General features: G+C 34.1%; 1 protein-coding gene across 3 annotated transcripts; it reads left to right on the top strand.

The window, feature by feature from the left end:
• The first annotated feature begins 14948 nt into the window (after positions 1–14948).
• Positions 14949–70054, top strand: Ddx4 (DEAD-box helicase 4). 3 transcript variants are annotated; one of them, XM_027938114.3, is made up of 21 exons: positions 14949–15020; positions 20292–20352; positions 26918–26995; positions 30352–30429; positions 32458–32508; positions 36265–36324; positions 43728–43829; positions 44792–44872; positions 45367–45414; positions 47335–47382; positions 47653–47700; positions 47895–48037; positions 48657–48809; positions 51520–51674; positions 54945–55074; positions 56362–56528; positions 59798–59943; positions 67418–67517; positions 68658–68928; positions 69062–69172; positions 69974–70054. In XM_027938114.3, exons 1-21 carry the CDS (start codon positions 14949–14951, stop codon positions 70052–70054), a joined length of 2184 nt encoding a protein of 727 aa, XP_027793915.1. The 3 variants fall into 3 exon arrangements, with proteins under 3 accessions (XP_027793915.1, XP_027793917.1, XP_027793918.1); XM_027938116.2 differs by lacking the exon at positions 36265–36324; XM_027938117.2 differs by lacking the exon at positions 43728–43829.
• Positions 70055–72089: the final 2035 nt, after the last annotated feature.

Genomic DNA, 72089 nt, shown 5'->3' with positions numbered 1-72089 from the left:
TGGAATGGGCCTGATCATTTCCCCCACACCATCTTGCAGGTTCCTGCAGTTGTAAGACTCAGGATTGACCCAGCGTTGTATTAGCCTTGGTGGACAAGGGACTGTCTCCAGCACCCCTCTCCCAAATTCCAACAGCACAGCTATCCCCTGGCCAGTGTTTGCAGATGGAGCTCTAGCTCTGCTCTAGTACCAGGCACAGTTTTGAACACCAGTGGGACAGATTTGTTTCCACTTGCATCACCAGCAGATATAGTGTGGGCCTAGGTGCACCCTGAGATTTGTGTAGGTTCTTGTGGCTGTCAGACTCATATGACCCAGTTTAGTATTAGTCTTTGTAGCCAAAGGACTACTTTAACCAACACTATCCCAATTTCAGACAGCATAGTGTGGAGCAAAACTTTACTCACTGGGGCAAGACAGGGTAGTAAGCTCATGACTTTGCTATAGAACTCAGTGCTAGGCTGCTGAAACTTAACACTGGGCAGGCAGATCCTAATGGCCCCTGCCTCCAGTCTTCTCTGTAGGTAGAGCCTCTGGTTCTATTCTGGTTCTATCTACTGGCGATTCCAGTGCCAGGAAAGACATGCAGCTCTTGCCTATATATCTTCTGTTCTAGCCAGCATCACCCATGGCTGGTTGTAGTGGTTAGTCTTAGACTCTGAGTCCACCTCAGCAGGAGGCAGCCCACAGCAGGGTGGGTCTTGGCCATACCTCAGAACTGGGCTGCTCTTGACTGGTTGTGGGCTCAGGGTATAATAGTATTGCAGTTCATAGCTACAGATGTGGCATAGGAGCCTGGGCTGGTCTCTCTATGGTGATTCTGCCCAGGTAGAATTCTGAGGGTGTTTCGGTTTCTGAAGAGGCATTTGGGCCAGGGGGAAGTTTGCATGGATGGACTACTCTTTGAAGTACTCTCCCAATTCATGCTGAACAATGCATCGACTCCAGATTGTGGACAAACTGAGCTTGGTCCCCCTCTAGTGCTGAAACAGTGAGGATTTGAAGTTAACCTGAACTTAGGGCTCTATCTAATGCTGAAATAATAGGAGTGACTTAAGACTCAGAGAAAAGAAGCAGCATGCTTGAATTCCTAGAAAGACAGGCAAAAACAAAGCTAAATAGGAAGGTTGGAATAAATAACCAGTCCTTCAATACTTAGACTATATCACACACCAACAAGCATCAAGAACTTGTAGGGAATCATGCCTGTCTAATGGTCAAAATAACATGCCAGGGTGGACTGCTGATGTAGCTCAGTGGTAGAGCGCTTCCTTAGCTGTGTGAGGCACTGTGTTCCACGTCAAATTAATTAATTAATTAATTAATTAAAGGTATTGTATCCATCTACAACTAAAAAACAATAAAAATAAGGTGTCAAAAACTGTCAATATGGGTGATTCTCAGATGGAGAATTTAAAACAGCAGTTTTAAAGAAATTTGAAGACTTTAAGAGACCATTTAAAAATGATGCAGTACTGTAATCCCAGTGACTCTGGAGGCTGAGGCAGGAGGATCGCGAGTTCAAAGCCAACTTTAGCAAAACCAAGGCACTAAGCAACTCAGTGAGACCCTGTCTCTAAATAAAATACAAAGTAGGGCTGGGGATGTGGCTCAGTGGTTGAGTGTCCCTGGAGTTCAACCCCTAGTACACCCCCCCGAAAAAGATTAAATAGCAAAAAATATTAAGAGAGATTGAAGCAATTTTAAAAATCTTTTGAGCTAAAAAAATACTAAGTGGAATTTAAATTTCAGTAAGAAGGCATCAAGAGAAGAATAAATTAAACAGAAGAAAGAACTAATGAGCCCAAAGATTGGCTACTTGAAAATACACATTCAGAGGGGAAAAAAGCGAAAAGAATGAAGCAGAATGAAGAAAGCATATGGGAACTTTGGGACAGCTTTATAAGAGTAAAGATGCCAGTTATTGGGGTTGAAGAGGGATTTAAAAATGTCAAAGGGTTTAACTGGTATACATTGGTTATCATCAACAGTGTCTTTAGTAAACCACATCTCCAGTTTTCATGCCATTATATAATTCCCTCTTTAAATCTGGACTGATGTTGTGACTTTCTCATAAACAATAGAATGTGGTAACTGTGACTGCATTATTTCTTATTCTTAGATCTGCAGAAGTCTTGCAGCTTCTGCCCTAGTCTCTTGGAATGCTATCCTTGGAATGTTTGTTCAGTTGGAATTCTCACTATGAGGGTAGGCAGCCACCATAGAGTATCTATCTGACTGAGACCACCAACCAATCTGTGAGAAAGCCCAAACCAGCCACTTGGAAAAAAGAGAAGATTGGCCACTGCGCAACTGATTTAGCTATAAAAGCTACAGTAAAGAAGACACCAATTTGTTTAAATAAAGAAAAAGCAAAATGTGTGCTAGACAACTCTGAGTGAATTTGTGACATCATGTGACTGTTACACAAAAATATAAAACAATTATATCAAAAAAATTTGTTTTTTTAAATATTTTATTTTTAGTTATCGGCGGACACAACATCTTTGTTTGTATGTGGTGCTGAGGATCGAACCCGGGCCGCAGGCATGCCATGCGAGCGCGCTACCACTTGAGCCACATCCCCAGCCCCTCAAAATTTTAAAAGCAAACAAAAGGAAATTTTAACACAATTTAGCACAAAAGGAAACAACTGAAGCACCTAAATAAATATACATTTAGTTAATGGCTTAATCACACAGGGAGGACCTGAAAATCAATATTAAATTGTGAGATGAATCCAGTCCCAGCTAACATCTAAATGGACTGTATGAAAAAATCCCATCTGGGGCGATGTGGGATTGTGGCTTAGTGGTAGAGTGCTTTCCTAGCATGTGTGGCCCTGGGTACGATCCTCAGCACCACATAAAAATAAATAAATAAAATAAAGGTATTGTGTCCACATACAACTAAAAAAAACAAAAACAAAAACTTAAAAAAAAGAAAAATCCCAACCCACAAAACCACAAGAGACAATAAAAAATTGTCTTAAGTCATCAGATTTTAGAGTAGTTTGTTATACAGTAATAGATAACCAGGATAGAACTGTTAACTGATCATTTGGTTAAAATAGTGTGTGCCTGTTTTCTCCATTCTATGGTTCTTATTTTTCTTTATAATTGATAAAAAAAATTGGGAGACACCTTATTAACATTCCTTTTTTCCATCAAACTTTCAGCTGTTGGTTTTAGTAAACCAGAATCAAATATTACTGTGATAGTTGCAAGATGGTGACTAAAAAGTCTCTATTAGTTTTGTTAGTTAGAATTCTGCTGAAAGAGATTTTCATCCTTTCTTATTTACTTATTTATTATCAAGGGTTCTTTCTTTATTCCATAGGTTATACTATGTTACTAGAATTGTTTACTTTGTTGCTCAAATTGTCCCAGGTTTGGTCAGTGAGAGCCCACTTCAGTTGGTTTCTTATACGTTTTTGGTTTTTGAAAGTTTCCTTGCTTTTTGCTAAGGAAGTTGGTTTCTTGGAGAGACCACAATCTGTGTGCTAACATGCTTAATGCTAGTGTACTGATCATTATTTGTAGATTTTTCTAATGGATAGTTAGGGAGTTATTTTTTTCCAGGTAATATGTTATGGTTTCATATCAATAGCTTCAATTAAAATTTAAAAATACAGACTTATTTCTTCACTCTGATTTTATTTCTTTTTTCTTCTCTTTCCCATATTTTTACTGATACATTGTAACTATACATAATGTTTGGATTCATTGTTACGTATTCATTTATGCACACAATATGACAATATAATTTGGCCAATATTATTCCCCATTACCTTTCCCTCTTCTCCCTAACCCTAACCCTGGTCCCTTTCCTCTACTGTTTCCCCTTAGATTTTCTCTACTCCCTTAGATTTTTCATGTGCCCACCCCCAATATTTCTTTTCCTTTTTTCCTCTCTATCTTCCACATATAAGAAAACAGATGATCCTTGATTTTTTGAGTTTTGCTTATTTTGTTTTAACACAATATTCTAAAGTTCCATCTATTTTCCTGTCAATAATGTAATTTAATTTTTCTTTATAACTTAATAAAACTTCATTGTGTATATATACTACATTTTCTTTATTCACTCATCCATTGATGGTTCCATGGTTTAGCTATTGTGGATTGAACTGATATAAACATATATATCATGGATCTCTATACCATGCTGGCTTCAATTTTTAGGATAAATACTGAGGAGTGGTATAGCTGTGTCATATGGTGATTCCATTCCTAGTCTTTTGAGGAACTTCCATACTAATTTCCATAGTGAATACACTAATTTACAACCCTACCAACAATGTAAAAGTGTTCCTTTTTCTCCATATCCTTTCCAGAATTTATTATTGTTTGTATTCTTGATGGTTGCCATTCTGACTGGAGTGAAATCTCAGTGTAGTTTTGATTTGCATTTCCCTAATTGTTAAAGATATTGAACAGTTTTTCACGTATTTGTTGACTATTTCTTATTTTGAGACATGTCTGTTTAGTTCATTTGCCCATTTGTTAATTGGATTATTATTGTTATTTTTGGGGGTTAACTTTGTGGATTATTCTTTATATATTCTGGATATTAATCCTCTGTGACTGGCAAAGGATTTCTCTTAATATTCTTGATTATTTTCTTTGCTATGCAGGATTTTCTTTTTTAATTTTTTTTTAGTTGTAGATGGATGCAACACCCTTATTTTGTTTATTTACTTTTATGTGGTGTTTAGGATTAAACCCAGTGCCTCACATGTGCTAGGTAAGTGCTCTACCACTGAGCTACAACCCCAGTCCCTCCCACCCCTGCCTTTTTATATTTTATGTAGACACAGGTCTCGCTGAGTTGCTAAGTGCCTTGCTAAGTTGCTGAGGCTGGCTTTGAACTCACAATCCTCCTACCTCAGCCTCCCAAGCCGCTGGTATTACAGGCATGCACCACTGTGCCAGCTGCTATGCAGGACTTTTTAATTTGATGCTGTCCATTTATTAATTCTTGGCATTAGTCCCTGAGTTTTAGCATTCTAATGAGAAAGTTGTTGTTTTAGGCCTTTTCTTTTTTCCTAGTTCTGTGAAGAACATCATTTGTATTTTGATGGGTATTGCAATGAATCTGTATATTGCTTTTGGTAATGTGTCCATTCTAACAATAGTAATTCTGCCTGTTTATGAGCATGGAAGGACTTTCCATATTCTAGTGTTTTCTTCAATTTCTTTCTTCAATGAGGTACTAAGGCAGGGTCTCTCTGAGTTGCCTTAGGACCTCACTAAGCTGCTGAGGCTGGTTTTGAACTCAGGATCCTTTGCCTCAGCCTCCTGAGACACTGGGGGTGAAGTTTTCTGGATCTTCTAAGTATAGGTTCATATCATCTACAAATAGTGATAAATTGACTTCCTCCTTTTATATTCTTGTGCTTTTAAGTTCTTTCTCTTGCCTAATTGCTCTGGCTAGAATTTCTAGAACTATATTGAATAGGAGTGGTGAGAGGGAACATTTTTCTAGATTTTAAAGGAAATGCTTTTAGTTTCTCCTCATTCACTATAATGTTGACTTTGGGTTTGTCATATATAGGCTTTATGATGTTGAGGTGAGTTATTTCTATCCTTAGTTTCTTCAGTGTTTGTATCTTGAATGGGTACTGAATTTTGTTGAAGACTTTCTGTGCATACATTGAGATGACTATGTGATTTTTGTCCTTATTTCTATTTATGTGGTGAATTACATTTATTGATTGTATATGTTAAACTATCCTTGCAACCCCAGAATGAAACCAAATTGTTCATCCTGCACAATCTTCTTAATATTGTGTTGGATACAATTTTGTAATAATTTATTAAATATTTTTGCATGTAATTTCATCAGGGATACTGGCCTGCAGTTTTCTTTCCTTGATGTGTCCCTATATGGTTTTGATATCAGGGTGATACTGGCTTCATAGATTGCATTTGGAAGTGTTCCACCCCTTTCTATTTCCTGGAATAATTTGAAGAGCAATGACCTTGGTTCTTCCTTACAGGTCTGGTAGAAGTTAGCTCAGACTCCATCTGTTACTGGGCTTTTCCAACATTGCTTCTATCTCTTTCTAGTTATTTGTATGTTCAGATTTTCCATGTCCTCTTAATTCAATTTGGGCAGGTCATGTATGCCTAGAAATGTATTCCTTTTTTTAAACTTTCCAATTTATTGGAGTATAAGTTTTCAAAATAGTCCCTAATGATCCTCTAGATTTCTGTGATGATTTTCTTTTTTCATCTCTAATTTTATAAGTTTAGGTCTTTTTTTTTCTTTTGGTTAGTTTGGCTAAGTGTTTATGGATCTTGTTTTTCTTTTCAAAGAACCAACTTTTCATTAATCCTTTGTATTGTCTTTTAAATTTGATTTTGTATTTCAATTTGTTATCTCTCATATTACAAACCTTAGTTCTTAACAACATTAGTCTAATTATATACCATTTTATTACAAACAATATGATTTCCAAAATTATTAACTGTTTAGCAGTTCTTTTCCCATTTGAGTCTCTCGTAGTAGGAACATATTGTCAAATTATAGTATTTTAAATAATCTGAAATAATTCTCTCTGTGTGGTTAAGTTATAACTGAACATATATGTATTTATTTATATTTTTATTAATTCTTTTTAAAAAATTCTTTTTAGCCAGGCGTGGTGGTGCATGCCTGTAATCCCCGTGGCTCAAGGAAAAAAGGCAGGAGGATTGCATGCTCAAAGCCAGACTCAGCAATTTAGGGAGGCACTTAGAAACTCAGCAAGATCCTATCTCTAAATAACATATAAAAAAGGGTTGGGAATGTGGCTCAGTGGTTAAGCACCTCTGGGTTCAATCCTCAGTACAAAAAAAAAAATTTTCAGATATACATGACAGTAGAGTGTACTTTAACATATTATGCATACATGGAATATAATTTCCCATTTTTGTGATTGTACATTATGTGGAGTTACACTAGTTGTGTATTTGTATATGAATACGGGAAAATTGTGTCCAATCATTCTATTGTCTTTCCTATTCCTCTCTCTTTCCCTTCCCTTCATTCTCCCTTGTTTAATCCAATGAACTTCTATTCCCCTCACCCCGTATTGTGAGTTAGCATCCACATAACAGAGAGAACATTTGCCCTTTGCTTTTGGGATTGGCTTATTTCACTTAGCATGACAGTATCTCCAGTTCCATCCATTTACCAGAAAATGCCATAATTTCATTCTTCTTTATGGCTGAGTAATATTCCATTGTGTATATATACCACATTTTATTTATCCATTCTTCTGTTGAAGGGCACCCACTTTGGTTCCACAGCTTGGCTATTGTAAACACACATTATTTAGGGTCTTCTGTTTCCTTTTGTGTTAAATTTTAGGTTGCTTTTAAAATTTTGATTTAATTTTGTTTTATAATTTTGTGTAACAGCCATATGGTTTCACAACCAAATTCATTCAGAATTGCCTAGCACATATCACTCTACTCCTTTACCTGTTCCCTCTTTTCTTTCTTATGGGAAGTCATTTTATTAATTTTTTGATTTATATTTTCATTTAAAACTATGCCATCAAATATGTCTCTTTTTAGATATCTAATGAACTGGACACATTACTCTGGCTTATTTACAATAATACATCCTGCTGGTCATTCCATAGCAGTATAAAGGCATAATCTTCTTTACTTTTTATGGCTGCAGAATACTCCATTGGTAAATGTTTCTATTAACTATTGAGGGTCTTTGGAGACTTTTTCAGTCTTTACCTTTTAGCCCTGCAATAACTTTGTGTAAAATCCTTTTGTACTTTTTGTCAGAATATCTTAGAGATAAATACTAAAGACAGAATTTCTGGATCAAATGGTAAATGATATGTTATTTTGCTAAAGATGGTCAAATTTTCTTCCTTCAAAGTTATGCCATGAAGTATCTCCAACAACAATTTGCCAGTTATTTCAGAGCCTAACAGGGTCTGCCATTTTACAGCATGAGAAAAATGTATCTCACTATTATTTTAATTTGCATTGCTCTTGTAACAAATGAAGTTGGCAATCTCTTTATGTATTCCAGAGTTATTTGCTTTTCTTTTTCTCTGAACTTTTAAAATATCTCTTGACCATTTTTATTTAGATTCGTCAATTTTTTTCTTTTTTACTTTTAGAAGATTTTATTATAGATTTTGTCCCTTTTTTCTTGATTTATGTTGGAAGTATTTTTTTTTTCAGTTCATCATTTATCTTTCGATTTTGTGATGGTAACTTTTTTTTTGCCATGAAAAGTTTCATTTTTTAATCTTTATGTAGTCATATAAAATTGTTCTTTCTGTATAATAAGCAGAAAAGTTTTTGCAAGTATAGGGGATTCGTCAATATTTTCTTCTAGTTCTTGCATAGTTTGTTTTTATATTTGAATTTTTTATCTTGTTATGTGGTGTGAGGAACAAGTCCAATACTATCTTTTTCCACATGGCTCTCCAATAACACATAGAGATATTTTCATAAAGCAACAGCAGCTAACGTGGTGTCAAGGACTGCTAAGAGGTTTGTTAGATTAAGAATTAAAAACTGTCAGGCTGGGGTTGTGGCTCAGAGGTAGAACACTCGCCTAGTATGTGTGAGGCACTGGGTTTGATCCTCAGCACCACATAAAAATAAAATAAAGATATTGTGTCCACCTATAACTTAAAAAATAAATGTTTTTAAAAAAAGAATTAAAAACTGTCAACACTTAGAAAAAGGGAGGTCAATGTGACCTTGACAATAGCAGTTTCAGTGAAGCAATGGGGCAGATGTCAGATTGAAATGGTTTGGGGATGGAAAGAAAGTGGATGCAGTAAGTGTACATGACTTCTTATTAGGTCCTAAAGTGATAGTCTTTTTTTTTTTTTTTTTGGTGGTGGGCAGGTACTGGGGATTGAACTCAGGGGCACTTGACTACTGAGCCACAACCCCAGCCTATTTTATATTTTATTTAGACTCACTGAGTTGCTTAGCACCTCACTGTTGCTGAGGCTGGCTTTAAACTTGTGATCATCCTACCTCAGCCTCCCAAGCTGCTGGGATAACAGGTGTGCACCATTATGCCCAGCCATGATAGTCTTTTTATTAAGCACCATATAAAAGATTTAGAATTCTAAAAGGCATATTTAGTAAGTAAAACCCCTATGTAAGTCAGGGACCAACCAGAAAAACAGAAATCATTTAAGTACTTAAAATGGAGGGAATTATCCTTTGTGAGGATTAGAAAATGGTACCTGACATAGGGAGGTATGTCAGTGAAGGGACACAGGGGGCTAACTCAAGTACAGATAGGGTTCAGCTCCTTGCCTTTTGGTTTGGTGCCTTTGTGTAGAGCATACCCTCCACAACTGTATATAGTGGCCCTGGTTATCCTCATTTTAATGAAATAAACTGAATAATTTTCCCAATATCATATGGTAAATAAATGGACAATCAGAGATTACCAGATTCTGAATTTTCAGTGAATTGCTGTTGATTTCCTCCCTGTACAAGAGCTTCAATATTTTAATTTTATGAAGTGTAGAAAAGATTCATACATGGTCAAGGTTCATGAACAGTCTGTTCACTACTGACTAGATCTATTCATGGATCTGGGAATTTCTCTTAAGGTTGTCTTTTCCTTCTTCTTCTCTTTTTTCCCCCCACCCCTTCTCCTCCTTCCTCTTCTTTTTCTTTTACTCCTCCTTTCACCTTCCCCTACTTTTCTCCCTTCCTCTCCCTCCCTTTCCATTTCTCCCTCCTCTTCTTCCTCCATTTTAGACCCAGGATGAGGGATAGTGGTGACATTCACAAATTACTATTCTGGTGCCATTTGGAACACAGAGAAGTCAGATTTCTTTGTTCTCAGAGGCAAACAACATCTAGTGGAAGTGGAAAGGGCTGGACCCTAGTGTCCTGTGTTTTCCTAGTGACTATTTACCAGATTCTATGGTTTCACTGATGAACCATTGTTTTATGGCAAAGGGGCAGGAGGACCGTTTAGACTTAGGAAGGATTGTTCAAGGTCCTCTGATATATTATTTGGTTTTTATCCTTCACCTTCACTCATTTAAGCACTCATTAAATATGTCTATAACAGTGTTTAGGGTGCCACTGAATGCACTTTATCATCAAGGAGGGCTGGTTGATTACAAGAAGGACCTCTCAGGAACACTAGCTAAACTCAAATGATACTGATTTCAAAACCAGAACCTCAACATGAGTTCATGTTGGGAAGCAAGTAGGGCTGATATGTCTTATTCATGTCATCTTCTTTCCCAGTATCAAAGTACTTGGGAAGTTGAATTATTAATCAGGAAGTTGCTAAGTGAGCATGGAATCAGAACAGGTGCTGATGAAATACCTTTACTCGAAATAGAGAACACCCCTCTACTGACTAGCCCCCAGATTGAGTTTTTCCCAGTGTTTCCCATAATTCAGCCACTTGAATACAAATACTATCTTTATGATAGTACTCCCCATTTTGCCATTCCTGCATACTACTATATTGTTTTTGTTTAAATGAGTAGAAATTTTAAAAAACTTTATTTACTTTAGCTTCATTCTAAACGACTGTATTTCTGAACTCCCATTTGGTATGTTATAGTTTTCTAATACATACTAAAATAAAAAATTAAATCAAAATTAAAAGTGGAATATATACCACACTTTGGTAAATATTACTTTAGCTGTTATTAGAAAAATACAAAAAAATTGTCTCTTTAAACCTGGTTTGGTATTAAAACTGGTCTCTGTTGAATTTAAATTGATGTAGCATGATGGTATTTTGAAGATATTGTATCCCCTTCCACCTCTATTTTGTGTTGATATTATGTAGCTCCAACTTACAATATTTTTATTTCATCATTTTTTAAAAAATATTTTTTATTTTTTATTTTTAGGTGAACACAATATCTTTATTTTATTTTTATGTGGTGCTGAGACTCAAACCCAGTGCCTCACGCAGGCTAGGTGAGCGCGCTACCACTTGAGTCACATCCCTAGCCCCTTATTTCATCTTTAAATATATGATCATGTGCAGATTTTCAAATATTTATGGCACCTAAGAATAAGCATCTATTCTCCCCCATTGAGCTAATGCTTTTTTTTGAACTGCTAGTGGATTAAAATTTTTTTTTTTTTTTCAGTTTGGGAATTGACTCTAGGGACTCATGAATGTTAGGTAAGCACTCTACCTCTGAGCCACAACCCTACCTGTTAAAAAGAAATTTTATAAGCCTAGACATGGTGCTAGACACAGTCTACATCAATTTAGAAAACATTCAGACAACGTAGAGATAATACTAAAACATAAAAAGACTAAAGTATCAGTTTTCTTTATCTATATTAACTTGGAAAAATTAGTGCCTCTTTCTAAATTGTGAAGAGTCATAACTATAAGCTTTTGCCTTGAGAAAACTGTTGTCCTACCTAATTATATGGGACTTGGAGAATTTGGAGAAACTGTATTTGATTGGAGGCTCACCTTCCCTGCCTGCCAGCTGTCTAATGAAACTTTTGAGGGAGGAAACAAAGTTTTAAATTTCAGTTAATACTGTTATTCTTTTTTATTTTTATATTTTAATAGTACTAGGGATTGAACCCAGGGGTTCACACATTCTAGGCAAATACTGTACAACTGAGCTACATTCCCATCTCTTTAAAAACAAAACAAAACAAAAACAAAAACAAGTTTTTTCCCCCCAGTACTGGAAATGGACCCAGGGGAGATCTACCACTAAGTTACTTAAGTCCAGCTCTTTTTATTTTTATTTTGAGATATGGTCTCTGTTATTTGCCCAGGCTAGCAATCCTCCTGCCTCAACTTCCTGAGTAGTTGGGATTAAAAGTGTGCACCAATGGGTTTGGCTAGCACTATCATTCTTTTTACTACCTTGAAACAGGATAATTTTACTTGTAGTACCTAACATAATGTCTGGCATACTATCCTTTTCATTTTTTTCCACTTCCTTGAAACATGGGCTAATTTTATTTGAAGTACCCAAAATAATATCTGGCATACAGTAGGTACTCATTTAAAGTCCATTTAATAAGGAAATGGATTCTAGTGTTTTACTTATGTTGCAATGTATTACTACTACTAATTTAAGATCCTTCAGTGGGAACTGAAAATAGAATATATTGGTTTCATTTTCCTGGGACATACAGGAAGGAGCAAATGTTTACTGAAGCATGCTTGTTCTTTTTCACTTTTGAAATTTTTGTTCAACTTTTGAACTATATTATTTTTACCCAGTACTTATTTACCTTTTCCTCAATATTGAAATTCAATTCTCATCGTAATACACTTTTTAATAATCTGGGCTTGGTTTCACACATTTATGAAAATAAGGAACTTGAAAGCAACAAGAATTGTTGTGATACCCGAAAACGAAAAGAATTTGTTCCCTCTAAAAGGCAGAGAATGTTTGTTAAGTGTTTTAGATAATATGCTCATTTTAGAACATTTGTCCAAGTTTTATTTTATTTTAATTTTTTTTTTGCAGTACTGGGAATTGAATCCAGGGGTGCTTTCCCATTAAGCTACATCCCCAGCCCTTCCCCTTTTATTTTTGAGATAGGGTCTTGCTAAGTTGCTCAAGCTGGCCAGGAACTTGTGATACTCCTGCCACAGCTTCTGAGTAGCCAGGCTTACAGTCATACTCTATCATGCCCAGCTCCAAGTTTTAAATGGCAGTTATATTAGAATATATTTTGGCTAGGTCTTTGTTGAATATGATCAATTCACCTTGTGAATAATCTGATAGTTAAGCGCTAACTAGATAAGTCCTTACATATTTTATACCTTTATTTCACTTATTTCTTTTTATGTGGTGCTGAGGATCGAACCCAGGGTTTCACCAGGGTCTCGCACGTGCGAGGCGAGTGCTTTACCGCTGAGCCACCACCCCAGCCCCAATTCTTACATATTCTTAATGCTGAAACAATAGGTGGTTCTAGAGAGGAAAGTTTAAAGCTGTGTCTGAGCCTAAGCACCTTATCCTTGATGCCTAAGTATGAGACTATATTGGGATTTATGTTCCTGAGTGAGATATCCAGGAATTTCTTCAAAGATTCAGAGAAAGAAAAGTGACAGAAATAAAAGCTAAATTTATAACTATGCTTTTTGAACAACTTCATGTCATGTGCCTTGAAGGGATGGGAGAAATACTGAGGGGTTTTTCCTACTTTTTGAAGTAGGTAGAACGAGAATATTTAATTGATGAGAGCATTAAGTATTGAAATAACCCTTGGCCATTGTTTTGGTCAGTGGCCCTAGGGATATAAAAAGGAGGACTGCAAATGGCCTTGATGAACGACCTACGCCAGCATCAATTCCATCCTTCCTTCTGGAGCAGAGGCTGTTTCCTTCTTACAAAGGTGAACCACCAACTTTATACGATAGGCTTTCTTTACAACACCCTGGGGTACCACCAGAATGGAGCCTCATCCTCACCCTTCATACAGGGAGGAAAAGGGATACAACACTCTACTGGCCTCAGCCTTACACAGAGGCACTGGTTCCCCGGATGTGAAGCCATCACCTCAGAAATTGAGAACCAGAGAGGCCAACATCCAGGGACTGTGAGAGGCAAAAGGGGCGAGAAGTCTAAAAGGACTTGAAGGAGGGTATTACTCTACTCCCCTTTTATTTTTATGTGAGAAAATGGAGGTGGACAGCTTTTGCTTGCACAGGTTAAATCTAGAGCCTCTCCAATATTGAGAATCCCACCCACAACGTGGAGACAGGGGACCCATGGCCAGCAGTGTAGCCACAGGCCTAAAGAAATCCTCAACGAGTGTGTACCAAAGGTTCCTGCCACTGAAGCCCTAAACATGAGCAAATAGGGAACATACGGGCCTCAGGGAGAGGTGGGACTCTGCCCACCGTCAGAGCGCTGATTGGCTGGTGGCGCTTGTCGCTTGGTGCTATTTGTTGTTGGAGCTGCGCACCTGACGCAGAGTGCGTCTGCACGTGCAGCCGTTTAAGCGGCGACGGATCCTGTGAGGACCAGAGAGAGCTGGAAGCGGAGAGGTGAGTGGGTGTGGAGCTGACCTTGGGGTGCTTGCCTGGCCGTGGCCCAGGCCCTCTGGGGTTCTCGTCGCTGGGCCTTTGCCAAAGGAAGAGTGGGATGGGCCGGACAAGCATTTGAAGCTTTCTTTGGGAGCCTTTCCCTCTCCTGTCTTGATTCTAAAACCCTGTGGGTGACCTGAGGCTTGAGGCCGGCGGAGGAGGTGAAGGGTCTTTTCCCCAGCGGTTACGCAGCCTTTTCTCTCACAAAGATTGTTATAGGACTATTTGTGTACAGACATTCCTGGAGGAAAGTAGTTGTCCTGTGTTGGAGAGATTTAGTTCTAACCTTTCTGTTCCAGTATCCAAGGTCTTTCCCTAACCTCTCCATCCCAAGCAAACAAGAAACCTGTATCAGACTTCCTGTCTACCTTTGGAGGGGAGCGAAAGGAGAAAGCTTAGAAAGGCGGAAATCTTGAGTAGTATCTTTAAAAATTTCCATCCCCTTAGTATCCAACAAGCTCTTTGTCGGGGATACTTTGACAGAGAACCATTTTTTGGGACAGAGCCTAAGCATCACCGGCAACCTGGTGATTGCTAGAATGATTAGTTAAGTGGTTCATCTGGCTTTGAAATATAAAAAGGATGGCTATAAATGCAATCACTAGATAAGAAGCAATACCCAATTCTCCATTTTTTGCAAAATCCTTTTGGGAAGATTAGCACTTAGTTGAGCCTTTCCAATAGCTATATGTGAAACAATGATTGTTGATTGTTTATACTTTTTTTTTTTTTTTTTTTGGTGGGTGTGGATGTGCCGGGAATCAAACCCTGGGTCTCATTTGCTCTGTGAGGGAGTTATATCCCCAGACGGATAGTTTATGCTGTTAAAGACACAGTTCTTATCTAATGGAGGTCAAAGTGCTTTTTCCCCCCACAAAATAAAAATAGAACTTGAAGCCACCATGGGAGATGAAGATTGGGAAGCAGAAATCATCAAACCTCATGTGTCTTCCTATGTTCCTGTATTTGAAAAGGTAATAAAATTTAAAGTGTGCAGTTATTAAATGCTATGGATTTTTATCAAAATTGAAAAACTGGTGGGGAAGTTTTAAATTATAGACTATTTCAGTGTTTATCTCTGTGGTTGTTATAAACTATTTTATGGGGAATGAAAAAGAATGCCTGTGTAGAATTATGTATCTGATAATGTGACAATTAAAAGCTAAATTAGATGTGATATGAAGAACTTATTTACATCTCAGTGATTTAGGACTTACAGGTGAAAGCAAGCTTGTTCAAATTTGGTGGAATGTCTCTGAGGGACACTTACATGGAAAATTGGCAAAAGTTTGGTTCTGGATGATATTTTGAATTCTGAAAATTGGTTTTATGCAAGGAAGGCTCCTAAGATAAATATTTTAGGCTGATTCAAATGGTGCCATCAGTTTAATATATTACAGATCATCAGATCTTTTTCCTGTTTGGCATTTGCGAAATTGCATTGTAATTCAGAAGCAGTGGCGCTGGGTTAGATTTTTTGGGTTTCAGTTCTGACTTTTTAAAAATTTGTGGAATGAAACTTGATAATATAGTTTAAGGGATTGATTTTGCAGAAGTGTTACTTTGTTGACATTATCTCCAAAAGTTTTTATTCTCTTCAGAATTTCCTGTTTGTGTGTAAGACAATAAATTTTGATACTTTCTGATTTTAAGTGATGCCTTTGTGTAAATCCTTGTTTTATATAAAAAATGCAGTTCTTTAAATTAACTGGAATTGATTCATATGTGGAGTTTGAATAGCAATACCCAAAATATTAATCTGATTTTGTCATGTTTCTTATCTTGGAAGTTATTTTAGAAATAACATCTTTTTGTTATCTTCTTATAGTCGTCTTTCATCATAAAAGCATAACCACATTTTGTGAAAAAAGGAGAAAAATCACCTAAAAATGTCGCTCTCTAGCATAGTTACTCCTATGAAAAGCTTCCCTCTGTCTTCCAAAATATGTTTTTATTAGAGTATATAACAATTTTTTTTAAGTACTGAAATTGAACCCAGGGCCTGATGCATACTGGGCAAACTTGGTACCATTGAGCTACATCCCAGTCCTATCACAGTAATTTTTGAATCCAGCTTTTGTTTTTTTCACTCTTTACAGATTATTCCATATTACTAATTTCCTACAAATAATTTCTTATGCATACATAAGACCTATGGAAAGGATCTGTCATAATATGAATGATTTTTGTTGTGGGAATTTAAGATGGTGTTAGTTTTTTACTTTGACATTGTCATAAGTACCTACAACTTATTTAATTTGGGAATTTTTTTTTCTCAAAAATAGAATTACTTGTTGGGTGTGGTGATGCACCCCTGTAATCCTAGTGGCTTGGGAGGCTAAGGCAGGGGGATTACGAGTTCAAACCCAGCTTCAGCAAAAGCAAAGCACTAAGCAACTCAGTCAGATCCTTTCTCTAAATAAAATACAAAATAGGACTGGGGATGTGGTTCAGTGGTTGAGTGCCCCTGAGTTCAATCCCCAATAAATCCCCTCCTCCAAAAAAAAAAAAAAAAAGGAATTATTTGGTCAGAGGATATTTTATGGCTCCCTTTTCACCCCCTTTTTCTTAATAGATTTGCTATAATACAAAGTTTAATATACAGATAGGCTCTTTTTCATCAGTCTAGTTTTATTTTTTTGAGTTTGAGATGTTTGTCTAAATGGAGCGCTCTTCAAACAGCACAGTGCATTGCAGTATGTTGTGCATATTTGTTGTATCAAGTTTCAGAAATTGAGGATTAGCTATTACATCTTGCAAGTTCACCTTTTTGGAGTCATTGTAGTATTCGTAACATACCTTGTATCATGACATTTGGAATACTAAATAGAATGTGAATTTATGTTGATAATTTCACCTTACAGTTCTTAATACATCTGTATGGTGCCAATTTATAGTAAACTTTTTACATTTGTCTGCAAACTTGACACCTGGTGCTGGTTGTGCAATTAGTAACTTCCTAGTTAACTTGAACATGATGCAGTCAGTAGCTTTGTTTTCCTTTCTTGTTTGATTAAGTGCAGAGAATAAGGATGTATAAATGACATTTTTATGGAGGAAAATTTGGAGGTCTTTTATTCCCTGCCATTTTTTTATTTAAGGCACCAATTTTTTAAAAAAATACTTTTTAGTTGTAGATGGACACTATACCTTTATTTTATTTATATGTGGTGCTGAGAATTGAACCCAGGGCCTCACACATGCTAGACCAGTGCTCTATGGCTGAGCGAGCCATATCCCAGCCCTAAGGCACCCCTTTGATTGGTCATTCTAAATAAGTTTTCATCTCAAAACTAGGTGGTGCTTTCCTTTTAAATTTATAGTGGCTTTTAAAAAATAGCATTGGATTAATATCAATTTAAGCGATATTTATCATCAGACTTTTATGAGTGCTTTGCAGGAGCTTTTTTTTTTTCGAGATATGTTCATAAATGCTTGTATAATTTTGCAGTAATAGGGCACTGTTCTGGTAGCACTTAGAAAGACATGGTGGCACACACCTTGTAATACCAGAGATTCCTTAAGTTGAGGCAGGAGGAGTGCAAGTTTGAGGCCAGCCTGGGGAACTTAGTGAGACCCTGTTTCAAAATAAGAAAAGTTGGGGACGTAACTCCATGGTAGAGTGCCTCTGGATTCAGTCTCCAGTACCTGTCCTCTTTCTCTCACAGAAAAACTCCAAACTCCAAAATCTTGATTTTGAAGTGAGTACACAACCTGGGGGAATAGAAAAATGAAAGATATGAGTTATAAAAAATTTGGTAACTTAGCAGTTATAAATTCCAGAAATCTCAGTGGTTGACATTTGTACATAGTATGCAGGCTTATTGGGATGAGTGTTAGAATGTATGGATATGGTGAGTGTATTAGATATTTAGTTTGCTTACTTATTATTAGCTGTTAGTGTTTTTTGTTAGGTGACCAGATGATTAAATGTAGTGATCATTACTATATTGAATAAATTTCCATTTTTGTGGTACATTTCAGAAGATAAAAACTTTTGTGATTAAAGTGGAAACAGGGCTGGGGATGTGGCTCAAGCGGTAGCGTGCTTGCCTGGCATGCGTGCGGCCCGGGTTCGATCCTCAGCACCACATAAAAAAAAAAAAACAAAGATGTTGTGTCCGCCGAAAACTAAAAATAAATAAATAAATATTAAAAAAAAAAAAGTGGAAACAGTGTGAGATAATTGCTCCACAGTGGTAATTGTGTTAAGTAGCAGTAGCAAAGTTAGTAATAATTTAGAAAAGGAGCTTGCATATGACATTCCAGAATTGAAAAGGGTACAGGTGAAAAGAAATGTGTTCACCAAAATAGGATATTTTGTAGCTGCATAGGGGAGTTCTTATGTGTTAAAACATTTTGAAATTTAAATTTTTTATTTCAGTACTGGGGATTGAACCCAGGTTCTAGCACATGTTAGGCAAGTGGTCTCCCACTAAGCTACATCTCTGCCTCTTCACTAAGTTTTGTTTTGTGACAGGGTCTTGCTACATTTCTCAGGCTGAACTTGAATCTGTGATCCTTCTGTCTCAGTCTCCCAAGTAGCTGGAATTAAGGGTATACACCGCTATTCCTGGCTTGAAGTTTCTAAATTGGTTCACTTGGGTGATTTAAGAGGTTACAAATGATTTATAGCTAGGTGTCCTAAAAGTAAACCGACAAGCCTTCTGATCATTCAACATATATTTATTGAATTCTGTATGCTGAAGGTAGTGTTGAACATGATGAAATACTTGCTGTCAAAGACTTGTATTTTATTTGGGGAGATAGAATAAGCACATTTGTAAACCAGATAATTATGAATGATTAAAAAGTGCTATGGATGGGTCTGGGGTTGTGGCTCAGAGGTAAGCGTTAGAGCACTCATCTAGCATGTGCAAGGGACTGGATTCGATCCTCAGCACCACATAAAAATAAAAAAGTAAAGGCATTCTGTCCAATTACAACTAAAAAAAAATTTTTTTTAAAAAAAAGCTATGGAAAAAATAAGGATTTTGAGTGTGTGTGTGGAGGGGGGGTTGGTTCAAGTGGAGAGAGGGAAGGCTTCCTTGACTCATGAGTGGGAGATCTGAAACAGTCCCCAAAAGCCATCATTTACCAAGCTTCTGAGTCAGAGGAAGGAAACTTAGCATATTTGGATACCAAGAAAAATGTGAATGTGTTGAGTTCATGTATCTGTGGCAGCAATTACCCCTAATTGGGTAATTTAAAACAATAGAAATTTATTCTCATATTGTTCCAGAAGTCAGAAGTTAGAAATCAAGGTTTGAGAAGGTCTACCTTCCATCTTGAAACTCTTGGAGAAAATCTTTTTCTCTTCTATCATCTGGTGGCTGTAAGAGGACATTGGCTTGTAGTTGCATTTCTTAGCTGTGTTCACATGGCCATTTCCTCTGTGTATTTGTATTATCTCCCTTTACCCCTTTCAAAGGACCCACTCAGATAAAACAGTGTAATCTCTTCATTTCAAAATCCTTAATCACATCTGTCATGACCCTTTTTCAAATAAGTAACACTTACAAAGTCCAGGAATTAGGATTATTTGTTAATGACCATTATACAATTTATTACAGCCAATATGACTAAAGCACGATGAAATAAGACAAGAGTAGTAGAAGTTGAATTCAGAGAAGGAAAGGGAAAAGGAGAGGAATTGGAGGTACTTGCATATAAAGACAAGTTCTTTTCTGTGCATAAGTGAATTTTCTTAGAGTGATTTCCATTTGAAAAATTTGGATATATTAACGATTTCATTTTATATAAACACAGTGGAAGTTTTAAAAATAAATTTCTTTATTGTTGAAAGTGTTAAGCCACTAATAGCCTTCTGACAATGTCAATGTAGTAGCCTAATGTTACATCACAATGCCTATGTTGCTCACTTTACTTCCTCTTATTACCTAAGCATTGTATCATTTCACATCATAAGAAGAGTGAGTACAGCCCAATAAGATATTTTGAGAGACCATATTATATAATTTTATTACATAATTATAATTATTCTTATTTTGTTAATATCTTATTGTGCCCAATTTATAAATTAAACTTTATCACAGGTATGTTTGTGTAGGAAAAAATATAGTGTGTCTGTATGAATCAGTGGTTTGATATCCATTGTTTCAGGCATCCACTAGAAGTCTTAGAATGCATTCTACTGGAAAAGGGGTTACTATTCTAATTTTCTATTTGTGAAATAGATGACATTCTTAATATGCAAAGTGAAAAACTGGTCTTTCCTCTTACAGGATAAATATTCTTCTGGAGCAAATGGAGACACTTTTAACAGGACTTCAGCTTCATCATCAGGTATGTGTTAAGGAAAAAAAGGCAAAACTCTTTAAGAATTTCATCTAGTGAATAAGGAGCAGACTGATAGACATATTTAAAAATTTTTTTCTAATATTTACTTTTTAGTTGTAGTTGGACACAACACCTTTATTTCACTTGTTTATCTTTGTATGTGATGCTGAGGATCAAACCCAGGGTCTCGCACGTGCGAGGCGAGCGCTCTACCGCTGACCCACAACCCCAGCCCAGCATATTTTTAAAAATAAATTGTTAGTTGTTTATATGGTACTGAGGATCAAACTAGTGCCTCATGCGTCCTAGCTAGGCAAGTGCTCTCCCACTGCGCTACAACCCATCCCCCTGATAAGGGGATGTTTTTAAAATTTCCTATTGAGAATTCATTATAATTTGGATACCTTGGGTTGGGGGCACTTCTAGCTAGAGTAAGGGAGAGAAGGGAAAGTGTAGTGTTAGTATAGTTAGTGGATTACTGTAAACCTTTGTTCAACCCGGAAATTTCATGTTTGGCTTCTAGGTTGCTAGAGCATTGTCAGGATTCCTGACATAAGGAAGTATGATGTTGTATATTATATGTAAAGTTTTTGAAGCAGATTCCAATGGTGGTGAATGGCCAGGCTAAGAACTATTCAAGCCACACATGTCATGCCATTAAGATATGAGTTTCTTTGAGATCAGAAAACTAATTTCGGATAAGTCCTAAGAAGAGAAATGAATGTCAAGATAAAGGAGCCCTATCCTTCCTGCTGCTCTCAATTACCTTCTCTGAACTTGTTTCCACCTGGGCTGCTCCCTCACACTGATGCATTCACCTTGATTGTCCAACACACATACTCTCTCTAATATAGAGTTGATGTGGATGGGAAGATGGGTTTAAGTGGGAGGGCTTAGTCTAGGAAGTTAAACTCATGACAGTAGTCTTTTGCTTTATCGAAGTTCAAAGCAGGCTGAAATGGATTGCTATTGTATTGAAAAAATTTTTTATTGTGGTTATTGCAATTTTGATCTTTTTTAAGTGTATGGTTCAGTGACATTAAGTATATTCACGTTGCTGTGTAACTACCACCCTTCATCTACCTCCAGAACTTTTTCATCTTCCCAAACTGAAATTCTATACCCATTAAACAATAACTTGAAACCACCATTTTACTTTAAAAATATTTTTTTCATTGTAGATGGACACAATACCGTTATTTTATTTATTTATTTTTATGTGGTTCTGAGGATCAAACCTAGTGCCTGACATGTGCTAGGCAAGTGCTCTACCTGCTGAACTATAATCTCAGCCCCACCATTGTATTTTTTGTGAATTGAATTACTATGTGTTTGCTGTGAGTCTCTATGTATTTGAGTTAATATTTTCAGAAAGCTAGATTGAAATAACCACCAACTAAAAGCTGAGCTTTTGCTTAGTTCTGTGAATATTTAGACTAATGAAACAAAATCAATTACGTTTTCTTATTAAAGAATATATGAGGCAAATGAATGTATACTAAACTGATAGTTCAATATGTTTATTTCCCCCAAAAAAATAAGAAACAAAATTATCTGAAATCCTGATTTTCATTTGTAGATTTAGCCACTGTTGACAGTCTTTTGATTTTTTCTTTTTAGATCTCTCTATATATCCCGCAGAGATAATTGTATTCCACTGGCTTTACACATACTTCTTTTTATTATAAATATTTATCTTGTTTTTCCTTTGCCTACCTGCCCTTGCATTCCGTGCCCTTCTTATGTTCTTAGAATTGTACTTGAAAATATTTCTCTACGTATTTCATAGAAATGGAATCTTATTATACCACATCTTTTACTTAATGATAGTCACAGAAAACTTTCTAAGCAACTATTATGATCTAATTCTTTCCAAAATTAAGTGAAAAAAGTTCATTATCTGGTTTTAAAATGTCAGAGCTTATAGGCCATGAAGTTACTTTTATATAGTAGTTCTTTTATAAAGTTACTACTTTATAGGTATGTATATGTCATTCACTTTTGAACCCCATAATATGGTTTCATTTCTTTTATCAACCCTCTGTTTTTTTGCTAGTTAACTCTTGTTTCGTTAGCTTGAAATTCTGTGTTCCTATTGCTAGTTCATTTCCAACCTCTCTACCAGAAGCACAAACAAATATCCATTTAGTTTATAACATATAATGTGATCTATCAATTTCCTTTTTTAATTGGAAAAGGATTTGAATACTCCATCCAGCTGTTTTAGTATAGACTGGCCTTTCTCTAGCTTTCTCCCATTCCATTTTCTCTGGATCGTATGTTTCTTCTGCCTTGAACCCTCCACCCCCCTCACTTTGCCTGAATTAATTTTTCTTCAGCTTTCAGAGAGAGGAAATTGAAAATGTCTTAACCTTCAGGCTTCATTGATAGTATAAGGGAAGATTCTTAGCTTGGAAATAATTTTGAATCTTATTGTGTGAAATTCTAGTGATGGTGTTAAGTTTGATATTCTGAGTCCTGACCCTTTGTATATGCCTACTTTTAAAACATCTCTAGAGCTTTTAGTATCTTTTTTTGCCTATGTATACATAATAAACATTTTCAGACACGTCTATCATGTAACAGTTTATCAAAGCAGATTGTCAAGAATGTAATCCTATCATTATTTCTTCAAAAAATGCCAAATACAGTTAAGGTTTTTTGTTCTAGGCATTTTTGTTTAGCAGCTACATTGTTTAGAAAGTCTTTACACTAAGTGACCTTTCTTAAAGACATTGTGCAAGATAGTGAAAGTTTAATTCAATCTGCTTAGATGAGTGACATCTCAGAAAACAAAATTCTATGCTGTTATGAAATATCTCTCTCTACATACTTATTTTCTGTGATAATATTAATTTTGGCCAAATTGCATTTTTGTTGAGAAGTTGGGAGAATATAGATGGGCATACATTATGTGGCTCCTAAGTGCAAAATCAGTCAGATATATAAAATTATAGGAAATGAGGGAGAAAAAAGTCAGTAATAGCTAAGTGATATAAACGCCAGAAGGTAGGAGAAATTTTGAGATGCATATACAGAAATTTCAGTTTGTGAGTATAGGGAATTTTTTTAAAATCTGTTTATTGATTCTAAAACAACTATTGATTTGTCTCTTCTACCCCTCCCCCCCCACCAAGTGCTAGGGTTGAGCCCAGGGTCTTACACATGCTAGGCAAGAGCTCTACCACTGAACTACATCCCAAGTAAATTTTTTAAATTTAGTTTTTAGTTGTAGATGGACACAATACCTTCATTTTATTATTTTTATGTGGTGTTGAGGATCCAACTCAGTGTCTCACACATGTGAGACAAGTGCTCTACCACTGAACTACAACCCCCGTCCCCCAAGTCACTTTTTATTTTGAGAGAGAATCTTGCCCAGTCTGACCTTGAGCTTGCCATCTTCCTGACTCAGCTTCCTAATTAGCTGGGATTACAGGAATGCACCACTGTGCCCAGCTGAGTTGTCATCTCTTACACCTGAGTTACTTTCTTATGTATTGAGTACTGTTGTGCTGAAGTCTGCTTTCACACATTGATTGAAGATGGAAACATGAGTGAGAACACCTTATCACCTTTTCTGTTGGTGTTTTTGTTTCACAAGTTGGGGACTACTAGGTTTGGTGTTTTTTTTTTCTTTAAATCAGGGATCAAACCCAGGGGCACTTAACCATTGTGCCATATTGCTAGTCCTTTTTATTTCTTATTTTTAAATCTTGCTAAGTTGCTTAGGTGTCTCACCAAGTTGGGGAGGCTGGCTTTGAACTTGAGATCTTCCTGTCTCGGCCTCCTGAGCTTCTGGGATTATAGGAGTGCACCACCACACCTGGCTATTATATTTCTCTGAAATTATGGAAATATCATCCATTTGCAATGTTCAGTATGATAGCTACAAGCTACATTTGGCTGTTGAGGGTTTAAAATGTGTTATATATTTTATGATAATTAAATATTTATTTTTAATCTGTTATAAATTACCTTTTAAAAAAGGTATTTTAGGGCTGGTAGTTCAGTGGTAGAACTCTTACCTAGCATGTGTGAGGCACTGGATTCAATCCTATAATTATGTTTATCTACAACTAAAAATTTAAAAAAAGGGTATTTAATATTAAAATACCCTTATATAACGGGATAAAACAAACTGTCTCATGATATTAAAGTGTTTTTTTTTAGATGTAGATGGACACAGTACCTTTATTTATTTTTATGTGGTGCTGAGGATTGAACCCAGAGCCTCACTCGTGCTAAGGCAAGTACTCTACCAACGGAGCTACAGCCCCAGCCCTCTAGTAATATTTTATTCTTTCAATTTACTGTGGGGTCTGGTTAGCTAATATATTGAAATTTTGTATCTGTTAGTAATGGGGGCTTACAATTTTTTTCTGTTTTGTCATATCAGAGTTATTCTAGCCTTGTGAAATAAATTGGTGAATAGTATATTTTCTAGAAGATGTGTATGATATTGGATTGATTAGCTTTTTGCCAGTTTTATAGAACTCTCCTGTAAAACACTCTCTGGGCTTGATGTAGAAATTTAAAGTCTGATTGAATTTCCATAGGATAACCGTGTGTGTATGTGTGTTTGCATTATTTCTTAAGTTAGTTTTGGTGAGTTAATTTTTGGAAACTTTTTTGTTTTTTTTTTTTCTTTGGTTCTGGGATTGAACCCAGAATCTTGCACATGCTAGTCAAGCAATTTACCACTGAGCTATATCCCCAGTCCTTTTTGTTTTTTATTTTGAGAGTGTCTTTGAGTTCCGAGGGTGGTCTCAAACTTATGATCCTTCTGCCTCAGCCTCCCAAGTAGTTGGAATTATGTGTGCTACCACACTTGGTGATTCTAAGTGTTTTAAACTTCCATTGTGATATATTTCTTTGAGTTATGAATTCTGTTGAAGTGCTTAAAAAATGTTACAATATTTATGAATTTTTTTCTGTTATGATTGATTTATAGAGTAAACTGGTTCTCTTGTCAAACAATAGATTTTACCGAATGGTTGAAGGAAATGAATGAAGCATGGTGATCAGTTTGGTTTATTTGATTGTATGTTAGGAATTAGATTTCCAAGACATAATGATGTACATTACAACACTCTACTGTTGCACAAATGTCACTTCTGTTAGTGTTGCTATTATCAAACTAATTTTCTTCATCAGAATACCTTAAATTAAAGAAACACTGTTACATTAAAAAAGAAAAAATTTCAGCCAGGCATGGTGGTGCATGCCTGTAATCCCAGTCACTTGGGAGGATGAGGCAGGAGGATTGAGAGATGGAAGCCAGCCTCAGCAATTTAGCCGGGGCCCTAAGAAACTGAGTGAGACTTGTCTCTAAATAAAACATAAAAAAGGGCTGGGGATGTGGCTCAGTGTTGGGTGCAATCCCTGGTACCCACCCACCCCCCCCCCCAAAAAAAAAAGAAGAAAAAAAATTTCAGATATAAAGGGATTCTAAGCCTTTTGTGTATATGGTATTAATTTTTGAAATTTGTTATGTTTGTGGCCCGCGTAGCAGGTTTTTAAAAATTTATTTATTTAATTATTATATTTTGGTACTGGAGATTGAACTCAGGGACACATAACCACTGAGCCACATCTCCAGCCCTATTTGAATTTTATTTAGACACAGGGTCTCACTGAGTTCCTTAGCCCCTCAACATTGCTGAGGCTGGCTTTAAACTCCTAATCCTCGTGCCTCAGCCTCCTGAGCAGCTGGGAGTATAGGCATGCACCGCTTCGCCCCGCCCTAGGTTTTTAAATAAACATTCTGTTGTGGAAGAAAGTTCTGTAATGTTGAGTGCTACATATTTCTATGAAACTAATGTGCATAGCATTCTATGGATGACTAATTTCTTTCAATTTTGCTATTATCTGTGCTTATAAAAAACATCTTTAGCCAGGTGTGGTGGTACACATCTGTAACCTCAACTACTTGGGGTGCTGAGGCAGGAGGATCACAAGTTCAAAGCCAGCCTCAGCAACTTATTGAGGCCCTAAACATCTTAGCGAGATCATGTTTCAAAATAAAAAATGGGCTGAGGATGTGACTCAGAGGTTAAGCACCCTTCAGTTCAATCCCTAGTACCAAACCAACTCAAACCAAGCAAAAACTCCCTTTGTATCTGTCTCTGTTACTTCACATTAATGTACTTTAGAAAAGTGTATACTTTTTAATTTAGAGTCAAGATTGATTGGTTCAGTTTACAGTCTAAGTATAGTGTGTGATTTATATTTGTATCACGTGTGTCCTTGAATATTCTGGTTATATTAGCAAATTTAAAAGCACTGGGTATTAGCAAATTCAAAAACAGTCCTGTGGTTGAAAATTGCTATCTCCTCCTTCTGATTTTCAGTTTTGAATTATGAGTGAAATTTAGTCACCATTTTTTGTTCTTTTGGAGAGTTACCTATTCATATTTTTAGCCCATTTTTCTTCTAGACTCTTCATCATCTTTCTTATTGCTATATAAAATTCCTCTTTTGCTACATGTGGCACATTGAAGAGACTTACAGTTTGCATACTACTTGGATACTTATTGTTTGACTTCTTTCAAAATGTCATTTGCTTTAGAAATGGATGATGGACCTTCTCGAAGAGATCATTTCATGAGAAGTGGATTTGCCTCAGGGAGGAGTTTGGGAAATAGAGGTAAGATCTTTGTTTTTCTTTAATCTCCTGGACTTTTGGATAATGGAATGGCTTTCATAGCTGTTTGGTGCAAAGCTAAGTATTTTATAACTCCATGTATAGTAGTTTTTGTTGGGATAATGAGTTCATCATTTTTTGAAATGTAAATATTCTTTTTGCTGTTTTATTTCTTTGGGGGGTAGTAGGACATAATTAAATTGATTGGACAGATAGATTAGTTAACAGATTGGTTGGGCAGATGCTCCACATAGCTGTCTCTTAATTTATGATTATTGATTTCTTATAATTCTTATAATTAACATGGGAGGAATGTAAAAAGCTTTACAGATCCAGATGAGGAGGACTCTTTCTTGATATATATCATCTATATATATTTATTTATTTTTTTGTACCAGGGATTGAACCCAGGGGTGCTTAACCACCTTTTTAATTTTGAGACAGGGTCTCACTAGTTTGCTCAGGGCCTTGCTAAGTTACTGAGGGTGGTTGCACTTGCCATCCTCCTGCCTCAGCCTCCTGAGCTGGGATTACAGGCGTGAGTTTTGTATTTCTTAAGAAAAGGCATTATGGGAAACATTTCTATTAGTTCATTAGTATTAGGTTTATGAGGTTATTTTACCAAGCTTGGGTTCTTAAATTTTACTTTTAGAATTGCCAACATTTTATTTGACAGCTGGTAACACAGTGAGATACCTTCCTATAATCCGTTTTTTAAAACTTCATAGTAAAATGCTGAAAATGTTCTAAATCATTTTTTATAGTGCAATAACATAATTAGAAACTCAAAAATCTGTATGACTTTCTTGGCATGGTAGCTAATTCCTGTAATCTTAATGACTTGGGAGACTGAGGTAGGAGGATTGCAAGATTGAGGCCAGCCTGGGCAACTTAGCAAGACCCTGTCTCAAAATAAAAAAAGGGTTGGGGATGTAGCTCAGTGGTAGAGGACCACTGTGTTTAATTTCTGATACCAAAAAAAAAAAAAAAAAGAAAATTATTTATTTTAGGGGATTCCATAGCTAGGGCTATTTAGTACTTTTAAACATGCATAATACTTCTCCTTAAATTTATCTTTGAAAGATTTTATTATATTTCCAATTCCTTTTTCATCATTGGAATCTTAAAGTTAATGTGTGTTATTTCATTTGACATTTGGAAAACATAGTTTCTATTTAGATACAATGAACACAAATTTGAATTTTATATTTGGATATGGTCCTTCTAGTTGACTTAATTTATATTTTAAATATGCATACATATCTTGCTTTTAAAGCTTACATGTCAAGGTATGCTGATTTGGATCATGTAATTAATTGTCGCAAGAGGTTCAGATGTGGGCTTTGTTAACTATTACTAACAATAAAAATAATAAATACCTTAATAGTATACTTAAGAATATTTTAATATTTAATATTTTAATGTTAATATATTTAGATAAGCTCTTCAAAAATTATAATTTTAAAATTTAGCTTATGTGATACTTTTTGATGTAGACTTCTGTTGTTGAATAGATCCCTTTTCAATGACAAAACCACCACTTAGATTTTATCACAAATCATTTTTATATATTTAAAGTTGAAATACACATTAAATCCTGATGAGAATTCTTCTGAATGTCAGTACTTTAAAAAGTTATTTTTATACTATATATACAATCAGAAATTCCTAGACCCACGAGTATTACTTCTTTTCCTTATAATTTGTCTGACATATTGCTTCAATCTCTGGTAATTTTTCTGAGTATAAGTTGTACATTTAGTAAAGTGTTTTTTAAAATTGTCTTAATTACCTAACATTCACTTTTCATGTTCTGTGGAGTATGGCTAAGCAGCTTTAAATTCTTGAATCACATACATCTTTAAGATCTGATGAAAATACTCAGTCGGACATATACAAGTTTGCACTGATTTTAGGAATTTCATAGAGTATTATAGAGATAGGTACAGTAATTTATAAGAATCTCAGGGAATAGATAAAATTTTCCCGGTGATATTTTAGAATGTCAGTTATGTTGTTTTGAAAGTTTCTAGTGGTTCTTCTTTCCTTCCTCTTTTTCTTTCTCAGTTTTTTTTTTATCTTCTATGCTCCTTGACATTGCATTTCTGCCCTTAAGTAGCTGTTGTTTTTGAGATGGGGTCTTACTATATTACTAAGACTGGTCTTAAATTGCTGGGCTCAAGTGATTCTCCTGCCTTAGTCTCCTGAGTAGGTGGAACTACATGTGTATGCCATGGTGCCTGGCCAAGATTTTTATAATTTAGTGGTACAGAAATATGTGAAAAGAAGTATTACTAAAAAGAGGTACAGATAGTTTGTTATTGGGAATGTGGAGGAAGGATTATGACTGGAGTGCTGAAGGGCTTTACAGAAAAATTTATCTTCTGAAGGATGAAAAGAATTCTAGTAGGAAAACTAGGAAAGCAAGGAATACTATTCCAAAAGAATAGTAAAAAAATAGTATTCCAAATACTATTCATAGCATGTATGAAAGTACACAATACTAGAAGTTCACCGTGTGAAGTAGGAGAACTTATTTGGTGTGATTTAAAATGTTGGTTGTTCAGAATTATGTAGTGGGAAATAAAGCTACAAATGTTAATACAGGCAAATAGTAGTAAGACACAAGAAGATGTGAAGTTGAGTTGTATTTGAAAGCTGCTTTTCTTTAGTCCCTAATTTTAATTTTACTAGTATTAATATTATTATTAATAAATAGAGCAGTTAAAAATCAGAATAAGAGTAAAAAGTTTTCAATAGCAATAACTCTCACAGGGACAGAGTATAACAACAAGGTCTGTCAAGGTGAACATTCAGCATATACAAAATCATGAAGTTTGTTTTCTGGTTAAAGGACTCCAGTAAAATAACAAATAGTAGAAAACCTGTATTTCACTAGCAGTAGATTTATGTTTGTATATTGGTTTTGTTATTTTTTTAAAAAGCTGCAATTAATTTTAAGTTCTTATACTGTTCTTTTCCTGTCCTTGAAAAATCCTTTTACCCCAAAGATTTATTTTATCCCCATTTTTTATTTTTTGTTTTTTCTGGGTGCAGCTGATAAACTTGACACAAGGCAAAAATCTTAGTACAGCCTGAATGAATTCTCATTCAATATCTGTATGTATAGTTAGTTGTATATGGTTTTTCTTAGTTTAAAGGGGTAACTACTGAGCCACATCACCAGCCACATCAATGACAGGCTCTTGCTGATTTGCTTAGGGTCTCACTAAGTTACTGAGGCTGGCTTTGACCGTGTTTACCCTCCTGCTTCAGTCTACTGAGTTACTGGGATTACAGGCATATGCCAACACTGATGTGTTTAATTCTATGTTAAACAGTTTGTCTAAACTTTTCAGATGCTGGCGAGTCTAATAAAAGAGAGAATACACCCACAGTGGGCAGTTTTGGAGTTGGAAAAGGTTTTGGAAACAGAGGTAGGTATTTGCTTCTGATACCTTAATAATAAAAACTTGAGTTAATCTCAAAATTTTCAGTTATTTGGTTCATAATTCCCTCTAATATACATAGAAAGTATTTGTCTTTTTCAAGAATTTATGAGGATCACAAGGAAGTGAGTGCTTTTACTTTTCTAGTTGTAGTTTAAAATAGCAGTTTGTGCTGCTTTGGATGTTTATGCATTTTTTTAACTGTTTCCTGCTCCCCCAAACAGCCATGTTCCTTGTTGCAACTTCTCTTCAGATGGATTCACCCTACTCATGAATCCCAGTTCTTTAATACTCGCCATCCTCTACCAAGAAATCCATCTTAGCCGATTCTGAGTACCCATTTTTAGTTGAGCCAGTAACCAGTAGTTTGAAATTATATTTTTTCATTAAGAACTTAAAAAAATTATAATTCAGACAGAATTTATGATCAAATCTAATAATATGTAGGTGGGAGACTTTCCCAAGATTTGGGAAACTTAGCACTGACTTTTCTTAGAGGAAGAATGAGGAGGGAGCAGCACTTGTAGAAGGCTTTAGAATATAGTCTTTTCTCAAGCATCTTCAAACACTGCAAATATTTAGATGAATGAAATAATTCAAATTAGATTTTGTGGAACTATATTCTTTCTCTAGAGATTATCTTTATATATTTTAAGATAATATATCTGTTCCAGGAAAAATTCTTCTGTTATTCAATCATATAACAAGGTTATAGGGTACCTGGTTTTTTATATACTAGCTTTGTATTAAATTTTTATGGAATTTTCTTGCTGGAATGGACCTTAGATTCTGTTTAGTAATGTTAAGAGATGTTAAGTGAGGGGCTGGGATTGTGACTCAGCAGTAGAGTGCTTGCCTCAACGTGTGAGACCCTGGGTTTGATCCTCAGTACCAGATAAAAATAAGTAAGTGAAATAAAAGTATTGTGTCAAACTACAACAACAACAACAACAACAACATCATCATCATCATCATCATCATCATCATAATAAAAGAGAGATGTTAAGTGGCTACACACACACACACACTTTTGTGTGTAAGTTGGGTAGCTATCTAAATAGTAATTAGTTAGTCCTTGTATTAATGGAAGCCCAAATGTAACATACTTAAGTATTTTTTCATTTACATACCAATTGGCAGGCATTCCATATTGACATTTAATTTTAAAGGTATGTATCTTTTTTTTTTTTTTTTTTTTTTTTTACTTTTTTTGAGAATGGGGGTTATGGTATGTTGCCCAGGCTGGTCTCAATCTCATAGGCTCCAGTGATCAGCCTATTATAGCCTTAGCCTCTCAAGTAGCTGAGACTGTAGGCCTGAACCATCATGCCTGACTCCCTGAGTATCTTTGCATTAAAGGTAATTTTATTAAGATTCAACATTTTTTAGTTTTATGGAAGATTATGGATGAATTTTCCTTAAATTAATTTTAAAGACAGTCTTTTATGCTCCAGAGATGTATAAATCTTAGACATAGGTGTTTATGAAATGACAAATTTGAAAGCAGATCTTGATGAAAGACGTTGTTGTTGTTAAATTGTAAACTAGAAAAATTAACAGGATTTCCATGTTACTGAGAAGGGAAAAATTATCATGCATTGGATTATAATTTAGTTGTGTTTTGGTAGATGAAGAAATTGTGAGTTAATTTGTAAAATTTAAATTTTTTTGTATTTTGAAAAGAAAGCTTATAGTTGTTATATTGTTACCCTTGTCTTGCCACGTACACACTGAGGAATATAGGACATTTGGTGAAACATAAAATTGGCTTTAAAAAAAAAAAAGATGTTTTTGACCTTAAGATAATGGATCTGATAAACTTGACACTAGGCAAAAATCTTAGTACAGCCTGAATGAATTCTCATTCAATATCTATATGTATAGTTAGTTGTATATAGTTTATCTTAGTTTAAAGGGGTACCATAACTCGTCTCTGCAAAGGTGATATTTTTAAAGCATAGAAGTATAGGAAATTGCTTTCAAAAGTTTGCAAGTTTCATTTTATATTGTGTTTAGGTTTTTCAAATAACAAATTTGAAGAAGGTAATAGCTCTGGTTTCTGGAAAAGTAAGTTCATTGTTTTTGTAGTAACTTCAAAAAGTGTTAACATTAAGAGCACATGCTAAAGAGAAATTAAGTATTTTAATCTGGACCAGATGTAATTTGTTTAAAGCCAGTTTTTATTTATGAAGCAGCTATATCTGTGGATCTTGCCAAAGAATTATTGGTTTGTAGATAAAGAATTCAGGCCTCCTAATTTGGCCTATTGCCACCTGCCTCAGTAAATCTGAGAGTACAACTTTTGAATGCTGTGCTACCTTTAGAAAAAAAAATGGGATAGTAGAAAGAGCAAATTCAGAATTACAGTTACTCTCCATATATAAATACAGTTTGGGACCATTTACACTTAAGTCTGTGAGAGAGATTCGTGAATCACTGCTGAAGTTAAAAAAACATTTTTGTCAAAGGTACTGACATTCTGGTTTGGGAGAATAGAATAATGTTATCAGAATATAGACATAATGAACATTGCTTTCCTAAAAATGATTGTGAATATTTGGGTGAGGCTTTGGAACTTGTGTTTAAAAGCATCCCTCATGATTATGATATATCCTTTATTTGATAACCACTGTGTAGAATCTTTATAGCATAATACACTTTGGAGTAATTTGCTACTTGCTAATTGAATGATGGTAGAATAAATTGCTTAATCTTTCTAAAGTCATAGTATTATATTCTGTAGAATGAAGACCATCACCCATTTTATAGGTTGTTAGGCAGATTAAGTAAGAATTCATGTGAAAGAAAAGACAAAACTCAGTATCAGATACATTTGTGGTTGTCTTGTTTTTCTTCATTAAATGTTTGAAGCTTAGGCTAGAAATATAGTTCAGTGGTAGAGTGCTTGTCTAATAGAAATAAAGCCTTGGATTTGGTCCCTAGTACCAAAGTGGGGAGAATAAAGTTTGAGGCTTGATCTTACTAAACTCTTTGATTCCCAAAATCAAAGACTAGACCTGATTACTTAAAAACTCTTTTGAAATGAGGTTGTATTTTAATATCCCAAACCATTCCCAGTCTCGTTCTCTTTGCTTTTTTCCTTTCCTGTTTAAATGAAAACATACATAACAGAACTAGTATTTATTAGAGAAAAAAATCACCATGTTTTTCTTTACTGTTTCTACTGTTTCTATTCTAACCTCCCAACTTTTAACCCACTGAATGTTTATGATTATTTCCACTTATCCCAAGACCATTCAGTTATCCCAGTTCACTCCTTCCTAGAGATGGTAGGCCAAAGAACTTATGAGCACATATTCCAGTTTCTCCCAGACTTTTCTCCATAGTGGTTCACTTTCTTCTGTTTTCATTCTTAGTTACCCTAAAAGAAAAAATAATATAAATAGTTCATATTCTTTTGTTTCTAAAAGTTTTGACAAACTCAGGAGGAGATCATGGTAGAAGTTTTTACTTGTATATACATAGTGTTTTTTTGGCTGTTTTTTCCCCCTGTTGTCTAGTTTTCCTGGGCTGGTATAATGTAGTGATAAGGAGTTCAGGTTTTAGAGTTGGAAACCCTAGATATGAGACCCAGATCCATCTCCTGACAGTTGTATTACCTTGGAAAAAGCAATGAACCTTTTTTAAAATTTCATTTTCTTTAGAATTATACTTCATAAGGTTTTTGTGAGAATTTAAAACATTGATACAGTGCTAGGATTTAGCTCAGTGGTACAGTGCTTGCTTAGCATGTGTGAGATCCTGGGTTTGATCCTCAGCTCTGGGAAAAAGAAAAATTAATACAAAACAACAGATGTAGTGGCAGGAGGATTGTTTGAGCCCAGGAGTTCAAGGCTAGCCTAGATACCATAGCCAAGACCCTGCCTAAAAAATTAAATGTTAAAATTAAAATTTAATTAATTAATACAAATAGGTACATTTAGAACAACGCTATATATATATTAAGTTCTATTGGGTTATTGTTTTTATATTATATGATAGATTATAACTAATTTCGCATTCATTATCTCATTTTCTTTGCTTTATCTTCTAGCTCTATAGAGATTTTTTTTTCTTTCCATATAATAACTTTATTTTGAAATAGTTTGATTCACAAAAAGTTGCCAAAATAGTACGGAGAGTTTTCATATATCCTTTATCCAACTTCTCTGAAGGTCATTATTCTGTTTCACTTTCCAGGGTAGTCAAAAATTAATCAGTATCATTTTTTCTTTAAGGCAACAAATGTTATTTATCATCATTATTTTAGGGCCAACCTTTCTTCTAAAATTCTTCATTTTCTGCTTAGCTCCCTTACATTAAATCTTTTCCAAGAAGTTGTCTTGTTAGATGACTCTTTAGGAACACTTGTCATTTGTCTACCACAGCTCAAATAGCCTGTAACTAGACCTCTCAGTTATTATTTTTGGTAAAATTAAAACATTAAATAGATAGTGCTTTTACACAGGAATTTTGCTGATAGCCTACAAACTGTTTGGTTACTTTATATCATTGCTATTAAAGTTTTCAGTTATTAAACATTAATTACATGTACAAAGATCTCTTTTTCTTTCTTTTTTTGGGGGGTATCAGGGATTAAACCCAATGGTGCTTAACCACTGAGCCACATCCCCAGCCCTTTTTGTATTTAGAGACAGGGTCTCAATGAGTTACTTTGGACCTCACCAGCTTGCTCAACTCAGGATCCTCCTGCTTTAGCCTCCTGAGCCGCTGGGATTATAGGTTCCTGGCTACAAAGATCTCTTGAAACCATAGCTAGTTCTCAAAGTGACTTTGTTGGAATCTTTAGTAAAGCTTAAAGTTATATAAGTAACATAGAACTTTTAAATTTTGAAAAATAACTCATATCTTATTGTCACTCTACTTTTTTTGGAATAAACTCTAGGAGTGGGGCCTGTGCATTTATGTCTGACTAATTCTCCAGGTAACTCCTAGGGGAGCCTCATTCCATTGTTAAAATGCATCCCCCGCTTTTTAAAAAATTTTCTTCTTCTTTTTTTTTTAGTTGTTGATAGATATTTATTTTATTTATTTTTATGTGGTGCTGAGGATCCAACCCAGTGCCTCACACATGCTAGGCCAGTGTTCTACCACCGAGCCACAACCCCAGACCCTAAAAATCCTGTTTTAATGTTACTTAATAATGTTGTTATAAATAGAAAAGCCAGGATGTCCTTAAATTATTTCGTTAGGATGAATGAGAAGTGGGCATATATATATAATAAAGCATCAGTTTCTCAGTTATTAAAAACAGTAAATGAGAGAAAAATAAGATCATAAATAAAACAGTCATGTATTTCTAGTGGTCTGTGGTTCACATTTGAGAGTCACTTGATAACTGTTTAGATAACTGTTATGAAATTTTTATTTTGGGGCTTGTTTTTAGTAGGATAATACTTGGAAAATAGTGGGTTTTCAATTATATACTTAATGAATAATATTTAGAAACATTAGGCATTTTCCGTTATTAAAATGTTTCAAGAATTAAAATGTAACTTTCCATTGTTAAAATTATTTCAAGAGGGGCCGGGGTTGTAGCTCAGTGGTAGAGCACTTGCCTAGCATGCATGAGGCATTGGGTTTGATCCCTGGCACCACATAAAAATAAAAACAAATAAAATAAAGGTATTGTGTCCATCTACAAGTAAAAAAAGAATATTAGAAAAATTATTTCAAGAAATTAAAATGTTTTATGAAAATGTTTTGTTTTCATACTAATTTATCTGTGACAGTGTTATTTAGATATTATGTTTCTAAAGGAAATTATTTGGATGCTATTCACATGTTTAATTTTTATTCAAGAGTCTGCTAATGACTGTGAAGATAATCAAACACGGAACAGAGGGTTTTCCAAGAGAGGCGGTAAGGACAGTGTTTTGGAACAATTTAGACAGGGATACTAAACTGATAAAACTGATTTTTTAGAGAAGTTGAAAAAGAAAAATTCTGGTGGTGAAACCCTTTAAGAAAAATACCTTGGTGCATATGTTTTGAGCATTTAATAATACTTAAGAGAATATTCAGTAGGTGCCCCTTTTTCCACTTTCTAACATCACTAGATATTTTTTCCCCTGAGATTTCAAGAATGTGTTATAAATTACAGAACAGGCATGTTGTGAAATTTCTATCATGGTTAAGATGGAATAGGGGATGTGTTTGTCTTTGAATAGAGTCGCTGGATATTTGGAGGAGAGAAGAAATTTTAGATTAGTTTTTGTTCAAGTATAGCAATATTCCACCTTACTCTACTAATTCTACTTTTAATGAATTTGAGATGAAATCGTATAACAATTATCATACTTAATTTTCAGTTATATATGGAGATATGTTGACAAAAGAACAACAAAACCCATAAAACCCATAGTGAAGTTACTGTAAAATTGCTACAGATGTGTTGATCTATGATTAAAGGGCCCTCTGTTTGGGACAACATAGTAGTTAGATGCATCAGTGTTTTGCTGCAACTTGGGAATATTGTTTTTCCCATTACATGGTTAGCTGGCTGAATGGTAGACTTTCCCTAGTGAAGTTAGCACTGGATTTCAGAATGAGGGAAGGCTGTTTTCTGAATTGAATCTTAGCCCTTTTTAAAATTTTTCATTTTGAGATAGGACTTGCTGAGTTGCTTAGGGTGGAGCAGAAGTTTAAGGAAAAAACAGACCCATCTTTTTGAAATTCTTTTTTTTGAAAGCAATTTTTGACATTAATGAAAAATACTGCCTAGATTTTAAAATTTCTGATTGTTTACAGAGAACAGTGAATAGCTTACATTTATTTTAACTAAATTAGTATGATTCATATTTAAGTGAGGCAGTCAAAAACCATTTTTAAATGTGTGTGCTTGATTATGACTTAAAGACCAGTGTAGAGTGATTAGCAGGGACATAGTCATTTTACAGGGTATTTCTGATTCCCATTCACTGTAGACATATATGAGAAGGGTATTAAGTTAGCATATAGTGATCCCTTAGTAAATGCATGGTTATTGTGAAGCATGGCATGACACAGGTACACATATTAAAAGCATATAATGCAGTAATTTTTTTGTAAATAAATCACACCTAATGTTCACCAGCATCTAGGTCAGGGAATGGAAATTACTAGCACACAGAAGTCCCCTTTCATGCTTATTTTCACTTACAACACCTCACCTGAAGGTTTACCTTTATTATTTAAAAAAATTTTAAATTTATTCTTTTTATTTAGTTGTCAATTTATGTGTGGTGCTGAGAATCAAACCCAGAGCCTCTCACATGCTAGGCAAGCACTCTACCTCTGAGCCACAACCCCAGCCCGGTTTACATCTTTTATGACTTCTTAGCAGTGTAGATTAATTTTGTCTGTTTTTATACTCAGTATAAAGGGAATCATACAGTATATACTGTTTAGTGTCTGGCTTTCACTTAAGATCCATTGATCTTGTGAGATCCACTGATATTATTGGTTACAATTTTAGATCATTATCATTGCTGTATAGTATTGTCTGTTTCAACTATTCTAATGATGAATATTTGGATTACTTCTAGTTTTGTGCTATTAAAAAAGTATTTCTAGTATTTTGATGACTTTTGGTATATACTCAGAAGTAGAATTGGTATATCATTTGATATAATCAACTTATTCATTTTTAGAAAAAAAAACTTGGTTTGGACTACTGTAATAAAATATTTCAAATAGGGCAATTTATAAGTGACATAAATTTATTTCTCACAGTTTGGTAGGCTGAGAAGTCTAAGATCTAGGCACCAGCAGATTTGATGCCTGGTGAGGACTCATTTCCTGTATTCATAGATTGTGCATTCTCATTCTCTATGTCTTTGCATGATGAAAGGGACACAATGGCTCTTTGGGGCTTTTTTTTTTTTTTTTTAAAGAACATTAATCCTGTTCATAAGGGCTGAGCCCTCAAGACCTAATCACTTCTCTAATGTCCCCTACCTTCTGTCTCATCACCTTGGGAATTAGGATTTGAATGTGAATTTTGGAGGGACGCAGCCATTCAAACCTTAGTAAAAACTTAATGGCATTTTTTGGGGGGATTGCATTGAATCTGTAGATTAATTTGAGGAGAATTAGTTTTTTTGCTATTGTCTGTCTTTCAGTCTGTGAATTTACCCATTTATTTAGGTTTTCTAACCATATTTTGTAGTTTTCACTGCTGAGTCCTCATACATGTTCCTATACTTGAGTTTTTGATATTTTGTGATGCATATAATTTTTATTGAGCTAACACTTCATGTAACATTAAGCATTTTTAATTAAAAAATTTATATATATATTTTTAGTTGTAGCTGGACACAATATATTTATTTATTTTTATGTAGTGCTGAGGATTGAACCCAGTGCCTCTCACATGCTGGGTAAGCACTCTACTGCTGAGCCACAACCCTAGCCCCTAACATTCACCATTTTAAAGTGTACACCTCAATGGTTTTAAATACATTCATTCTGTTGTGAAACTATTTTCACTATTTCCAGAACATTTTTTTCTCCCCCAAAAGAAATCTTATACAGGTTAGCGCTTAATCCCATTTGCCCCTCTCCCCATATCTTCTAGTCTACTTCCTGTGGATTTGCTGATTCTAGATATTTCATGTAGATGAAATAATTCAGTATGTGGTCTTGTGTGTCTGGCACACACGTTTGCTTGGCATAATATTTTGAAGATTTATCCATGGTGAAGTAGATGATAATATTTATTCTTTTTAATGGTTGAATAATATTCCTGTATGGATATATCACATTTTGTTTATTCTTCAGTGAAGAAATTTGGTTTGCTTCCATGACTAATATTGCTATAAACATTTATGTACAAGTTTTTATATGAACACATGGTAACTTTTGTGTTTAACTTTTTAATGAAAAAATTCAATTGTTCCAGCAATTCAAATTGTTTTCCATAGCAGTTGCATCATTTTACATTCCCTCTCTCAATGTATGAGGGTTCCAGTTTTTCCACACCCTTACCAATACTAATTGTGGTGGTTATGATTTGCTTTTTATGGTGACTGTAATGTGGAACAGTTTTCCAGTGTGTTTATTGGACATTTGTGAATCTTTGGAGAAATGCCTGTTCAGATCATTTTAACAATTGGGTAATTTTATTTTTTTTGGTGTTCTGAGATTATGTACATATTCTCAATATGAGTGTCATCGGATACATGGTTTGCAGATATTTTCTCTCCTTTTGGGTTGTCTTCATCATCTTGTTGTATTTTCTGAAGCCCAGAAGTTGACATTCTTTGCAGTCTAACTTATCTTTTTTTTTTTTCTTTCCCTTTTGTTGCTTGTGCTTTGAGGTGTCATCTAGAAACTGTTGCCTAATCTGAGGAGTCAGGTTTTTGCCTATGTTTCTTTCCAAAATTTTGTAGTTGTAACTCTTATCTTTGATCCATTTTGAGTTCATTTTCATTTATAGTGTGAAGTTGGATGTGATTATTTTGCCTGTGGATATCCAGTATTCTCAGCATCATTTGTTTCTCTTATATAGATGTGTCTAGGTGCCAATCTGTTTTGGTTTATCTTCCTTTGAGTTGAGCTTCTTGGGTATGTAGATTGATATAATTAGATTTGGAAAAATTTTAGTTGTTGTTTTTGTGAAACCATAATAGAATCTTGCCATTTAACTATTTTAAAGTATACAGTTTGTGACATTAAGTACATTCAAGTGTGTGCAACCATTACCACTTTCATCACCCAAAGAGAAACTCTGTATCCGGTAGGCAGTTAACTCCCCATACCCAATCTCTGGTAGCCTCTATTCTACATTCTTATAAAATTTGCTTGTTCTAGATATTTCTTACAAGTGGAATTATACATTATTTGTCCTGTTGTGTATAACGTATTTCATTTAGTTCCATATTTTCAATGTTCATTCAGGTTGTTGCATGTATCAGAGTTACATTCCTTTTTATGGTGAAATAATATTCCATTTTACATCTTTACCATATTTTGTTTATCCATTCATCTGTTGATGGACACTTGCATTGTTTTCTGTTTTCGGTCATTGAGAAAATAATATTGAACATTCATCTATTTGAATCCCTGTTTTTAAGTCTTTTGGTTATGTAACTTAGAGGTGGAGTTGCCAAGAAATGGGACCAGGGTAAGTTAAAATGCTACAAAATTTCCTTTTTCCCCCCCCCTAAATGTTCCCTGAATTGTTGCAAACCTTTGATTCATTATTAGAGTTGGAAAAAAATTCCAAAATTTTTGTTCATTTTTTTCTTGCCTTTTTGGAGTAGTCAAAATCTGGAGTTGCTTTGTTCATTGATGTTAGTAGTGGTGCATATTACACCACATTTTTCCATTTTATTTGTTTGATAGTGTATAAAAACAATTGAATTTTATATATCACAGGTTTATATATTGACCTCATTAAATAAATTTATGGTAAGTACTTTTCTTAAATATGTTCATATTTCTTTTAACCAGACATTTTTTTTCTGAAGATTGTTACCAAACATCTTCTGGAATTATAAGAGATTGTCAGTGCTCCCTTATAAAATGCAGAATACGGGCTGGGGTTGTGGCTCAGTGGTAGAGTGCTTGCCTAGCATGTGTGAAGCACTGGGTTTGATTCTCAGTACCACATACAAATAAATAAAATAAAGGTCCATCAACAACTTAAGAGTATACCTCCAGAAGGACTCCTGTTACTTTAAAAAATATGTTAAGGTCTTATGGGGGTGTAACAGTGATAGATTATCTACCTGGCATGTAGGAGGCTCTGGGTTTGATCTGCAGCACTGCTCCTCCAACAGTTGGTGTTATTTTATGAAAATGACATTAAAAGTGGTTAATTTCAAAATATTTCAATGATGCAGAATGGTAAAGAATATTTTATTACAAACATTTTGTATGTTACTACCCAGATTTAAAAAATGTTATGTCATATTTTTTTCAAAGCCATTAAAAATTAAAATTGTTAGCCTAAAGGATGGTTTAACTTTACATTTTATGTTGATATCTTCCCAGATATAATGTATTTTGATACATATTATATATACTTCCTATCTGTATTTTTATAGAAGGTTAAAAATACGCCTATGTTTTATGACATCTTTATTCATAATTTTTCAGATTTTTGTGTTGAAAGTGTGGCTGTAGTTCATTTATTTTTTGGGGTACAGGGGATTGAACTCAGGGGCACTTGGCCACTGAGCCACATCTGCAGCCCTATTTTATATTTTATTTAGAGACAGGGTCTCACTGAGTTGTTTAGCATCTCACCTTTGCTGAGGCTGGCTTTGAATTTGTGATCTGCCTGCCTCAGCCTCCCAAGCTGATGGGAGGCGTGGGCCATCTCACCTTGCCTAGTTCATTTATTTTTAACTTTGTATCTTATTCTTTCTTTCATCCTATTTATTTCAACAAGGATAATTTTTAAGATTATATAGGATACAGGGAGTTTCTGCCTTCCCTGAAAACAAGGCTGTGCAGAATTGATTCTATGTAATACTCATGTTGTTTTCATCTCTAGTTATTAGTCTTATTATATAACTCAGAATAGGCTTCAACTCTGAAGGGAAAGAGCATATTTCTTTAAATGTGTGAGTTTTTTCTCTATGGGGGGTATTAAGATATATATATGAAAGATGCTGAGGCATTACACAGGCTAAGACAGGGAAGGTAGATTTAAAAGGACTCATTTTGTATTTACAAAAAAGAGTAGTGATTAAAATAAAAAACAGTGCATGGGTTGGACAGATTAAACAGATGAATATTCAAATCAAAAGAGTTGAGGAAATTTCTAACTTGTAAATGGAAAATGTGAAAGTACTTAACAAATATGGAAGATAAAATATAAATTGTTCAACCTAAGTGGTTTTCATTTTATTACATTTTAAAATTTTATATGTATATTTTATACTCTTACAAAGTAACTTATACCTTAAAAAACAGAATCCAGAATATAAACTTTTTTTTTTAAATTCAGATATACCCTGACAAGCTTTCTTAAAAGATAATGGGAGCTGAGGTTGTGGCTCACTGGTAGAGTCTTGCCTGGCATGCGTGAGGCACTGGGTTGAATCCCTAGCACTGCATAAAAATAAACAAATAAATAAATGTATTGTGTCTATCTACAACTAAAATAATAATAATAATAATAATGGCACAGGGCTGGGGTTGTGGCCCAGTGGTAGAGCACTTGCCTCACGCATGTGAGGCATTGAGTTTGATCCTCAGCACCACATAAAATAAATAAATAAATAAAAATAAAGGCATTGTGTTTATCTACAACTTAAAAAAAATTAAAAACTATAATAGCACAAATAAGTAATTTAGAATATAAAAGCAACTTGATATACACTGTTGACAGATTGAGGAGTGTAAGGTTTGGGTGATGCAGAACTGTGAATCTACTTTTAATTATTTCTGTCATTTTTAAATAGGCTATTAAAACATGCACAATCTGCTGTCAATAAGTAGCATGTGTAGGACTTACACTTTTATTGAGCATCCTCTTTAGGTGTAAATAGTTGCAAATGCATAAACTAAACATTTTCAATTTCTTTATTTCCTGTCTAGTTGACACTTTGGTTTAGAATTGATCAGGTTTTGCCTTAGGTAGAATCAAATTTTACTTGAACTGTTCACTAGTTCTGTTGGTTTTTAGTTGAATTAAAAATGAATTGCTTAGGGCTGGGGATGTGGCTCAAGCGGTAGCGCGCTCGCCTGGCATGCGTGCGGCCCGGGTTCGATCCTCAGCACCAAATACAAACAAAGATGTTGTGTCCGCCGAGAGCTAAAAAATAAATATTAAAAAATTCTCTCTCTCTCTCTCTCTCTCTCTCTCTCTCTCTCTCTCTTTAAAAAAAAAATGAATTGCTTAACAGGAATTGAGATTTTATATGTGTCTACTTGTCTGTACTTTGATTAAGGTATTTGCTGTCTATTGGGAGTAAATATAAGCCTATGATTAACTAATCCTTTTGTAGGTTGTAGAAGTTCAGTTAATGGTTCATTTGTGGCAACTTTCAGTGTTTTAAGTGACAAGTTTTTCTTTTACTCATATTTAATTTTGTTCCTCAAAGCCAGCAGTGGGTTTTTCTCTTCATAGCCATATCTATTTATATTAGTAAAGTTTTTACATTTATGATCAATTCTGGCTTTTCTTTTTTTCTTTTTCTTCCATTAATGTCTTAAAGAGTATTTACTTAATGCTATTGAATTATGCAAAACAAATCTGGTCATCATGTCCCCAAGATTTCTTTGTTATTATTGTTTTGTGTTGTTCTTGTGTGTGTGTTTTAATATTATAGGCTATCAAGATGGAAATTATTCGGAAGCTTCAGGGCCATCCAGAAGAGGTGGAAGAGGTAGTTTCCGAGGTTGCCGTGGAGGATTTGGTTTAGGAAGACCAAGTTAGTAGTGGATTGCAAATGGTGTGATTCATCTGTTATAAGAAGGAAATGATTTTTTAAAAAATCACATAAAGTTGTTATAAGGATTAAATGAAAATATTTTAGCACAGTGGCTTATATAAATTAATCACCCATATCATATAACATCATTTTTAGATACAATTACATATTGGTTAAATTGGAATATATGAATTTTTTCAGAAGTTTTATGTGACTTAGTTTTTTAGTATTGCATTTTGTTAAGTTTTTTAGTGCCTTGGTAATATGGCTTACCTTTTCAGTAGGTGGCCTTCTGTATGGCTCTACACTTCAACATGTGTGGCTTCAACCAATGTGGCTTTTTACTTTAAAATTCCTCCAGCCATAATTTCTTGAGCTAAGGTGCTCTCTTCATAAATGACTGTTGGAATACATGTGTCTCCTAATAGAAGATTATAGATTAGTGGTTTTGGAAGCTAAAAACATCAAATATTTGCAATTATGATTTAATAAATGTGAAGCAGATTAGTAAATTGTCCTACTTTTTAAAAAACAAAACAAAAAATAAGCAAAAGGTCTGTACAGGGCTGGTTAAGATTAGATTTGGCAACGGTGGGAGTAGGGATGCTGTGCTGGAGAATAAGCAGTGAAATGATGCAGTGTGAAGTTTCTGAGGGCACTAACAGTGCTACTTTTGGCAGGAGATTTATCTTTTGCTTATATTTTGAGATAGCATTGGCCCTAACTTATTTTATAAAAAAGTTTAAAATAAAATGTTTTCAAAACAGTAATTTGTAATTGAAGGATATAATTTATAGAGAAATTCTTTCTGTAATACTTTGAAAAATACTCATTTTGATTCTTGTTAAACTATTTTAGCCCATATATTTTAATTTCTGATACCATAACTTGACCCTTTTTCTCTTTACTAAATGATTAAAAACTTCTTAAAAGTAATATAATTATATTTTCTCCAAATCAAGGTAATGAATATGACCAAGATGAGGGGACACAGAGGGCTGGTAGCCTTTTTGGTTCTAGAAGACCAGCATTAAGTAGTGCAGGTAAGAAATAAAACATATTACTCAATACTAATCATATATGCCCTTAGCACTATGATTAGTAAATATAATATACATATTTATACTAGGTTGGTTCCTGATTTTCTCTGTTTTAGATCTTTAGGCAAAAATACATGAATCATTTTGCCTTCCCTATAAAATATGTGCACTGTAAATTATTTCTTTTACATTTTATTAAAAGATTTATTTCTTGTAATTTGAAATGGGAATTATACCTTGATGTTTGGCTTGGTTTCAAAAAAAAGTTTTTAAGTTAGGGGAAAATAATTTGTGTGATTTGAAGAAAAAAATGAAAAGAATTATTGATGAAAATGTTCATATGAAAGTAAGGTTTAAATTCAATCTAGAGAAAAGAGGGTTAAGGGATGGGGAACCCTAAGTAGTTACAGTGTATTGAACAGAAATAGCAATTTAGTGGATGTGCTTGAGTGGGAGCTGTATTTTCTCTAAAAATTCTTCAAAACGATGCCTTACAGGTAATGGTGACACTTACCAAAGCAAAAGTGGCAGTGGAAGTGGTCGAGGTAGGTTCTTATTTGGTTTACCTGACAAAAGTTAAAATTTTTGTAATCTAAATTTAAGTTTTGGTTTAAAGTAACTATTAATACTTCTGTACACTGTGAAGAGTATAAATTTACAAAGCCTGTACTGGAGAGTTCCTTAATATGTATTGGATATTTTCTTTCTGATTTAGCAATTCCTGATATAGGACTTAAGTACTATAGATGTGTTTATAAATACTCATACAAGGACATTCATTGAGTCTTCATTTATACTAAGTAAAAACAGAAAATCACCCAAAATTCATCAATAAATAATTGTTGAAATATAACTATAAGATAGGGTATTGTGCAGATGTTAAATATTCAGATATATTCATATATATAAATCATTATTAAAATATGCTTTTCTTATGGAATAAATATTTTATTTGGTCTAAGGGGTAGAGTTGGTGTATACAATTTCTTATGCTGAAGATTTTTTTTCAGGGTATAGTTATGTAAATGTCATATAAAAATAAAAATGGTTTTCAGATTAATAAATCAATAAAACTTGTTTAATGTATTGAAAGATTATCAGTAGTCATTATTAGTCTGAGAGCAAAGTGACCCCTCTACCAGCCTCTTGGATTCCTCAATGTAGAAAGAGATCTTCCACAAATATACCCATCTTATGTGAAGGAAAGACCTTACACAAGACTGTGGACATAAAGAAAAAGGAAATAGAGAGCTCATATGTTTGTTTTTTTTTTTTTTTAAGTCATAGCTGATTAGCTTTTGAATCTAATGCAGTCATAATACCTAAAAGTGGCACAGTAGATGAGTAGTTAACTAAAAATCAGGAAGGTCACTTACAGAAAAGAATTAATAAGCCTGACTGCTCTTTAAAATCCATCAATTTGTGAAACTGTCTTGCTTACAAGGTTGGTTTTTGGCACATGTTGATTAATTAGGGTTCTTCAGAGAGACAGAACCAACAAGAGATGGATGTATGGATGAGAATTTATTAGGGGGATTGGTTCTTGTGATTATTGGAAATAGAGAAGTGGCCACCTCCAAGCTGATAATGTGACTCAGTCCAAGTCAAAAAGCCTCAGAATTTGGGTGGGGGGCTTCTGATGCAAATCCTGGAGCCCAAAGGCTGGAGAACCTAGACTTCTGATAACTAGGGGTAGAAGAAGGGTGGCCATATTTAGCCTTTCCTTTGCTTTTTTGTTCTTTCTGGGCCCTCTGCAAATTGGATGGTGCCTGACCACTTTGGCTGAACGGAGAATCTTTCTCTGTGTCACTTATTTAGATGCCAGTTTATTCTAGAAACACTGTTATAGTCATACCCAGAAACAGCACAAGGTAGCATAGTCTCATCTGTATAAAATCACGATCTTTTTTTAAATATATTTTTTAGTTGTCATTGGAACTTTATTTATATGCAGTATTGAGAATGAACCCAGTGCCTCACACATGCTAGGCAAGCACTCTACCACTGAGGTACAACCCCAGCCCCTAAAATCAGCATCTTGAATACTAAGAAAACATAAAATGTATAATGTGCTTTATTACTGAACCCCAATATTTTATTTCACTTTTTTGTTGTTATTATTACTGGGGATTGAACTCAAGGGCACTCGGCCACTGAGCCACATCCCCCAGCCCTATTTTGTATTTTATTTAGAGACAGGGTCTTATGAGTTGCTTAGCACCTTGCTTTTGATGAGGTGGCTTTGAACTTGTGATCCTCCTGCCTCAGCCTTCGGAGCTGCTGGTATTACAGGCATGTGCTTAATATTTTATTTCTCTTAATTGTCTCTAGTGATATTTGTGAGAAGGGGCTTTATAGATACCTGTTCATTTTCAGAATTTGTCCTTTTTGTGGACAAGCACTGAAAGTAAAGATGCACATAGCTTTCCATCTTGACCAGTTGTCACTATTAATTTCTTTAACAGGTGGTTACAAAGGTTTAAATGAAGAAGTAATAACAGGCTCTGGAAAGAGTAAGTGTTATTTTAGATAAAGTATTTGATTTTAGGGCTGGGTGATGTGGCTCAAGCGGTAGCGCACTCGCCTGGCATGCATGCAGCCCGTGTTTGATCCTCAGCACCACATATAAACAAAGCTGTTGTGTCCGCCAAGAACTAAAAAATAAATATTAAAAAAATTCTCTCTCTCTCTCTTTAAAAAAAAGTATTTGATTTTATAGTGAGATTTCTTTTATCTCCAAGTTTTTAAAAGTATTTCTCTCTCTTTTTATTTGATCCCTTAAGATTCTTGGAAGTCAGAAGCTGAAGGAGGAGAAAGTGGTGACATTCAAGGTATATTGATATTTGTGTGATCTGTACAAATGTAAAATGTTTAAAAGAGTCAAATTTTTAAAATTCTAACAGTGGAAACTTTAGTGATAAGCAGTATGAAGTTCTACAGTTTTTGAACTTGATTTTTATCTGTTTCCTTTAATTTTTTTCTTTTAGTCTGTATAATATAAATTGCGTTTTATTTGAATTTCTAGGCCCAAAAGTGACCTACATACCCCCTCCTCCACCAGAAGATGAGGATTCCATCTTTGCACATTATCAGACAGGCATAAACTTTGACAAATATGATACAATTCTTGTAGAAGTGTCTGGACATGATGCACCACCAGCAATTCTGGTAAGTGTATTGTTTCTGTATTCTTATGTAGCAAACTTTGATTTAGAATTATGTGTTATATTTATTAAATTGATAATACAAAAATTCACTTTTAGTTTTTAATGTCTTTGGAAATTTAGAACCATGTCTATCATCTTCAGTAGAATTAATTGCTATGTCAAAACAGAGTGACATGGAAATTTTAAAAATTTCCATATCAGAATGGGAATTTTTAAAAATTTGCTAAAAAGGATACTTTTTCTAGAGATTCAATATTTTTGCATACTAAGTGTGTAGAGAAGTTTATCTTAGAGGAGTGAGTTTTTTTTTTAAAAAGACAGTTGGGGACGCCTCTATGTTCTATTAATTGTAGTAATGAGCCCTTGTTACTGATTAGTTTTTCATATCACACAGGTTTTTAAGGGAGCAGAAAAAGTTTTTAGAACCACTGTTTTGGGGTAAAGCTTCTAATACTATTCAGTAATAATAAATAGGTCCTGAATGTTTACTTTTGAGTGGGGACATATTGTTAACTTTAGTATTAAAAGTGGAATTAATAAAAATGGAAAACTGCTTCAATATGTTTATGAATGACATATGTATGATATGGATTAATTCATTGCTTCTTTTTTCTTTTTAGACTTTTGAAGAAGCTAATCTTTGTCAGACATTGAATAACAACATTGCTAAAGCTGGTTATACTAAACTAACTCCTGTGCAAAAATATAGTATTCCTATTATACTGGCAGGACGAGATTTGATGGCTTGTGCTCAGACAGGGTCTGGGAAGACTGTAAGTCATTATCCCAAATGTGTTTTGCCCTTTATCCAAACTTTATTTTTTTTTTTTTTGAACTTTGGTTCTTCTGAAATAGCTTGAATCTCTTTTGTTCAATAGAAGTTTTATAGGTAATTTTAGTGAACTATCATAAATATTCATGTTTTCATTTCTGATTTCTGGTTTTATATACTTCTAAAGGAGTTTTGAATTATTTCTAAGGTAGTGTTGCATTTCATGGGTGCTTAATCTATTTCTAAGTGTGTTCAACTCATTCTGGTGCTTACCAGTATCTAAAACAAAAGGATTGAAGGTGAAGGCACCAGAGGTATAAAGCATTGTGAGAGACAGAAAATAATTTGTGATATCTGATATAATCTTGGAGTCAAAAGATAAAGAATGAGATGGTGAGCATTTTTTCATGTACTTGTTGATTGATTGTATGTCCTCCTCTGAGAAGTGTCTGTTCAGGTCCTTGGCCCATTTGTTGATTGGGTTATTTGTTATTGTTTAATTTTTTGAGTTCTTTGTATACTCTGGATATTAGGGCTCTATCTGAAGTGTGAGGAGTGAAAATTTGTTCCCAGGATGTAGGCTCCTTATTTACCTCTTTTATTATTTCTCTTGCTGAGAAAAAACTTTTTAGTTTGAGTAAGTCCCATTTGTTGATTCTAGTTATTAACTCTTGTGCTATGGGCGTCCTATTAAGGAATTTGGAGCCCGACCCCACAATATGTAGATCAGAGCCAACTTTTTCTTCTATTAGATGCAGAGTCTCTGATTTGATATCAAGCTCTTTGATCCATTTTGAGTTAACTTTTGTGCATGGCGAGAGAAAGGGATTCAGTTTCATTTTGTTGCATATGGATTTCCAGTTTTCCCAGCACCATTTGTTGAAGATGCTATCCTTCCTCCATTGCATGTTTTTAAATGCTCACCATCTCTAGCAGTCAGAGAAATGCAAATCAAAACCACCCTAAGATACCATCTCACTCCAGTAAGATTAGCAGCCATTATGAAGTCAAACAACAAGAAATGCTGGCGAGGATGTGGGGAAAGGGGTACTCTTGTACATTGCTGGTGGGACTGCAAATTGGTGCGGCCAATTTGGAAAGCAGTATGGAGATTCCTGGGAAAGCTGGGAATGGAACCACCATTTGACCCAGCTATTGCCCTTCTCGGACTATTCCCTGAAGACCTTAAAAGAGCGTACTACAGGGATACTGCCACATCGATGTTCATAGCAGCACAATTCACAATAGCTAGACTGTGGAACCAACCCAGATGCCCTTCATTAGATGAATGGATAAAAAAAAAATGTGGCATTTATACACAATGGAGTATTACACAGCACTAAAAAATGTCAAAATCATGGAATTTGCAGGGAAATGGATGGCATTAGAGCAGATTATGCTAAGTGAAGCTAGCCAATCCCTAAAAAACAAATGCCAAATGTCTTCTTTGATATAATGAGAGCAACTAAGAACAGAGCAGGGAGGAAGAGCAAGAAGAAAAGATTAACATTAAACAGAGACATGAGGTGGGAGGGAAAGGGAGAGAAAAGGGAAATTGCATGGAAATGGAAGGAGACCCTCATTGTTATACAAAATTATATATAAGAGGTTGTGAGGGGAAAGAGAAAAAAAACAAGGGAGAGAATTAAATTACAGCAGATGGGATAGAGAGAGAAGATGGGAGGGGAGGGGAGGGGGGCGGATAGTAGAGGATAGGAAAGGTAGCAGAATACAACAGTTACTAATATGGCATTAAGTAAAAATGTGGATGTGTAACCGATGTGATTCTGCAATCTGTATACGGGGTAAAAATGGGAGTTCATAACCCACTTGAATCTAAAGTATAAAATATGATATGTCAAGAGCTTTGTAATGTTTTGAACAACCAATAAAAAAAAAAGAATCACTAATAAACAGAGAAAAAAAAGAATGAGAAACAACTATATGCATTGTACTTGGTCCACAGTATAAATGACCTCAGGTCATTTCTAAAAGAAATAAGATGAGATCAGTTGATTTTAGGATTACTCTGGAAAGTTTATTTGTTAAATTGGGTGTCATGAGATGAGACTATTATTTCCAGGATTATAGAGTCCTGGTTCATACCATTTTAGTCTTAATCAGTCTCCACATCAGAATGGAAGGGAATATAGAAGCATTGTATAACATAGCAACTGATGAGTGACTTAAACATGGCTTTGGAGGTAGATTTTAGTCTTATTTGCTTATATGAGAAACTATAACACAAAATTTCTCTTGTCCAGTGTAACTTTTCAGTAGGGTAATGTATGTAGTGATCCAAATGATAATTTTCAAATTTTTGCTCTGCCTGTGGACCTCCTGATAATTTTTTGCTTCCCCCAAAGGAGTAATAACTGTTAGAATAACTGTTAAATGCAAGAATTTGGCATCAAATTATACCCTTTATAAGTAAATTAATGTTGATCTGTGTACATATGGGTATGCTTATTTTCTTAAAAGATTGAAAAATATTTTGATGTGATGATTAATTTTATCAAATATTTTATGTTGTATAATATGAGCCTGGAGACCTAAATGTTAACTGGTTGACATTGTTGTCATTTCTCATCCCTAATTTAACAGCAAGATGGAAGAATAATCTTAATGGCTACAAGGGCATGAGGAATAGCTTTTTGTAGGGACAAAAGTGATGCACTATAAGTTTATAAATTAGGCAATTTAACTTCTAGGCAGCTTTTCTCTTGCCCATTTTGGCTCATATGATGCGTGATGGAATAACTGCCAGTCGTTTTAAAGAACTGCAGGAACCAGAGTGTATTATTGTAGCACCAACTCGAGAATTGATCAACCAGATTTATTTGGAAGCCAGAAAATTTTCTTTTGGGTAAGTATAATCCACAATGTCATTCAAAAAATAATTTTACTTAGAATTTTTTCTCACTGTTGGAAGGAATTCAGTAATAGCATTCTCATGCAATTTTTAGCATCACTTGATTGAAGTATATTTTTTATAATTTTACTTATGAAATTCTTATTTTTTAAAAGAAACATAACTATTTAAAATTAGTAATAGATGCAGGAAATAAGAAAATAGTGAAAATATTGGTCTATTATGGTAGCTTTTAATGCATATTTAAAAATAAACTTGGTGAATAATTATTCTTTTATAATTCCATAATGTGGAAAACTACTTTTGGATTATTAGACCTATTTTTTAATGATTTTTAAATTTTCATATGTATACATTTTAATTATTTTGAAGCATTTAGTTTCTTTTTAACTTGGGGCTATTTTAAGTAAAATCATGACAAATATCTTGCTATATAAAGTTTTTTTATTTTAAGTAAAAAAAATTTTTTTAATGAGATGAAGTCTTTCTATGTTTTCTATGAACTTGCGCCTTAGCCTCCCAAGTAGCTGGGGCTACGGTCGTGTATCACTATATCCAACTATTTTTTCTGTTTTAAGTATCTCTGTGAAATAGATTTACATCTATTTTAATACAATATAGTGTGAACTTACTTTAAAGCTTGCACTAATGTACACTTCTAAGAAGTATATGAGAGTCCAATTTCACTATACCCTTTGCCAATATTTATTATTGTATTATCTATTGCTGCCTAACAAGTTACTTTAAAAAAAATAGTTTTTTTAGGGGCATATTGGAGATTGGACTCAGGCACTTGACCACTGAGCCACATCCCCAGCCCTATTTGGTATTTTATTTAGACATAGGGTTTCAGAGTTGCTTAGCACTTCACCGTTGCTGAGGCTGGCTTTGAACTTGTGATCCTCCTGCTTCAGCCTCCCCAGCTACTGGGATTACAGGCATGTGCCACCATGCCGGGCAAAATATAGTTCTTAAAACAATAAACATTTACTATGTCACAGCTTCTTAGGGGTTAAGAATTGAGCTTTGCTGCTTCTGGTTTGGAATCTTTTTTTGAGATTGCAGGCAGGGTGTCAGCCAGGAATCCAGAGACTTGACTGGACTATTTCCATAAGGCTACTTCATTTTCTTTAGGAATGGCAGCTGGCTTCTCCTGGATTGAGAGATTAACAAGAGAACAAGGAGGAGGCTGCAGTGGTTTCATGGAACAGTCTCAGGAGCCTCACACATGTCATTATGTTGTCATCTATTATAAGGAGCATGACACCAAGCCTCAGGACTGGTTATATAATTTACCAGAACCAATACAAATGAAAGGGCATGGCATTTTGTTCTCTAGTTATTACACATTTCAAAATAATAACAGCAGAACATTAAACCAAGCACAGAGCTCTTTTGAATTTGGGAACCAAGCACAGGGCTCTTTTGAGTTTGGGATCTTTTGTGACTACATTGGTTGCACACCCATGATGCCAACCTTACTCATACTTAAGGGATCAGGAAGGAATTTTGAAGAATTTGTGTATGTATTAAAACTATTATAGGTATCTTCATTTTTTTCCATTTATTTGATTATTCTCAGATTGAAAAATTTTTAAAAATGTTTAATATTTTTTTTCTTTGTGAATTATCCATTATGTACAGGTTATCTATTGGAAAGAACATTTTTCTTTAGTTTTTTTTTTAGAGCTTTCTATATAGAAATCATTAGTCTTTTATTTTGTATAAGTTTTATTTTAAATGAGAAAAGAAAATAGTGATCATTAAAATCACTTTAATTTGAAACTTGATAATCTTTTGGAAAAAGCTGATGTAGCTGCATACAGTGTGGTGCATGCCTGTAATTCTAATGGCTCGGGAGGCTGAATGAAACAGGAGGATCACAAGTTGAGGGCCAGTCTAGGCAACTGAGGAGGCCCTAAGCAACTTAGTGAGAGCCTGTCTCAAAATAAAAACCCAAAGGACTGGAGATGTAGCTTAGTGGCACCCCTGGGTTAAATCTCTAGTACAGGAGGGGAGTGGGGGGAGGTTGATGTAGATTGCTTATACTAGTGTTTGTTTCTTTCTAATCTTCAAGTACTCTGTTACTTTAGGGCTCTTAAGTAAAAGAAGATAAATATTTTTAAAAAAATATAAACTCGGTAAATTTGGATAATATTTGTATGTAAAAATTATATTTTATATGGATATTTATTACCATGTATGATAAAAGAATGAAAACTATCTGAATGTCCTTTAGTAGAGTACTGGCTTAATTATAGTAAATGTAAAATGATAATGGTAATAAGTTATTGATTACTTAGCATTTTTTAGAAGTGTTTTGTATGTGTTTAACTCATTTAGTCCTCACAATAATGAATAACAAAGCAAATAGCAGAGTTTACTTAATAAAAGATAATTTTTTCCTATATTCTCAATCCCTGGTTCTTTGACTTGTCTTGTTCAGTTACTTTTATAAGTTTCATATGAATTACTGCCCAAACAGTCAGTGCATGTGTTTGTACTTTGATCTTCCTCTCCATAAATAGTAGCATATTAAACTGTTGCCATCTGAGTTGTTTCTTTAACACAATGTATATTTGAGATAATTCTTAATCTAAAACTATAGCCCTTTTAAAGAATGCACTATTTCTTTGTCTTTATAGACACTTAATTTTCAGTCTTTTGATACTACAAATAATGGTGGCAGTGAATATCATTGTACATTCATCTCTACCTATTTGTGGGAACATATCTGTACAGTTAATTTCTAGATTCGGATTTAGTGGGCCAAAGGACAAATTTTCAAACTTTAATAGAGACTAAAATTGTAAGAGGTTGTGTTAATTTACCATCAGTGCTGGTACCTAGGCTAACATGGTATTACCATACCTAAGGGAAAATGTTGTGTTAGTAGTCATTCATTTTCCTTTTCAAAATAATGTTGGAACTGTTAGAAAATGTTTCAAACTTATCTGTAGTTTTATGAATCATTTGTTAATGTCTTTGGATTGTTGAGGTGTTTTTTTTTTTTTTGTGAGAGTATGTTTAGGGAACAGAGTAATAGTGTTTTTCATTATTTTAATGAGCCCTTTGTCAGATAAGTTGCAAATTTTTTTTTCTGTTTGTCATTTATTTTCAACTTCTTCCTGGGCAGAATTTAAAAATTTTAAGGTCATTGAGTATATTCTTTTATCATTCATGGAAGTTGATTAACATGTTATTAGAAACAAACATCTAATTTTCAAATAACTAGAAAGTGACATTTGGTTTTCTTGTCTCTAGCACTTGTGTAAGAGCTGTTGTTATATATGGGGGAACCCAGTTGGGGCATTCAATTCGACAAATTGTACAAGGCTGTAATGTACTATGTGCTACTCCTGGAAGACTGATGGATATCATAGGTAAAGAAAAGGTAGGTGAGGTCTGGGGTTGTGGCTCAGTGGTAGAGCACTGGGTTCAATTCTTAGCGTGTGCATACACACACACACACACACACACACACACACACATAAATAAATAAAATAAAGGTCAATTAATAACTAAAAAAGAAAAGGTAGGCCTTAGAAGGATAACAAAGTTGTGAAACTTCTAGCATTTTTTAGGGAAAGGAAAGTAAATGGAAGATATATTTACTAGAGCACTGTTTATATGTTAAGCTCCACTAGATTCTTTGAATGTAATCTCATATAGTTCTCAAAATAATCTTAACAGGGTATTTTTCAGTTTATGCTTGGGTAAACAAACTCAGTAAAATTAGATAATTTATTTTAGATCCCTCAGCTGTAATAAGTGATAGTTAGGGTTGGAATATGGGTCTGATTCCAGAATCCATATCTTATAAACCTTAGTGGGAGAAAAATGTAAGAAACAGTTTTATCTAGTTTAATATATAGTTTAATGAGATAGTTTTTCTCCTGGGAAAAAACCCTTTGTGGCCTCAATCATTTTGTTTCCTGTTGAAGGATGTGTGCATATTAACCAGGATTATTTCTAAAATTCAAGAAGAGGTTTTAGGGCTATATACTCACTTAGGAATTCATATACCAAATTATTGCCTCTCAATCAACACTTTAAATTCACTTTAATGAACCTTAATTTTTTTAAGTTCTACTCAAAAGGGGTTACTTAAAACTTATCTTTCTGCATAAAAGCATCTTTTGTTGGATTCATAAAGGTATCCAGAGAAAATCCACCTTAGATCCTCATTGTCTTCATAGTAGTACTTGTATTTTTGCAGATATATTCTATTTATACCAATAAATGTTGTTCTTGTTATGCAAAGATAAGAGAAGTTTCCAACTTGTTCCTGAGTGATTAGAGAAGGGAGAATTTATTAAGGATCTTAAAGGGATTAGAAAAAGATTGGCAGTTAGAAGATATTTATATATGTTGTGTTAGACTTTTATTACATTAAGGAGTCTTTATTAGATAATTCGGTCTACATCTGTGCTGTCCAGTACAAGTAATCATTAAGCCACATTTGACTATTTGCATTTTTAAATGATTAAAATTCAGTCTTGCAGTCACAATAGTCATGTTTCAGTTGCTTAATAGCTATATATAGCTAGTGGCTAACATGTTAATACAGATAATAGAACTTTCAAGTAATTGTAGAAAGTCCTCTTATTGATAGAGATGTTTTGGTTTAATATAAACTACTATGAATTTTCTGTTCTTACCCTTGAAAATATCCTTAAAGATTGGCCTCAAACAAGTCAAGTATTTAGTTTTGGATGAAGCTGATCGCATGTTGGATATGGGTTTTGGACCAGAAATGAAGAAGTTAATTTCTTGCCCAGGAATGCCATCAAAGGAACAACGTCAAACCCTTTTATTTAGTGCAACTTTTCCAGAAGAAATTCAAAGGTAAGTTTTTTTTTTTTTGTTTTCTGAGTCTTCCATTACTTTACAGATTCTTTAAAGAATTTGTATATACACAGATATCCTATGGAAATAGAAACAATGTGAATACCATTTTTAGAGATTTGTCTTTAAGATTTTACACAGGTAGTTTAAAAAGTAAATGTATTCCTAGAAAGTTTCCTACATTTTTTTCATTGTTACTTACCTTTATTCCTGATTTTGCTTTAGAATCATATTCTATTGAATGTATGGAGGGTGTGTGTGTGAGAGAGTGTGTGTGTGTGATATTGTTGCTGCTGCTACTGCATAGCACCTAGATAGGATTTAATGAGTTCTTAGTAAATGAAGTTATTCTTATTGTACTTTATTTTCAATCTAAATGGAATTGGGCCTTTGGACATTTCAGACATGAGTTATTGATAGTGTTTGAGAATTATGCTATATACCATGTGGTCTGATGACTTCAGAGATTAGGGTGACACATTCCTGCTAGGATGGCAACTCTTCTTACCAGCTACGAGTTCGTCTCTTGCTTGGCACAGGGAACCTGAAGTATCCAGGCAAAAGCAGGAGGACCCTTGCTGTTTTCTCTAGGAACTATTCTCTTTGGGAACCAAGAGCTGTATTCCTGCAGAACCTTGATTAGAAAGAAGGATAGGAAAAAAAAAAAAGAAAGAAGGATGGAAAGCACAGATTTCTTACGTGGATCATTGTGGGAATGATGATAGATCTTGCTTGCATAACTTGGTTCCTAGACTCAAGCCACATGAAGATCTTTGGTTCAGAGGTTACTGTGTCCTGTTGGATGATGCCCTCTCTTAAAAAAAAAAATTCTTTCAAGATCACCAGTGAGCTGTTCTTTCTAGATAATTTCAATGTTTTCTCAGCCTGGCAGCTTCTAGGTGGTGCAGCATATAATATGACCTGTGGATCCTAATGTTATAGGCCTGCTTCTTCTTTCCTGTAAAGTTGGCCATCTGATCTGAGAGAATGTTATATGGGATCCCATGCTAGTGTATCAAATACTCCACAAGCCTTTGGATAGTCATGCTTAACTATTTGTTTTACTTATTACATGATAAAAAAAAATCTGCATGTAAAATTAGAAAGCTTAAAAAATCTAAATCATAAAGCTCTGGGTCAGTTGGCAGGATTTTGTTTCTTAGTGACACATAAAATAATTTCTTAATGATGGAATTGTATCTTACATCTGAAATAGGGTATCTGATTCCTACCATCAGCTTATAATATTAAGTAGATTGTTGTCTACCTAATTACCAGATAATATTCCTGCTGCTGCTTTTTAAATTTCCTGTAAAATAGGAAAGTATTAGGTTATTGGCTACCCACAATGACTAATGTGTACTACTTGTTGATATTTTATGAGCCATATTTGATTATTATCCCTGATAAACATAAGATTCCTTGACTTTGAGTATATTCTTTGTTTTCTGAGTCTTCCATTACTTTACTGTCTTTTCTTAAATGTTACTGGTTCCCCATTATTCTGCCTAAGATCTTTTTCTCATTTGAATATTCTCTGAACCCTTGTAGTATCCATTCTCTTGGCTTCTACTTCTAACTGTAACTCTCAAGAGCTATTCCCAATATCCATGATCTCTATTCTGAGCTCCAGACTTTAAGATTTAACTCTTTGAAAGTGATTTTTCTCTCACATGAATTGCTAGTTAACTCGTGTTGATGTTCAAAGTTGAACCTATTTTTTTCTTCAACTCCATCTTTCCAGTTTTCTTTATTGGGATTGATGGCATCTTGATCCTTTGAAGCCCTAATCCTTTAAATTATGGTAATTTCCTCCTCACCTTCTTTTAACTCTGTCCTTCAAAATATTCACTTGATAGTTCTCTAAAATTGTTCAAGTCTGTTAGTTTCCTTTTTATTTCCCACCTTAATTTAGGTCTTTCTCAGTTCCACATTCTTGCTTACTGCTTCATTAGGTCAAGTTTCAAAGACTTTTTAATGAGTCTTCTAAATAGTGCTTGCTTCATTCATTTCCTGCCAGTACATCTTGTGAAAAACACTTTGTATACATTTCTTGAAATTAATTGAGTGTTCAGTAAATGTTAACTATTCTAATGTTGAATTATAATGATTTTTAATACATTTATTCTACTTGATGCAAGCACCTCAGAGACAAACATCATTATATTCATCTGTGTGTTCCTAATACTTTCTACTATGTATACCTGCTGTAGGGCACTCAGTAAATGTTTTAGTAAATGAAAGAATTATGGACAAAGAATTTCAAATGGTTTTTAAGGTTTTGTGCCTGCATGAGAGTGGTGCTTGACTCTTAAAGGAGGCACATCAAAAAGAAGTTTTGCTTTTGTGATAAGAGAGCAGGTAAGAAGAAAGAAGAGGCAATGGTTTATTAAGATTCCGGATATGCTGAGTTTGAGCTATATTCATGGCATTCTAGGAGACATCTAGAAAGTAAGGAACTTCTATATAGAAGAGAAGAGAACTGAAGATAAACTTGGGCTTTCCCATTTATTTCTAAAAACTCAAGTTTTCTAATTGGCAGTGCCCCTATACCAGCCATATGTATGGATGATTCAAAACAGACCTCAGTTTTCTGTTAATAGTGAATTACTGTGTGTCAGGATATTGATCTGCTCAATCTTTGGAGCAGGCTCACAGTCTAGTCCTGCCCAGCCCCTATGCCTCTTACCTCATCATATTTTTTTTTCCTGCTCAACTGTGCAATACAAATTTTATCATTTTCTGTGTGTGTGTGTGTGTAGTAACATAAAAAGCACTGATCTGTGATCTGGTTTGCTCATACTCATTTATTTGAAGCAGAGTAGTTTAACAGGTAATATTATCAGAAAACAATTCCTAGCAATGATGTACATAAGAAATAACAAGGGAAGACTATCTTAATCTAACATTTTTAATTTTCAGTTTTCAATTATAAAATTTCTGCTTGTTAAAGTATGTTTTAGTTCTCACTTTTAATTTTTCTGTACACATTTTATGTAGTTTTATATGGACTACTTACAAATCCATTGGAAATTATTGTATCCATAATTTGATACAAACTTATTTGCTAGTAATTATGTATTTTTGCAAAATCTTAACATTGTGTCCTGATCTTTGAAAATAGTACTTGGATGACATAAAAAGCCACCTTATCACTGTTATCATCTGCTATTTAGTAAATATGGAAGTAACACTTTCAGGACTTCAGCAAATATGAGCATGAATGGAGGAATATAAGTAAGCTAAGGAATAATCTTTTGTCTTTCAAGGTTGGCTGGGGAGTTTTTAAAGTCGAATTATTTGTTTGTTGCTGTTGGACAAGTGGGTGGAGCATGTAGAGATGTTCAGCAGACCATTCTCCAAGTTGGCCAGTACTCAAAAAGAGAAAAACTTGTCGAAATTCTACGAAACATAGGTATCTTACGTTGATATTTTTTGTTATGATATTAATTTTAAAAAAATGACTAATTTTTAAAAATCATTATAATGTTTGGCATAACTTCTAGTAAGTATATTTCCTCTTCCTCTAAAACTCTTTTGTAAAAGATTTTATGATTCAGTTTTCTGTGTAAATTACATCAAAATATAGTCCTTTTTTCTCTAGAGGTTTAATATAGGAAGGATTCGAAATTTAGTTGAATAGTAGTTTACTAAAAACTATTACATAAGAAAAAAGTATGTATATTTGACTTAGAAAACTAGAATGGCCTAGTATAGTAACACATTCTTATGTCACTCTGTTACTCCATCAAAAACAAACTCCTCTGTTTTTGTGGTTCTGGTTCTCATTTCCTAGGGCCTCCAATATTCATAGATTCAAAGAAATTCAAAGGTGAAGGGGCTTGAGATGTAGTTCTATCCTTTGCAATACCTATGAGAAATATTTTTCTCTATCCCCCTTGCCAAAATATTTTCAGTTTCAAAGAGTGTAGTTTTTTGGTTTGAGAAGGATTTGAGACTGGAAATAATTTCCCATGTGGTCATTTTGGTATCTTCGTGTTACCACCTCACAGGCTAGAAGGCAGTCTACTTATGTTCTGTACTTTTTACCCCCATTCACAATCCCCCATTTTGGTAATGCTGTTTCAGTTTGCATGTCAGTATATTTTTATTTATATAACTTATCTTCTTTTCTTCTCTTTTCAGTTAATTTTGAGTAGGATTGATGAGAAAGCAGGAAGTCAGTTTTTTTTTTTTTTTGTAGATGGACACAATACCTTTATTTATTTTATTTTTATGTGATGCTGAGGATCAAACCTAGTGCCTCACCTGTGCTAGTCAAGCACTCTACCACTGAGCTACAACTCCAGTCCCTGAAATCAGTTCTAATAAAGAGCATAAAGAAAAAAAAAGGAAAGGTCATTTTGAAAGCATTTAAGGCTACTTGTCTTCGGATGACTAGGAGACTTTTATTTTAAAAAAAAGAAAAAAGAAAAGAAAGAAAAAGAAGAAAAAAAAACTTCCTAAACCAAATACTTGCGTATGAATGAATGAATTCATGAAGTGTTTCATAGTATATACTAAAAGTGTGGGTGTTAGTCAGCTTTCTGTCACAACTAGAGGAAATCAATTTAAAGAAGTGAAGATTTATTTTGCTTCACAGTTTCAGATGTTTCAGTCTGTAGTCAGCTGGTTCCTTTGCTTCTGGGCCTATGGTGAGGCAGAATATCATGGTGGAAGGGCATGGTGAAACAAAACTGTTTATTTTATGGCAGCTAAGAAGCAGAGAGAAAAAGGGACAAGGGACAAGATATAGTCCCCAAGGTCCACTCCTTTCAAATAAGTCCAGCCTCCTTCAGTTTCTGCTATGTCTTAGTAGCTGTTTAGTTATGAATCCCATCAGTGGATTAATCCATTGATGAAAGCAGAGCCATCATGATCCAGTTTCTCAAAAACTCCATCTCTGATGCTGCATTGGTTTGGGGGTCAATCCAGATCCAAACTATAACAGCACATAAAAGTAAAAATTATAGCTGTGAACCATGTTCTGATTGTTTTACATGTGTGAACTCATTAATTTTCAGAATGACTTTATGAGGTAGGTTTTGTCATTATCCCCATTTTAGGGATGAGGAAACTGAAAAGTAAGGAAGCTTAGTAAGAGTTTATGAATTTGAGTTGGGTAGAGTATTGATCAAAAGTGAGATCAGATACTGTTTTAAAATGTTTCATTTTAGTTTACAAAAGCTGAGTCTACTAAATTGCTGTGTGATACAGCTAGCTTAAGAAAAAAAGACTTCTGGATTTATCAAGAAAACAAAACATTAAAATAATATTAATAGTATTTCAAACAAATGACTTCAGTAAGATTTCCTTTATTAAACTCATTCAGTCCTTATGTAATTCTGTTCCATTGACTGTTAGAAATGTACTTTCATGATTCCTTTTCTGAACTACTGCTAGAAACCTTATTTAGTCCAGTGATATGGCCTGAAAATTGTCAAAGCAGTGTTAATTTAGAATCTTCTACATAAGACACTATTCTTTAAAATATCAGTAATTTGAAGGGTACAGTCCTTTTTAACAAGGCTTGGAGACCTTTAAGATCCAGGGTCTAATCTGTAGCTTATAGCACCATCTCTGGGCAAGCATCAAGACAAAGCAAAAACCATGGACGACAGACTTTTAATGACTGGTAATTTGTGGCTGAGAATTGTTAAATATGGAAATTCTGTTGTGGGTTCTTAATAAGAATAATGCAACTAAAGCCTGGTGCAGTGACACATATCTGTAATCCCAGTGGCTCCAGAGGCTGAGGCAGGAGGATTTTGAGTTCAAAACCAGCCTCAGCAACTTAGTGAGGTCTTAAGCAAGTCGGTGAGACCCTGTTTCTAAATAAAATACAAAAAAGGGCTGGGGATATGGCTCAGTGGCTAAGCAACCCTGGTGGTTCAATCCCTAGTACAAAAAAAATGCAAATGATTAATTTGTTTTTTTATATAAAATGCAAAATAAAGATAATAAAGCTTTTCTAAAAACTTAGACAAAATGTCTCTGATGATGATGATTAAGTGTATTTTCAAAGAAGTAAATCAGGCTGGAAGATGGCTCAGTGGTAGAGTACTAGAGCTCTGCCTAGCATGTGCAAGGCCTCAAGTTTATTGTGCAATACTGCAAAAAATCATTAATGAAAATGATTAGACATAATTTTTATGACCAGAATAGATTCAGTTAACTGTAGGGTTCAGACATTTGTTTTCTTAAAATTCCATGTGTAAGCCTAATCTACATTCTTAGTTGAGAACATTGGCCTAGAAGATGATAAATTCAAATTAGGAAAGAAGTTTGTAGATAAATAAATATTTTGAATAATAAGTGAAATTGTGAATGTCATTACTGTATTGTTGTATCAGGACTCTTAACAAATATAGGAAAACTTCATAGAATTATTTGCTAAGAGTTTTGATGAGTGATTTCTTCTGAAGGTTAAAAACATATTAAGGACAGTGAGGGAATTTACAAATTTCTAGGGAATTCCTGTGAAGTATATACTTTTGAAATAAACATTTTACTTATACTCTTTAGAGAAGCTTTGTGTCTCTTCTGATTTGGCAACTCTTATCACACAACTCATACAATAGTAATGTATCAGATGTATAATTATTTCAAGCACTCCTTCTTTTATAAGGTGAAATAATAAGTCTTTTGCATGGGCTTTCAGAAATTTTAAAGGTAGATTTATTTTTTATAAATTTACATTCTGCTCTTAAAAAAGAGTTTTCAGAGAAGAGTTGAACATTCAATTAGTGTAGGATCCATGGGTGTTTGAGAAACAATTTTTGGCTACCAGTTTAATTGAAATGACAATAAGGCATTTAGAAATATACATAGAAGTTAACAACATGGTTGTAAAGAACCCGAACTATTTCATAAGTAGGGGTCTTTTCCTCTCTTTAATCAAAAGACATAATAAAGTCAACAATCTCTACTGTCTAGGCTGATTACAAGGAAAGTAAAGAATAACCTTTCATATTATAAGGGGATAAACAATAAATCAAAGAAGTAATTCCATCCAAATTGAATGAATTTTGCTAAATTTTTATCATTTCATAGCTCTTTTTAGACTCAAGTATTATAAATCAAAACAAATAAAATTCAGTTTCCAAATTTTCTCTTTTATTGTACTTTTTAGTATTCTAGAATGTAACACTTTAGAACAAAGCAAGTCTTCCCTAGGTTTCCTAAGATCCTTTAAAGGGGTCTGCAAGATAAAAATAATTTTCATAGTTATACTAAAAATTATTTAACATTCAGTGTGTTCAAATAAATATTTAAACTTTTCCTTGGATTTTATTTTTAATATGGTAAATACCAAGCATTGTAACTCATATAATAAAAACTCTTTGGGATTCTCAAGAATGTTTTATGAGTTAAACATTAAACATGGAGACATAGACCAAAATGTTTGATAGTTACCACTTTAGGAAAAACACTTATAAAAAATATTTTTTAGTTGTAGTTGGACACAATACCTTTATTTTATTTATTTATTTGTATGTGGTGCTAAGGATCGAACCCAGGGCTTCACATGTGCTAGGCAAGCGCTCTACCGCTGAACCCATAACCCTAGTCTTAGGAAAAACACTTTTTCCCCCCCGTTAAAAAAAAAAAAAAAAAAAAAAGCACACAGTTTATATTTTTCTGTCACTATTATTTCTAGTACAGCTCTGACCACTTATATTTTTAACCAAAATATTATCTATTTTACCCTGGGGACAGGGTGCAATATTGAGAGATATCAGATGTCATATGTAAGCATGTCTCTTAAGTTACCTCAAAATTTTGAAAATCATCTTCAAAATGATGTTTTTCAAAATGTAAATACTGTTGAATATTGAATGCAAATTTACATGTTTAGGCTTCTTTTTGGGGGGTGGATGATACTGGAAATTAAACCCAGTGGTGTTCTACCTCAGCCTTTTTAAAAATTTTGAGACAAGGTCTCTCTAAGTTTCCCAGGCTGACCTCAAACCTGTGATCCTTTTGTGTTAGCTTCCTGAGTAGCTGGTATTAGAGGCACCACTGTACCCAACTTACATGTTTATATTTCTAAACATTATGGAGGAGTAATTTTAGTTTGACTGGTAGACCTGTATATGAAAGGAAAATCAAATTCAAATAGAGTAAGATGTTTGTTTGATACTTAATATGGTTTAACAGGAGGAAAAAAATAGTGTTTTTTAAAACCCAAGTTATTAAAATAGTCTTATTTATTAAAGGGTTATGTCAACGTGTATTCTTTAATGTTTTTTGATTTAGGACTAGGGATATGGCTTGGTGGTAGAGCACTTGTCTATCATGCTTAAGGCCGTGGGTTCAATTCCAAGCACTGCCCCCCTCCAAAAAAGTGTGTGTGTGTGTGTATGTATGTATGTATGTATATGTATATATAGTGTTTAAATATCTAATATTTTCCATAATAAGTTTTTTTTCAAAAGTTTAATACAATTAGTGTATTACAAGTTCTTTATTTTCTGGGAATATTAATATTCTTTATTTTCTGGTAACATTTTTTTTATTTCATTCATATCTATAAACCAATCAAAATGGAGCTTCTTTGAGACTTTATAATTTATTACTTAAGTTATTAATACTATTATAGGATATTGAGATGATTTCAAAGTGATATAAAGCCCTTTTGAATTACAAATACATAAAGTACTTATAGCTTTAGTTTTACTACTTCAGTCATATGTCAAGAATTAACATAGAAATACAAAAAAATTATAATCTAGCTTGCCAAAGTGAGAATAATTTTTAGATTTTTAATTGCTATACCTCACAATAGACAACTAAAGAAGTAGACTTACAAAATGGGTCTTCTGTATTTTTCACCTCACAGAAAATAGTTAGAGATCACCAGATGGTCTCATAAAACTATGTAATCATTGCTGCCACTAATGGAAAATAGCTTATTGTCTAAACTAGAACAAATACAAAATTAGTAGAGAGGAAAAAACTAGAGAAATGGAGTCATCAGAGTTTTATTTATTTTATTTATTGCCATTTGAGATTGACAGTGGGAAGCAAGAAAGGTGATAACCAGGTATTAGGGTGCATACCAGTGCTATATGTACCTGGCTCTGTCATGTGAATTGGTTTGGCACTAAGCATCTTGTGGGATGACCTCCAAAACTATTGAAAGATAATTTTTGATAAAACATAAAAATGTTAAACAAATATAAAATAACTGTGTCTCAAAGATTTAACTTACTACTGTGGGAACAAGTTGCCTTTTTCATTTGTCTGCTTGGTTGTTTAATAGGTATCTGAGTATTAGCCTCCAAACCTTTTTTTTTTTTTTTTTTTTTTTTAAATAACTTGCACTCTTGTCACATCACTTAAATGTTAGTTCCATTCTTCCAGTTGTTCAGGCACAAATTCTTGGAATCATCCTTGATTTATCTTTTTTTTTCTATTTTTTAAATTATTATTTTTTATTCTAATTTGTTATGTGACAGCAGAATACATTACAATTCATATTACATGTGTAGAGCACAAATTTTCATATCTCTAGTTGTATACAAAGTAGAGTCATACCATTTGTGTCTTCATACACGTACTTAGGATAATGATGTGCATCTCATTCCACTATCTTTCCTACCCCTGAGTCCCCCCTTCCACTCCCACCTCTTTGCCCTATCTAGAGTTTGTCTAATCCTCCCATGCTCCTTACACCCCAACCCCATTATGAATCAACATCCTTATCTTGATTTATTTCTTTAATTACACATCTAATCTGTTATCAAAATCCTGTTGGTTCTACTGTCAAAATATATCTAGAACCCATTAACTTCTCAGTTAAAAGTGTTACTTCTGCTCAAAACCCAGCGGCTTCCTTTCTCAGAGTAAAAATGTTCTTTCATTGGCCTTCAAGGCCCTTGTATGATGGCCTCCATTACCTCTCTTGAGGTTATCTCTTAGTTTCCTTTGGGCACCCTAAGCCACGTTTTGTCCATTAGTATTCCTTACATATACTAGGCATACTTCTGTCTCATTGCCTTTGCCTAGAATGGGCAGGCCATATGAGGGTCTCTTTTGTTTTGTTTTGAGCCTGAGAACACTATTTCAGAGCCTTTTATACCTGTTCTCCCCTCTACCATGTAATGCTCTTTCCTCAGGTATTTGCATAGTTCACCAATCTTTATGTCTTTACTCAGATATCACCTAATAACTCTATCTGAAGTAATCTCTGCATCTTGATTCTGGTGATTCTTTTCAAGATTTAACATGTTTTGCCTCCCCCTAGTAAGAGCAGGAGCTTTATTTCTGTATTACTAACACTTAGAATAGTGATAAGCATCTAATTGGCACTAACTGTTGAATAAATGAGTGAATGCAGTGAGCTGATGGGGGAAATGAGAGGGAGAGGGTATGAGCAACAATAAATTCTTCCTTCCATTAAAGGTATTAATTATCATCTTCTCAACATATAGGGATATTGACTATGTGGAAAATCTGCCCCATACTTGAATTTCTATCAGTTAAATACTTTAAGCTAACAAGTAAATATTTATTAATGAGTTAAGATCTGGGGAAAGGCTGTCATTTAACTTTTTAAATATATGAGATATTTTGGGAAAATGGACAGAGGCAAATTTGAAACTACTAGAAGTTGTCAGGAAGTTATTAGTCCCTAAATCTGTATTTCCTGAGTTGGCCTGGGAAGAGAAAAGGCAAGGTAATTTTTTAAATCCCTAAACTGGGAGAACTTGTCTTTTTGACATTCATCCATTCAAGAAACATTTGACTCCTCTCAAGTACCAGACCTGGCTCTGGGTGCTGGTACTTTGGGTTGATGAAACAAAAGTTTCCTGTTCAAACATGCACCTTTTTTTCTTGTTTTTAATTTTGTAGTTTGAATGTTAATAATTTTGTTATTTTTATAGGTGATGAAAGAACTATGGTTTTTGTTGAAACCAAGAAGAAAGCAGATTTTATTGCAACTTTTCTTTGTCAAGAAAAAATATCAACTACAAGTATTCATGGGTGAGTAATATGATTTCCTAGGAGGAGATGCACTTCTGTTTGAGCAAATTAGTATATATGCAGGCATGGGTCATACAACAATAGTTTGGTCTATGACAGACTGCACGTGTGACAGTGGTTCCTTAAGATTATATTGCCTTGTGGTATTGTTGTCATCTTAGTTTGTGTAAGTGCGCTTTATGATGTTTGTATAATGCCAAAATAGCCTAATGACACATTCTTGGAATATGTCCCCATTGTCAAGTGATGCAAGACTCAAACTAAGACGACGTAATTGGAATTAATAGGTTTGGAATTCAGAATTGTCTTAAGATATACACTGTTATCCCCCATTTATTTCCCCTCGGTGCACAGGAAAGTGTGGTATACCCAAGAGGGCTAAATTATTCTTCTTCATCTCCATTCTTAGTTTTCTTAGGAACTAACTGGTGGGAATGAGCAGGTAAAAGGTCTGCCTTAGGTTCCTCATCATGAGGAGTGAGAACTTCTCAAGAGATTTCATTTAAAGATCTCTTGGTCTTATGTCTACATTTTTCCTTTGCTAAATCTTTCTGGTTTCAGGTTTTCTTTTGTTTTAATTGGAGTGCTTAAAAATGTCATATCATGGGCTGGGGATAGAATTCACTGAGTGGTAAGCACTTGGTGAGGATGTGGGAGGCCTAGTACCATCAATCCCTAGTACCATAAAAAAAAAAAAAAAAGTCATATCACCACAACCTTATTGATGTTTTACTAATAGATCTAAAGTATTAATCACTGAATATGTACAAATCTGAAATTATAGTTTAATTTTTTAGTTTATTGAGCAAGCATTCTAACCAAGTAGTTGCATCAATTTTTAGCAGAACTAGAAAGCATAGAGATTATTACTAGGTATGATTTGACTTTTGTCATACTTGAGCTTGTATTCTGGCCCTGTGTATTAGCTGTTACCCCCATCAGCAAATGGAATAATTGTTCCAATTCAAGGTATTATTGTGAGGAGAAAATAAAATTGGTGGATTGAAAGGAATTAGTATAATACCTTCCTATGTAGGAAGAATACATTAAATGCTGGCATTTTAATTATTTTTAAAAAATTATATGTTGAATTTTATTTTCTTAAAAGCTGTACTAATACAAGCTTCCTTTTCTTTCAAGTGATCGGGAACAGAGAGAGAGAGAGCAAGCTCTTGGAGATTTTCGCTGTGGAAAGTGCCCTGTTCTTGTTGCTACTTCAGTAGCTGCCAGAGGGCTTGATATTGAAAATGTTCAACATGTTATCAATTTTGATCTTCCTTCTACCATTGATGAATATGTTCATCGAATTGGGCGCACTGGGCGTTGTGGGAATACTGGCAGAGCTATTTCTTTTTTTGATCCTGAGTCAGATAATCATTTAGCACAGCCTCTAGTGAAAGTACTGTCAGATGTAAGTTTTAAAATTATAAAACTGAATGGAAAATGTTCTTATTTTATTTTTGAGATATTTTATGCATATGTACAAAAAAGTAGACTTCACCAATCTTTGAGACTTTATGTTGCATATAATATTTTTTTTAAAGGCTCAACAGGATGTACCTGCATGGTTGGAAGAAATTGCCTTTAGTACATATGTTCCTGGCTTCAGTGGTAGTACAAGAGGAAATGTATTTGCATCAGTTGATACTAGAAAGGTTAGTTAAAGGGAATAATTCAGAAATTGGCTTATAGTTGCTCTTTGAAAATATGCTTGCTATTATTAAGTGAATATAATCAGTAATTGATCTAAACCATTATTTTCATGCCTAAGTGGCAGCAACTTTGTTTCTTTAAAAGTTTATGTACATACATATTTTGGGTTTTAAAGGTGAAGAATTAACTTTCTCAGTTAAAATTCTAATTTCCTCCATTCCACAGTTTGCTGACATTTTAAATTGTAATTTGGGATTTCCTGAACTTTCTACAGAATTCTTTAATTTCAGAATTTTGAGTACATTATTAAGAAAAAATGCTGGAGCCATGAGGCTGCATGCCTTTCTGATAGGTCAGTTTTTATGCGGCTTACCTGTATACAAAAAATATGAACATACAAATTAAATATTTGTTGATTTGTTAAAGTGTAACACAGGAAGTTTTTCCACTTGCCAAAACCTAGTGACTTAAAAAATTGTCTGGTTGAATTATTCTGTGTAGTTCAGACTTCTGTAACAGTTAAATATAGACCTTTTTGTCCAATAAGAGTGAATGGGGCTGGGGTTGTGGCTCAGTGGTAGAGCACTTGCCTAGCATGGGTTTGATTCTCAGCACTACATATAAATAAATAAAACAACATTGATTGGCAACTAAAAACTAATATTTAAAAAAAAAGAGTGAATGAATTCTTTAATTTGGGGCAGATAAGCTGGAAATCTTGAGTCCCTGCCCTCAGTCTGGGTAATATAACTTTAAAACTGTCATAATTTAATATTTCTTTCCTTTTTTTAAAGAATTACCAGGCCAAGAGCACTCTGAATGCAGCAGGGTTTTCGTCTTCTTCACAAGCTCCCAATCCAGTAGATGATGAGTCATGGGATTAAAACTAAAAAACATGCTTCAATTCTGTGGTATGGTTTTGATGCACAGAAGAAAATAGTTTTGATTTTTAAATTTTTAACAGAAGTGTGAAACTGACATTTTTGTATTTCCTATCCTTCTGTTCTCATTCCCACCCTTAAAAAAATCCTTATTGACCAGTTGTGTGAAATGCTTAAAGTTACAGCATTGCAGTTACTGATACAAATGGTGTTAACTGGAAATATTAAAGCATTCTAAATGTCTTGCTTATTTCTAATATATTCTTTGGGGTTTAGACATGTTTTATGTCTAAGTGCTAAGTCTTACTATAGTGTGTATTGCTCCTTCAAGACAAGCAATAGAATATGATGCACTTCTGTTTAAAAAAAAATTATTGAGTCTCATTTCTGCTTGAGCCTTTAAAGCAATAGCATGTCACTATAATGTGATAACATGATTTTCATGAAACAAAAAGTGGAAGACTGAAGCCTTTCCGGGTGATTTTGATTTTAGATCAGCTGTGTGATGCAAATGGTTAGTTTGCAATGTGAAGTCTATACTCAGTGGCATAACAAATGTTTGTTTTTATAATATACAGACTTTCCTTGGAGAAACACATTTTCCCTTAAGTTTTCCAATAGCACTTTAAATTTTTCTTTGTTACATGCCACAGTTCTCAACTTTTATATTTTGAAATTTTGTTTTATTGCATCTGTGAAACCAGTGCAGTGAACAAAAAAACCTTACAAGAGTTGGGCATGGTAGTGCACATCTGTAATTCCAGCTACTAAAGGAGGCTGAGGCAGGAGAATCACGAGTTCGAGCCATTCTAGGCAACATAGTGAGACCCCCTCAAAAAAAAAAAAAGCTTATACAAATTAATGTATAAAATGCATTAATATACAAATGTAATGATAATCAGTCTTAGAACTCAAACCCAGTTAACAAAAACAATACTGTTTACTTTTGTCATAATTTTTGATTCATTTTTATAATTAATGAGTGAAAGAACCCTCTTTTTCATTCACCATTATATATTTTGAACTTTATATGCCTAGAGTATAAGTTCTTAATAAGTTAAATGAATGAACCCTAAACATTAAGATATAAAACAAGTGAGGTGTAAATATTGAGACAGAATGATCAGATTTAAGTGTTATTAATCTAAACACAATCCAAAGTGACATTCCCAATGTATATCTTGTTATAGGAATTTAGTTAATAATAAGGCATCACATATGGAAAAGAAAGTGTATTCAGGCAGATAGTGTAGAATAACTGGTTAGATGTCTACCCTGTGCCATATTAAAAATTTCATGTGAACTACAAGAAATTCAGACTACAAAATAGAGTTAAAAACCTTTGTATCGGGAAAAAGGTTCAAGTTAAGCTCTGTGGACTGAAATCACAAAGATAACAATTAACAGATTTGATTAAAAGGGATTAATTGCCTATAGAGAAAGAGTGAAAAGTAAACAACATTACTATGATCACAGTTGGTTATTAATGTGTAATTCTTTATATGTGGACATTTAGGAATACTGATAGATGAATGCACAAAGAACAGACAACTCAAAGGGAATTTCAGTGAACAGAAATCTGGGAAATATTTCACTCTGTAATCTCACTTCTGGGAAAGACTTAAATAAATAAACATGTTTGCATTGTTATTTGAAACATTTACTGTGTCTTAATTTTCTAATTTATATTGTATACAAAGAACATTTACAGACCATTCTTCCATTATTATTGTTTCATTTAGTCAAACAGCTTCTTGGTCATAGCCATCCTGCTTGCTTTTTTAGAAGTTTTTGATTTTGCTTGATTTGTCAAATTACCATAAGTAGCATTGCTGAATCAGACATAAAAGTGGAAGGAAGATCATATATAATCCTATCATTATTACATACCAACTGTTAATGTTCCTATGTTCAGTTACTTATTTCTAGGGATAATTTTGAATGCTTTCTTTAAAAATTATCAAAGTAACATCTATGATTAGAAAATAAAATGTGATAAAAGTTTATAATAAAAAGCAATATTTGGATTGGGGTTGTA

The sequence above is a fragment of the Marmota flaviventris genome, chromosome 5, assembly GCF_047511675.1.
Source record: "Marmota flaviventris isolate mMarFla1 chromosome 5, mMarFla1.hap1, whole genome shotgun sequence".
NCBI classification, from domain to species: Eukaryota; Metazoa; Chordata; class Mammalia; order Rodentia; family Sciuridae; genus Marmota; species Marmota flaviventris.
This window is presented reverse-complemented; position numbering and strand designations above follow the sequence as displayed.

Bases quoted from the DNA above. Each gene is read 5' to 3' on its own strand.
- Ddx4 (XM_027938114.3), top strand. From the start codon at position 14,949: ATGGGAGATGAAGATTGGGAAGCAGAAATCATCAAACCTCATGTGTCT. The intron at 20,353-26,917 runs GTATGTGTTAAG...CATTTGCTTTAG, and splicing joins GACTTCAGCTTCATCATCAG to AAATGGATGATGGACCTTCT. The intron at 48,810-51,519 runs GTAAGTCATTAT...TTTAACTTCTAG, and splicing joins AGACAGGGTCTGGGAAGACT to GCAGCTTTTCTCTTGCCCAT.